The sequence below is a fragment of the Lactuca sativa genome, chromosome 9 (assembly GCF_002870075.4).
Source record: "Lactuca sativa cultivar Salinas chromosome 9, Lsat_Salinas_v11, whole genome shotgun sequence".
NCBI classification, from domain to species: domain Eukaryota; kingdom Viridiplantae; phylum Streptophyta; class Magnoliopsida; order Asterales; family Asteraceae; genus Lactuca; species Lactuca sativa.
The window spans coordinates 72,854,085-72,926,173 of NC_056631.2; the positions used below are offsets into that span (position 1 = coordinate 72,854,085).

Sequence of the window (72,089 nt, forward strand, 5' to 3'; positions counted from 1 at the left end):
TCTTTTGAAGAGATACTCCATGGAGAACGCATCAACTGCAAAGACACCAATTTCTACATCCTACAAGCTTGATTCAAACCTTGATGGGAAATTTGTAGATCAGAAGCACTATAGAGGAATGATTGGCTCACTACTCTACCTGAAAGCTAGTCGACCAGACATCATGTTTTCAACACGACTGCGTATACGCTTTCAAGCCAATCCAAATGAACTACACCTTATGGCAGTCAAAAGAATTTTCAAATGTCTGAAAAGAACTACTTCTATGGGTCTATTATATCCTGCTAAAGGCAACTTCCATCTCCTAGCCTTTATTGACTCGGATTATAGTGGATGCAAGCACGACAGAAAGAGCACTTCTGTGACCTTTGAGTCTAGTTATATATTCAACAAGTTATAGCTCAGAAGTGGAGTCAATCTATGACCTTTTGGACTCGATGAGTATTCCCCCTGGGGATATATTTATATCTATCCACCTAATTATAAAAGCTTAGATGGATGGGAAGAAATATTGTTTAAAAGGGTTTCATAGAAAGTCATGGGCTCCATTAGTGACCTAAGTGATTCCGAGCACTCTAATGAACTTCTTAGAAAGTCACGAACTAAAGTACAAATAGAAATAAAGCTAGAAATTATCAGCTTGTTTACTTTGTTAAAGTTAGATTTATAAGAAAAGATTCAAAAAAATCAAAAAAATTCAAAAAAAAAAGTGTAGTTATATTCTTAGGTCAATTATTACATATAGTATTTTTTTTCTTTTAAAGTTGTGTCACTTGGAATTTGGCGATACCTTTTGAAACAAAAGGGGTAAATAAAAGTGGTATAGGTGGTAGAAATGCCAAAAATGAATGTTGTTCAAAATAAGTGGGGAACGTTTATGAGGATTGTCAGTATTTAGGGTTTGGGAAGTAACTAGGCCTTAGACACAAATATACGCATTATGGTGAGACATAATTGGTGAGTGCAAATGGTGTTATTCTGTGTGATGTTAAGGAGTTCAAAAGTAATAACCAACAAAGGAAATTATTTACAATGTGAAGTGAAGGATCATACATAGAGTTTAGTTGCTTGATAAATTTGTAAATTATAGCAAGATAATCCACAATGCTTCTAAATCAATCATCCTTCTAAGTTTAATGTTTCCTGAAGATTATCTTAATTACATGCACATACTTCACCAAATGTTACTATGTCCTTCTCAGGTTCTCTGTCCATATGCACACACATCATCATAAAAGTTAGATTATTAAGTGTTTGCATTTTCATACTTTCTTTTTAAATCATGCCTTAGAATCTAGGTAAAGCAGCTAAGTTAGATAGAGAATATCACTTACTTGATCATGGGACATCCTGAGGTAAGTAGAGCATCTTATGACAAGTGGACCACCCTCTTCAAGTAAACCATATATGCTAGTCTTGGTTTATGGAGCACTCTCGTATATAGTGAAAAAGGAAAACATCAACTGATAACTTTAAAGGACATTTGTGAACCCTCTTGGACCAACTGGAACCAACTTGGAGCATCTTATATTCTCTTGGAGCAACTCCATGCACTTGGACCAACATGGAATAACTTCAGGTACATGGATCAAATTTGGAGCAAATGCATTTAACTTGGAGCGTCTTAGATTCTCTTGGACCATCTTCATCCAACTTGGAGCAACTAGATGCTATTGAATCAACTTGGACCATCTCATCCAACTTGGAGCAACTGTATGCTCTTGGACCATCTTGGACCATATCCACTTCTTTGGATCAACTAGACGAATGAATGAAGCGTCTTCATTCATCTTGATCATCATGAGGCATCTTGGACCATCTTCATCAACTTGATCACTTGGACCATCATGGACCATCTCTACTACCTTGGATCAACTGGAAGTCACTTGGACCATCTTCACCAACTTGATCACTTGGACCATCTATACTACCTTCGATCAACAAGACGTCACTCGGACTATCTTGGAGCATCTTCACAAACTTGGAGCATGTTCAAGAACATTGGAGAATGTTCAAGAACTTGGAGCATCTTCAGTCACTTGGTGCATCACGTCCATATAAATCAGCATGTCCACATAGAACATCACAAATGTGTCATGCACATTTTCAATGCATTCTATATGTTTTAAGTAGGACATGCATGTTTTAAGTAGAACATGCACGACTCGAGTAGGTCATGAACATTCCTTAGGTGTCATGCATGTCTCTAAGATAACATTCATGCATGTTCCACCTTTTCTTTCTTAGTTCTCAAGTCATCATTCTCTCGCTCGTGACTCAATTTGACATTCTCCTATTTATACTTAAGGTCATCCAAGCCTTATGGGCCCACAAGTTGGCCCATGCAAGCCCTATCTCAGCCCATTGAGAAACCGTAGAAACCTTCACCTATAAATACTTCACTTCTACTTCTTATTCTTGCTTTTTCACTTTCTCACAAATTCTTACTCTCATACTCACTTGGAGCAACATCGAATTTTGTTTTGGAGCAAAATCGGAGTTTTCTTTAGTTTGGAGCAAAATCACTTCGAGGGTAAAAGACCTTGGAGCAACTTCGGTCTGGCACAACAAGAACCTTCGGTATGGCACAACAAGCCTCACACTTCGGTCCAAATTTGGCGCAACATCTCGCATATTCGGTCTGATCGCATCTACTCCTCGGCGTAACAAGCCTCTTGGCGCAACAAGCTCATTGGCGTAATAAGCCTCTTGGCGCAACAAACCTCTTGGCATAACAAGCCTCTTGGCGAAACAACTTTACCTTCACAGCTTCTTAGCTCAATAGTCTTACTCTCTGGTCAACAATCCTTGGCACAACATCAGCTACTGGTCTCGTATTCCCTCTTGCGCCATTTCCTCTTGCTCCAACACTCTCTTCCCTCTTGACCCTCACCTACTCCTTCTTGCACCACTCAACTGTTTCTTCTTGTCTCATCAACACTTGGCGCAACTTTGCACATAACTACTTGGCGCACCTTTACATATCACCACAAGCCTTCCTTACCACTAACATCCATCTCGAGAAATAGCAACATCGATCATCACTTGTGCATCAACAGCCCTCGTGACCATCAACATCATTGTGTTGAATTTTTTTTGGAGCAACATCACTTCGTTGGAGCAAGATTTAGCACAACTCCAATCCCTTTGCAAACATCCTGGTCCAACCCTTGATTTGGAGCATCTCCTTGGCACATCATCATCCTGTGCCAATCTCTCAATCTTGTGTCATCCTACCTTGTGCCATACTTTACTTGTTTTTGGAAGCAACCTTCTTGAATCAACATCACTTTTCTGTTCATTCCTTTGGCACATTATCCCAAATAATAATAAAAAGAATTGAGCAACTTCGGCCTCCCAGAAGTGTTTGGTGCAACAAGCATCAAACTTCAGCCTTGTAAAACCTCTTGGCGCATATTCGTGTCTCCTTGCGCAACTCCTCCCATTTGCAGCGACCTATGGCGCGACACAGCTACTTTGGTCAAGTCTTGGTGCAAGATCCTCACACTCGCAACATCTTTGTGGCGCACCTTGGTCTACTTGGTGCAACTAGCATCTCGGCCTCGCATAATCAACCTCCTCATGTGCCACTCCTTCTCTTCTTGCGCCGTCTCTTCTTCTTGCACCACCCTTCCTCTTAGTCATATCCTTCTTATCCTCTTGTGCCATCTCCTCCTGCTCGCAACCTCCCTCCTCGTGAGCAGCCCCTCTTCAGCCTTCTCATTGGTGTTTCCCCCCTCCCCCTCCTTCTTGCACCATCTTTTTTTCTCTTCTTTTTTAGTTTTTTTTTCTTTTTTTAAAATAAATGTTTTTTTTATTAAAATCCATTTTTTTTAAAATGATAATAATAATAATAATTTCTTTTATTATTTTATTTTTTTTCAAATTTTAGTATTTATCTGATTTAAAGTATCGTTTTTTTAATAAAAAAGATTTCTTTCAAATTATTTTTGATATGTTATAGTCTTTTAAGTTCAAGAATTAGCAACTTTGGTTTATCATCACACTTGTTGATATGATTTAGCAAAATATCAAAGTTTGTATTTATTTTTCATTTGTAGAAAAAGATCAAGTCTTTCACTCTTATTCAACACTTGGTATTTTCTTCAAACTTCGGGCCTAAATAAAACACAACACGAGTTTGAAAGTTATTCATATATGTTAATTCATTCTCCTCTCTTGACAAAACAACATTATTTTTTTTTCTATATTGCGCAATTTCGAACATTTTTTAATCAGTTCCATTTTTTTATCATGTTGACAGTTAAAATTTTCTTTAACAAAATCTTTCAAGTTCGAGGAACATATTCTCTTAAATACTTTTTAAAGTTTTTTTTTTGTGTTTCTGCTTCAACGGAAAATTCCATTAAAGCAGAGGGGGAAAATGTTAAATCAATATTTTTCCTTTTGCACACTTTTTAGAACTCCTTATTTCAATAACCATCACATAGGGGGAAACTGTTGGAAATATTTTTATGTGATTGTCACTTGAAATAAGTTGAGTGTTGATTTACATTTTCTAACAAACATTATCAAAATGATTCAGGTTGCAAAGATCTTAAAGATTCAGCAAGTGTTTGAAGAATCTGATGTTGGAGCACTTGAAGTTGACATGGAGAACATGTTGTTGAGATGGATCAATTGTTGCTGACATGGAGCACTTTTTGTTGACATGGAGCACTTGTAGTTGACATGGAGCACTTGCAGCTTAGATGGAGCACCTGCTGAAAGCAAGTTGGACCATCATGATTTCAGATGGCACATCTAGATCATATGGGGAGCATCAAGATATTGGTGGATCATCTGGAATATTGATGGCTCATCAGAGACATTTTTGGCTCATTCATAACTCTATGGCTCAATAAGAGGTTGATAGATCAATAGGAATACTTGGTGGCTCATCTCAAGTCAATGGATCAACAAGATCACATTGATGGCTCAATAAGATTCCACATGGATCATCATGTACAAAGATGGCACGTCCAACTTCTCAATGACACATACAGTTCGTTCATGGTCAATCATGAGCACATGGTTGTACAACTTCAAGTTCAAGACACATTCCAACATTTAAGAAACAACTCAACTTGATCAATGGAACTTCAGGAAGTTGATGGCATCTTAGAAGACAATGGAGCAACATGATGCTCATGTTACTCATCGCACTTTCAATGTTGATCAAGAAGGCTCGAGAATTATGAAGACTCAAAACTTGGATGGAACCCTAAAGGAATACTAACGGAATTAGAATATTCCATCCATTCTCAATTAAGTAGGGCTAAGGTGCCAACTGATGACTAAGTCATGATGATGTGTCAACACCTGATTGGTCAAGCCATGTCATGGGCTTTTCCAAAGCCTATAAATAGTCCCCTTGGGATCCATTATAAAGTTTCTCTTTCTACTATTCCTACTTCATTCCCTGCTCATTCATTGTTTAGACTAGATTTCAGAGAGCCATTTGAGTGTTTTAGTTTGTTTACCATTCAAACACTTGTAACTTAATCTTTATGAATATGAGACACTTTTGAATCACTATCTTGAACATACAAAAAACATTTTTATCATTAACTTGGTTATTCACAACTCTTTATCTTCCGCATTACTTGCCACTTGAAGATTCTAGAACTCTGTTTCGGTATTTTCAACACTTGGACTCTTCTAGTCTAGATTTACTGAATTTTATCATTTATTCAGTTGGTATCAGAGCAACTAAATTTTCTCTTTTCTTCAGTTATGAACTTCAAACTTAAGAGTTAAGAGTTTTAGACTAGCATCTACATCAAGTTTGCTTCTTGTTGGTGTCTCTAAAGTTCATCATTCTTCATCAACTTCCAAGCCTCCCAAGAGGATCCAAATAACTACAAAGGTTGTTATTCCTTCATCTTCTTCTTTGGCGCTTTTTTTTCTTTCCAAACTTTTAAAGATGATCCTTGGTGGGTTTTGTTTATGTATTCAAAAATGATCAAGTTTTTCGTTGCCAAATATTATGTTTTTTAATAAAACTCAACACAGTGTACTTGCCACAATCCCCTTCATGTATATTGTTTAAGACTTCCATAGCTTCATGATTTTCTAAGCACCTTAGATATAGCCTTGCCATAGACTTCTTGTATAATACTCCTTGGACCATCACAAAGCGTGAGACCCTAATTTTGAATGCTTTGTCACTATTTTCTTCTTTTGGGATCGTAGCATTCTAGATATATTCTATGATGGGTTGGATCTAGGATCTTGCATGTTGTTGTGGATCCTGAATGTTTGGACCAGGATCTTGAACACTAGGATCATGGTGAGGGGATCAAAGAATTAGATCATTGATTGATACGATGTTAGCTGCTTGATCAGGATCATGGGTGGTGAGATCTTTTGCTATCTTCGTTGGATCTCCTAATGTTGGGATCATTATGTGAACTATTGGGATCTTTGTCTTCGGTGGGATCCTGATGGAATATCCTAGATTGGCTAGTGCGTCTACTTCAACATTATCTTCTCTAGGAAATTGGTTTAAACTATAATTTCTATGAGAGGCTATGGTGTTGCACACTTTATCAAAGATATATAAAACTCCTGATATTTTGCGTCTGCGTTTGGACATGTTTTAGGATCTTGACCCCTAACACATGCACACACACACACACACACACACACATATATATATATATATATATATATATATATATATATATATATATATATATATAGTTAGGACCAAGATCCTTAACCCTATTTAGGATAAAATTTTAGGATCTCAAACATATCTCACGATCCTGACCATTATTATTACTATCATTTCCTAACGTTAGTAACAAATATATTTCTAGTATTTTCTCACATGTGCAGAAGTAGTCAACAAAGACTCCTTCTCAACGAAGAAATGATTCAATCAAGCAAAGGACTCGGGAATACCAAGTCAAACCAACGTTTTCATTTTAATTCGAGAGGATCTAGGAAATATCAGACTTATTTTTACTTAGACTAGACTATAAATACACATTTATTTCACATATTACACACATCGAGACTCACTACAATACGTGTACTCGTTTACTTACTTCCATTTCTGTAATTAATCATTCAATTAATACAATTAAACAAGGCAGGTGATCATTATCACCTCCTCGGGTTTTGTGCCAGAGATCCTAGCAAGGATCAAAGGATTTCCTTGTAGATAACTTGTTCAATCTTGTTCTAGTTTCGATAATCACTTTACCAACAACACCACAACATTGGTTAATATCAACACAATCGATTTTTGACAAAAACAATTTGGTGCCCACCGTGGGGCCGTGGTGTTCATAATCCTCAAAAATCATCTCTACAAACTTTTTTGGTCAAAAAATAATCGAACAAAGATGGAACAAAGTGTATGAGAGGATGTGATGTTCAATATCAAGAAAAAATGTAATGTAGATCAAAGAAACACAATTCGTTTATAAGGAAAGCTCTTGATCCTTGCTAGGATCTCCGGCATAAAACCTTGGGAGGTTATAATGATCACTTGCCTTGATGTTTTTATTGATTGAAATGAATGATTACAATGTGAATGTAATAAGTACAAGAACAAGTGACAGTAATCTGCCAGTAAATCGTGTGTAGTGTAATGAATACAAGTGTTTTATATAGTCAAAACCTAGCAACTAGAACTCTGAGAATTTCGTGATCCTCTGAGATTATTTATAGTCGTTTCTTGACTTGGTCCTTCAGGTCTTTTGCATGGTTGTGACGACTATACGTTGAAAATGTGGCTTTGACTGGTTATTTCTGCACATGTGAGAAAGACAAAAGAACATATAGCTGTTATAATAAAAAAACAATATTAGTCAGGATCCTGGAGTATATTCGGGATCCTGAGGTTTGAGGATCCTAAGCTTTTGAGGATCCTTAGGCTTGAGGATCCTATAGTAGTTTCAGGATCCTAGCCCTAACAATTTGCCCCAAGTTATTCCTGAAAAATAGATGAGTTAGTTTCATGAATTTTGAAGGGATAACTTGAAGAAAATAAGTGAAAAGGAGATGATGGTAATTTCTGAATTTAATCCTTAACGGCTAGGATAATTCAAATTCCAATGGATGGATTACTAGCTGTTATCAAGCGGTCAAATCAGCTATTGTTTTAGTATAAATAGAGATGATTTGTCTCACGATTTTCTTTACTCTTCCTTGCAATTTTTTTTATTACCGATGATTTATTACAAGGTAATTCTCTCTTTTTCTTCTACGTTTTTACTTCTTCTATCATGGGTAGAAAAATGGTCGTTTCTCGCAAAGAACATCTTAGCTTTTCCCGAAGATGACTTCATCAACCAAGGAATTTGTACCTACGAGGATACATGTTCCTTTGGTGATGAAGATATTGAGTCTTTGAGACTCAATTGAGCCTTTCCTTCTAAATTTGTTTTTAGACCATCGATCCCCTCAACCAACCTGACTTTGTTTCTCCTACCTGGGTATGCTTCACTGAGTATCCCTTCTCCCTGGGGTTGAAATACCCTTTTCCTGGAATTGTCTCTGAATTCTTTAAGGTGACTGGGATCTCGTATATTCAGGCCATGGCAATCGTTTGGAGGATCCTTTACTGAACTGACCAAGTGAATCAATCAAAAGACCTTGACATAGGTCTTTCTGAACTGGCCTGTATGTATGATCTTACGACCTTCAGGAATTCCCTCTTTCTCCTCAAAGTCAAAACCCATAAATCTTCTCTTCTCCTGAAAACTAAACACAATGATGGAGCTTGGAAATAAAAATACCTTTTTGTGAGACCTAACTCTGTTCTTGGTGGGGATCTCCTATCGGATGCTTGGGTTAAGAAGGGTAGGATTCGATCATACTAATATAAGGAACCTGGAATTCACTTCTTCTTATTTTTTTGCTTTTTTGCAGCTTTTAAATTCGAAGAGCTTGCCCCCATCGCTCAGGATTCGGAAGAGAATATTGAGAAGTTTTTGGCCTTGTATGAAGCCGAGAGATTCTATCAATTTAAACAGATCACTTTGCAAGAAATCTCTTCTTCTACTGACCTCATGTCGACAGGTAAGGATTCCTGATTGTTTTTACTTGCGATGAAGGATCTTAATATTTTTCTGTTACATATGTCGGATCCAAGATCACCCGCTCCAGTGCTTGTTTCACACTTGCTGATCTCGACACAACCATGTCTAAGGATCAGCTAACAGTGAAAAACGAGAAGAGCTTGTCTTCTCTTCCTCCCAAAAGATCAACCATTGACTTAACAATGAAAATTATGGGATCCCAGAAAAGGAAAATTGTTAAGTCTACATGTCTATCCTGGAGAACCTTGGAGTTGAGGACGCGCCCCAGAAGTTGGTCTCTTTCACCCAAGTTGTAAGTTTTGGTTTTATTTTCGACCCACATTCTACTTTTTACTGACCCGATATGTCTTCTTTTAGGTCTCTAATCACATTTATGCTTATCTAAGGATCCGATCGGAGTGGGCTGAACAAGCCCTTCAGGGACAGGAGAGGATGTGGAAGGCGACCAATGAGGATCTATTGAGGAGATTGGAGCTGCTCAGCAAGGAGAAGGATGAAAATGAGGAGGATCACTTGCTCGAGATGGAGGAGTTGATCTCCGATGCGAAGGTCAGCGTTGCGGTGGCTGTTTGGGAGGCCAAGATCTGTCTTACGGAGGATCTGGAGAATACAGGTTCCTGGGACGTGGACGGTTGGCATGAGGCACTGGCCAAGTTAACTAGAAAGCCTGCTATCACCAATCATGATCTTGTATTGCAGTTGGCCAAAGGAGGGGAGAAGAAAGACGCAGCCGATGATGACCAGGCTAAGATCACAGCCTGCGTAGATTAGTTCAATTAGCTTTTTGTGTATTTGGGATGTATGATAATTAATCTTTTGGTTGGTTGGATCACAACCCTTTTTTGAATACAATGGTTTCATTTCTTTTAATATCCTTCTCTTGATCATCCCGCATAATGGTTTGTGACACTGGGATCCTTAGATCACTAGGATCCTAAAGAACTTAGTTCCTGCAAATAATACTAAAAAATCTCTTAGTAAATTATAAGTAACCCTTTTAAACTCAAAGACTTAAGTTCTGGTAACCAAATTATCTTCGTTTAGGATCCTAAAAGTTTTGGATCCTCAAACTTTACTTATATTTTTTTAAAAATAAGGATAGATGAAACCTGGTGATCTTAGGAAGAGCTTGAAGTTATGAATTCTTTGTCCTTGTATGACCTTGATGCTTGAAGGGATCTTTATTTTAGAAGCTCGTTGGGAAGAATCTTCAATTATTTTATCAAATTTCGAGAAGGATCCTTAACTTTAGCTTGAGGAAAGTCTTTGCTATGAATCTTGTTTGAATTACTGGGAAAAATTCCAAACCGTATGATAACATGAAAATGTTATAAATTTTATATATTTTTTGGGGAAAATCCTAACATGTGAATGTTATAAACCATAGGAGTTTTATGGGGATGATCCCAACTGGAGATAAAATGTAAATGTTATTAACCTTAGGTATATTCTAGGGAAGATCCCAACCTGAGATAACATGTAAATGTTATTAACCTTAGGTATATTCTGGGGAAGATCCCAACTTGAGATAACATGTAAATGTTATTAACCTTAGGTTTAAAACTTCAGGATCTTAACTTATGTTCAGAAGCAATAGGGTTACCAAGTCACTGAAGCGTGAAATGAACCCCTTATTCACATCCCACAGTTAGATATCGTAAATCCAAGCAAGGTGTATAAACCTTAACTCGTGTGAAAGAGGTAATTAACACTTTAAACCTTAGAGGAGATTAAGTACCCTTATTCGTAGGAGTGATGATCAGTCTTTATTCTTAGGAGATTCTTATAGTGAATTATATGATGTTTTTAGCAAAGGGGATCTCAGTGGTCCCTTGGATATCAGGATCCTTGAAAATTCTCATATTCAAGGTTCTTGGAAGTCAAGACCCTTAAGTGTTAGGATCCTTGGAAGTTAGGATCCTTAAATGTTAGGATCCTTAGAGGTCAGGATCCTGGAACGTTGGGATGTTTTAGTCTCTGCATGTAGCAAACATTAGCTAAGGGTGGGCGTTATCCTAACTAACTCCCCTACGATGCTTAAGTTAGTAACGATATTTGAAGAAAATAAATAATGAAAATGGAGGATAAAAGATAAAAAGCATGCATACCTTGGGTGTATCAAGAAATAATTGAACTTACCTATATGAAATAAGCTTTCAGATGTATCACATTCCAGGATCTTGGAAATATATCTCCATCTAAGGTGGCTAGCCAATATGCCCCCTTACCTGCTTCAACATCTATGAGGTATGGTTCTTCCCATTTAGGAGCTAGTTTACCTACACTAGGATCCTTGGTATTTTGGAGAGTTTTTCTTAGTGCCAAGTCTCTTACTTGAAATCTCCTGATCCTTATGTTTTTATTATATGCTCTGGTAATCCTTTGTTGATAAGCAGCAATACGGATCTTAGCAAGATCCTTAAGTTCATCTATGGTGTCGAGATCCTAGGCCAGGGTCCTATTGTTGTCCTCTTGGTTTTGGAGTAGGTATCTTGTTGTGGGGATCACCACTTCAGTGGGGATCATTCCTTTCGTGCCAAATACTAATGAGTATGGGGTTTGGCCCATAGCTATCTTGGAAGTGGTTCTATATGCCCATAATACGAAGGAAGCTATTATGCCCACCTTCCTCTCTTCTCATTCAACCTCTTTTTTAAGTTGTTTACGATAATTTTGTTATTGGATTCTGCTTGGCCGTTCGCTTGAGAGTGGAAAGGAGTGGACATCACCATCTTGATTCCCCAACTTGTGCAAAAATCCCTCGTTCTTTTTCTTATGAATTGGGATCCATTGTCTCATATAACTTCAGCAGGTATCACAAACCTAGTTAAGATGTTTCATTTTAGGAATGAGACTACCTCTTTGTCTCTTACTTGTATGTAGGCTTTAGCTTCTATCCACTTTGAGAAATGGTCAATCGTCACTAGTATGAATACTTTTCCTCCAAAGGCTACTGGCATTTTTCCTACTATATCCATTCCCCATTTCATGAATGGCCAAGGGGAAATGATAGGACGTAGAGGTTCTGTAGGTTGGTGCAGGATGTTGCTCTATCTTTGACAAGCATCGCATTTTTGTGCATGGAAAAAAGAGTCTTTCTTTATTGTTGGCCAGTAGTATCATGTCCTTAGTGCTTTGGAACACAAGGATGTACCCCAGTGTGGTTGCCACAATCCCCTTCGTGGATTTCCTCCAGGACCTCTGCAGCTTCGTGATCTTCTAAACGCCTAAAGTATGGTCCTGCCACAGATTTTTTATACAACTTACCTTGGATTATGACGAATCTTGAGATCCTTGTTCTGAATGCTCTTTTGCTTTTCTCTTCCTTGGGGATCGTTCCATTTTGGAGGTATTCCATGATGGGTTGGATCCAGGATCCTGAAGTTAGGGAAGGATCCTGGATGTTGGGATCCTTACATTGGACCATTGATTCGGGATCTTCGATTGCTGTAACGTCAGTAGTCCTTCCATTTCCAAGACTAATATGTGGATTAGTGGGATCCTCAATTTCCAGGACTAATATGTGGATTAACGGGATCCTGGTTTCTGGCAGGATCCTTAAGGAAGATCCTAGATTGGCTAGAGCATCTGCTTCAACATTGTTTCTCTAGGAACCCGGTTTAGGCTTAATGTTTCGAATTATGAGGCCAGGTTTTTGAGGATTTGGAGATATAGAGCTAGCTTTTCTCCTTTCACTGCATAGGACCATTAAAATGGTTAGTTAGTAGTAAAGAATTGACGAATACATAAAAATCCTTGATTCGAAGATCCTTGGCTAATTGTAGTCCCATGATTAGCGCCTCGTATTCTGCTTTGTTGTTGCTTGCATTAAATTCACAACTAATTGCCTGGGTTAGGATGTTCCCCCTGTGGTAGTTTTAGTATGATCCCTAAGCCAATTCCTATTTGGTTTGATGCTCCATCTATGAACAGTGTCCATCTTCCCATGTTTTCCACTTCTAGAAGTTGTTTGGCTTCTATTTCGACTTCAACTCTTAGATCATTACTAAGGTCAGCCACAAAATCTGCCAATGCTTGGGACTTTATGGCGGATCCTGGTTTGTACTTTATGTCATACGTGCTTAGCTTCACAGACCATTTCGCCATTCTTCATAGTATATGGGATGTTGGTTCCCAACGAGATCCTTGGCTAGTACATCGCTCACCGTTTTTGAGGATACTGAAAGGTAAAGAAGGAGTGGCTCCCTATGTAACATAGTAAATTTTCAAACAAAATTTTCACTTAAAAATCACATAATTCTCATATCACGTTTCACAAAAATCCCATTTGACTCATTTACAAAACACAACTCTATAATTAATTAATAATAATCCACGGTCCTCAATTCATAACCCCTTCTCTGGTGTGTACAATCAAGTCGGTGTCTGCCCGTGATTCTAAGAAAAACCTGAAACACATAAGACATAACATAGTAAGCATGAAGCTTAGTGAGTTCCCCAAAATACCACATACAACTCATTAGCCACTCGAGGCTACAACTCAATAAGACCCTTCGGTCAATGTGTCTCAGTGGGACCCTCTGGTCCCACAACTCATATGGCCCCTCCAGTCCCTCAACTCAGCATCTCAATATAATACACAGAAAGCATAACACAAAGCAAATAGCAGGATATGTCATTGCAAAGCTCATGCACATAAGACCCTCTGGTCACACATAAAAATTACCACTCAAGGTAAGTATGGTGAGAAGACTCACCTTGGATGATGAACAGCCCCTATAAACGCTGCTGCTATGTACCGGCCTCTAACTCTGTGCCAAACCCAAAATTATCCCAATTAGGAACTAAGTCCCAACTCTCACTCATTAGGTCTAAAGGTAGTCCACTAACCAGCCCATCAATGACCTAAAACCCATTAGGCCCACCAAGCCCCAATAATAAGTGGGCTCTCCCGAGGCCTAACTCTCTTACATCTAATGGCAAGCCCAACTCAAGGGCCCAAAGCACGTATATATAATCCTCTAGTCCAAGACTCTATTGCAACAAGTCCAAACTCCAGACCCAAAATGAGACTTAGCCCAAAAGTCCACAGTGAGGTTACGCGGGGCGTACCTCTCTTGGTACGCTCAGCGTACTCACGAATCCATATTGGCCATCAGGGACACTAGGGCAGTACGTGGGGCATACAGGAATTATGCTCAACGTACTCCCCAGATTCACTCTTTCTACTAATTTGGTCTTAAACAGTTAAGACATTACCTCAAACCCCAGAACTGGACTCCCTAATGGCACTTACTCCATAAATCCAATGACTTTAAGCCTATGCATGGCTGGAAAGGTCACAAACACCCGAAACACTCACTTCCTTACTCAAAAGCCTCCTATCTCATGCATGGCTTGATTCCAACGTCCAAGATTGGATTTTCTATGACATAACACCACTAAATATACTCAAAGGGACATATATTAGGCTCTGGAGTTCAACAACACATAAACCTTCAAGCTTTGGGACCAAAAACCCTAAAATGGACCCAAAACAAAAACTAGCACAACAATAAGCAAGTTCAAAACTTGATACCTATGGAAGATGCACCAACAAGAGAAGAACATAGATCCAAAAGCTAGGTGCTCAAGCTATTCTCTTTCAAAACTCATTATTCTTCAAAAGCCAAACATAACAAGTGATCACCCCACTAGATCCACATGAAAAAGCCACCAAGATTCAAAATTTATGCTTTTTGGAGCTAGATCAACATGATTAGGGCTTGGATCCACAAGCTCTAAGCCAAGCAATGCTTCCTCAAGGAACTCCTTCTTCCACAATATACACCAAAAACTCCACTAAATCACCAAAAAGATCAAGAATCACTGAAATGGAGGCTTAGGGGCAATTTATACGGTTTAGAGGGATGGATGTTGAAGATATTAGGGTTAGGTGATGAGATAAGGAACTTAAATAGGGTCTAAGACCCTAAAATAGGGTTCAGGTCTGATCAGCGTATGCCCAGTGTACATATGGTATGCCCAACGTACTCCGAAGAACATTCACGGCCACCCCTGGTCAGTACGCCCAGCGTACTTCCTTTTCACTAGTATGCCCGGTGTACGCTTTGTATACGCCCAGCGTACTCGGCTAAGCCTGACACCTCAAAACTTCTGAAGGCTATAACTTCTTCGTTATAAATCCGTTTCTGACGATCCTTATATCCACGAAAAGGTAAAGAGAAGCCCTACACTTCTATCAACTTTATTCCTCCTTAAGCCCACTCAAACTCAGATCCAAAATTCATGAAAAGGCCGAACCAACGCCTTTAGCAATACATTTAGGCTCTAAAGCACAAACCGAACTCTTTTATCACACCACCTACCTTACCCACATCACAAAAGGGCCTAAACCTTTCTATTTCAAAGCCTCAAAACCTTCTCATACTCAGATTAAGGCCCACAGGCCTTAAATCACAAACTATCCAGAACAGGATGTTACACCCCATCTAGTGGTTTTACCCATTGAGGTGGTGAGCTTAAATATTTTTTAAGCTCTTGGAAAGCATCTTCATGTTCCTTGGTCCATTCGAATCTTTTGTTCTTCTTCAAGACGTCATAGAAAGGCTTGCATCTTTCTGAGGATCTTGAGATGAATATGTTTATGGTTGCCACTCTTCCTATTAATCTATGAGTATCCTTTGTCAAGGCTAGTGGTTTTAGATCAAGGATGGCCTTGATTTGTTCTGGGCTTGCTTCGATTCCTCTTTTTGTAACCATATATCGCAGGGACTTACCCGATCTCATCCTAAAGTGGTAATTAGAGGGATTCAGCTTCTTGTTGTATTGGTCTAAGATGTCGATGCCTTACTCAAGATGCTTGAGGTGATCCTCATATTTTTTTGATTTAACTACCATGTTGTCGATATAGACTTCCATTATGTCCCCTATTTTCTCTTTGAACATCTTATTCACCAATATTTGGTATGTTTCTCTTGCATTTTTAAAACCAAATGGCATAACAATGTGACAATAAATACATGTTGGGGTTATGAACGTTGTTTCCTCATGATCAGAGGGTTCCATTTGGATTTGTTGGAATCCTGTTGATGTGTCCATGACCGTTAGTAATTTGTGACCCGCTGTTGCGTCTGACATGTAGTCGATGTGTGGTAAATGAGAAAGATCCTTGTTATAGGCCTTGTTAAGATCCGTATAGTCCACACACACTCTCCATTTACCGTTATTCTTTTGTAACACGACCACATTAGCTAGCCATATTGGGAACTTCACCTCTTTGATCGTGCCAGTTTTAAGAAGTTTTTCTACTTCTTTTGTATGACTTGGTTTCTTTCGGGTGCAAATTTCCTTCTCTTTTGGTGTATTGGCCTGAAAGATGGTTCAATGTTAAATTTATGGGTTATTATGTTTTTGTCAATATATGTCATGTCCTCATGTCTCCATGCAAAGGTTTTGCTTCTGTCCTTGAGGAACTTTATGAGATCCTGTTCGTTTTGTTCAGGCATTGAGGATCCTATGAGAACTTTGGCTTCAAGATCTTCAAGGTTCATGGTCAATTCTTTTATGTCATGCTCTCTTGCTTCCAGCACGCCTCGTGCCCCCTGCCTTAATTGTTATTCTTGTCGTGGTATTGTTGAGGATTTCATCGAAGTCTTGTAGCATTCCTTGGATTCTTGTTGATCTCCTATGATCTTCACTGTCCCCATCGGGTGGGCATCTTTACACATTGATGATACGTTGATGGAACAACCTTCATTTCATGGATCCATGGTCTACCTAGTATGACACTATAAAAAGATAATATGGCGATCACACAAAAATGTTGTACATAATTTACCCCCTCTATGTAGATTAGTAACTTTATCTCGCCGATGGTGTGTTTAGTTTCTCTGCTGAAGCCAATTAGTACCGAGGATCTTGCAACTATCTCAGTCTTCGGGATGTTCATCCTTTTTAATGCATCCAGGAGTATGATGTTAACTAAGGATCCTCCATCGACAAGGATCCTTCTAACAAAGTGGTTGGCAATTTAGTGAGTAATCACTAGTCCGTCGTGGTGACGATCTTGGACGTCTAGTCTATCTGCTTCGTCGAAAGTGATCTCCTTTTGGTTGGTGATCGTCGGGTTCTTCTGAGGTCCATTTCCTTCTCCGTTTTGAATAATTTGGCGTGTCTTTTTTGCCGCAGAGTATGAGGTACCACAAAATTCAGATCCTCCAGAGATCATATTGATCACCTTGGCATCAATCGGGGGGACCCTGCTCTTTCAAGGGTCTTCTGAAGATCCTTGTCTCTTTCCTTTTCTTCTCCCGGGGATTTCTTTGAGGTCTCCTTTGCTCAAAGGTAGTTGATTTCCTTTCTGATGGCTATGCAATCCTCCACGGCGTGACCAAAGTCCTCATGGTATGCACACCATTTGGACTTGTCCTTCCAAGCAGTGGATATTTCTCCATTCCTTGGCCACCTGGCTTTGTCTCCAAGATCATGCATGGCAAAGATTACACCTGAAATATCCATAGAAAAACAATAGTCAGTAATTTTAGGGAAATCTTCTTCCTCCCCCTCATATTCAAGGGTATTAACCCTATGATGGCCGGGTTTGGAGTAAGGCTTTGACTTATAGGATCTTTGGGCCGAGGAATCGGCCTTCCTATTAGGATGATCATAGGAGCTTGGTAGGTTTCTCCTTTTCTGGATATCCTTTTCTTCTTCAAGTATGATGAATCGCAATGCCCTGCTCCTGACTTCGTCCATTCTCTTATAGAAGGGAGAATCCTTCTTCAAGCCCATTTTGAAGGCTCCGGTTGCAATTGTCATATTGAGGTTGGGGATACTCAGATCTTCCCTGCTAAACCTGTTCACAAAATTCCTAAAGGATTTCTTAGGATCCTGAACCACTCAACAGAGATCGCTAGTGATCTTCTCGAATGTTCTAGTACAAGAAAATTGATTGTTAAATAAATTAATCAAATGAGCAAATGATGTGATCGAATAAGGATGAACATTAAGGAGCCATTTTAGAGCAGATCCCGTGAGGGTGGAACCAAAACCCTTGCATAGGCAGGCTTCTTTCAAGTGAGTGGGGATAGGAATAATCTCCATCCTTTCCCTAGACTATGCCACATGTTTATCAGGATCTGTAGTTCTGTCATAGGGTTTCATGTTGGCGTCTGGAAGCGTTTTGGAACTTCAGTGTCAGCTATCGGCAAAATGAATCTAAGATCATGTGACTTTTGGGGGATACTTCTGGTACTGGTTGAACTACTCTCGGTATGGTTGAGATCATCTGTCTTAGTTGTTGTAGCTCCTTAGGCATGACTGGGCTTAAACCTGTGTCAAGATCCATTGAGTTAGTTGTAAAATTATTTTTATTGATAGAGTTACTAGGATCCCTGTTATTAGGAGTAACAAATGTTTTGTTAAGATCCTGGATCTTGCAACGGATCGTTGAGGATCCTGGGTTGTCAAAGTTCTGGATACTAGGTTGCAAGACCGAGGACGCTGCCACCTGAGGCTTGTGGAATTTCGTCCTCATTCTCTCCACTTCCTTGAGGATCGTCATGTTATCTTCCTGTTGTTGGACGACCTGTCGCTCCAGTCTCTTCATCATATCAAATATTTCATTGTTGGAAATCAGCACACAAGGATCCTGGGGCCCCGGAGTGATCGGAGAGGTGCTCTTCTTCAGAGCCTCATAGATTTTGTAGAAGCTCCAGTTGGTGGTGGTGGTGGTGGAAGGTTTTTATAGGAAATGGGATGGATTGAGGAGGAGGAGAGATTCTATTGAGTAGACATGGTTTTTTGAGAGAACTTGAACACCACAGCCCTACAGTGGGCGCCAAATTGTTTTGGTCAAAAAATAATCGAACAAAGATGGACCAAAGTTTATGATAGGCTGTGATGTTCAATATCAAGCAAATATGTAATGTACATAAAAGCAACACAATTCGTTTACAAGGAAAGCCCTTGATCATTGCTAGAATCTTCAGCATAAAACCTTGTGAGGTGATAATGATCACCTTCCTTGATGTTTTTATTGATTGAAATGAACGATTACAAGGTGAATGTAATGAGTACAAGAACAAGTGACAGTATTTTGCCAGTAAATCGTGTGTGGTGTGATGAATACAAGTGTTTTATATAGTCAAAACCTAGCAACTAGAACTCTGAGAATTATGGGATCCTTCGAGATTACTTATAGTTGTTGCTTGACTTGGTCCTTCGGTTCTTTTGCATGGTTGTGATGACCATACGTTGAAAATGTGTCTTTGACTGGTTATTTTGCACATGTGAGAAAGACAAAAGAACATATAGTTGTTATAATAATAAAAAAAAATATTAATCAGAATCTTGGAGTATATTCGGAATGCTTAGGTTTAAGGATCCTGAGCTTTTAAGGATCCTTAGGCTTGAGGATCCTATAGTAGTTTCAGGATCCTAGCCCTAACAATAACTAGCCTTCTCTTCTTCTTCAATTCCTTCTATTCCTTCGAAAAATATTCCATCTCCTCTAAGAGGAACCCCTAGTCAAAAGAAGACTTATGATTTACCGAAGAAGAACACTCCTCCGGTTGCTCCAGGATCCTTAGGATCCCAGGATCCTCCTGCCTCAGTATCTAATAACAAACTCTTATCCATTATGAAGACATTGACACAGCATGTGTCTTAGCAACAAGAAGAAAATAGAACGCTACTTAAAGAAGTGGAAAGGATAAGGGAAGAGATCCATAAACCTCAGGAGGTGAAACCCTTAATCTTGCAACCAAGGATCTTGAATTTTGACAATACAGGATCCCTAGTGAAATGCCCGAAATCAATAGGTCCAACATCCATTTTTACCCCAACGGGGAGAACAATCTCAAACATCCAAACTCATGTGACCCATGATCTTGATGAGACTTTTAATACTCCTAATAATAGAAATACTGGTAACTTCTTTAATAGTAACACTATCAATACTAACTCTATGGATCTTAATGCAGGAATAAGTTCAATTACGGCCAAAGAACTCCAACAACTAAGACAAATGATTTCAAGAGTACCATGGGTGGTACAACCTATACCGAAAGCATGCCCCACTAGCCATTGGATCTCAAGATTCATCCCCTCAATAGTTGATATCGAAGTTCCTAAGATCTTCCAAACTCCTAGCATGAAGCCTTAGGATGGAACCACGCATCCTGAAGAACATATCGCATAATATAGGGAGAGAATGGAGATCATTCCCATTATGTCACACTTAAAAGAAGCATGTTTATGAAAAGGCTTCGAATCAACCCTTACAGGATCAACTTTAAAATGGCTTCTTAATATTCATCCTTATTCTATAACCTATTTTGCTCATTTATTTAATCTTTTCAATAATCAGCTTTCTTGCAGTAGAGTATTTGAAAGGATCACTAGTGATATCTACCGATTGGTCCATGATCCTAAAGAATCTTTAAGGGAATTTGCAAGCAGGTTTGGTAGAAAAGCCCTAAACATACCAAACATCGGCATGGCTACTATTGTGGAGGCCTTTAAGATGGGTTTGAAGAAGGATTCTCCATTCTATGAAGACCTTGTAATGACTCCATGCAAACATATGGACGAAGTCAGAAGCCGAGCACTAAGGTTTATTAAATTGGAAGAAGAAAAAGAAATATAAAAGAGGGCCAACACGCCATGTTTCTACGACAATCCCAACAAGAAGGCTGAATCCTCAGCCTAAAGACCGTATAAGTCAAAACTGTATTCCAAAATTGATCATCACATGGTTAATGACCTCGATGATGAAGGAAAGGAAGGAGAATTTCCTAAATTTACTTATTATTGCTTCGCTATGGATGTTTTAGGTCTAATATTTTCCATGGAGGATTGGTAGAGAGAATGGCCCTTCCTCTTTTCTTAGGAACACATACAGGATTCGTCACTACAAAAAGGATAATGGTAGCCCCACCATTCACTACTTCATTTTTGAAATTCATAGTAATAGAGATCCATGTCCTACCAAGAAAGAGTTTGTAACTTTCTATCCTCTTACCTAACAGGCAAAGGTCGATAAATCCGCGAGTCTAGAAATTCTTTTCGGACAATTGAACCCCCTCAAACTGTTTCTTTTTAAGAACCAAAAATATGTGAAAGGGCCTTAGCGTTGGAGTGATGGGCAACCTTAGTCTATATATTACTCGTTACCAAACATATTTTAAGGGACTTTGCAAGCAGGTTTGGTAGAAAATCCCTAAACATACCAAACATCGACATGGCCACTATCGTGGAGGCCTTTAAGATGGGTTTGAAGAAGGATTCTCCATTATATGAAGACCTTGTAATGACTCCATGCAAACATATGGACGAAGTCAGAATTCGAGCACTAAGGTTTATTAGATTGGAAGAAGACAAAGAAATATAAAAGAGGGCCAACACACCAAGTTTCTATGACAATCCCAACAAGAAGGCTGAATCCTCGGCCTAAAGACCGTATAAGTCAAAACCGTATTCCAAGATTGATCATCACATGGTTAATGCCCTCGATGATGAAGGAAAGGAAGACAAATTTCCCAAAATTACTTATTATTGCTTCACTATGGATGTTTTAGGTCTAATATTTTCCATGGAGGATCCTGGTGACAAAGCAAGATGACCAAGAAAGGGAGAAAAGTCGAACAAATGGAAAGACAAATCCAAGCGGTGTGCATATCATGAGGATTTCAGTCACAACACTGAGTACTGCATAGCTCTCAGGAAGGAGATTAGTTACCTCTTGAGCAAGGGTTATATCAAAGAGATCCTAGGAAGGAAAAAAGAAAGATCCTGGGAAAAAGAGGAAGACTCTATGAAGATCCTGGAAAAGACAAGATCTCAACCCTCGGATGCCAAGGTAATCAATGTTATTTCCTGATGATCTCACATTTTTGGAACTTCTTATTCTGCAGCTAAAAGACATGCCAAAGTGTCCAAGATAGAAAATGAGGAAAGATTCTGAAACAAGCATTGATAATAAGCAACAAGGAGATCATATTTAACGAATGGGATAGAGAAAACATTCATGATCCTCACCCATGATGGGTTAGTGATTACTCTATATATCGCTAACCACTTCGTCAGAAGGATCCTAGTAGATGGAGGATCCTCAATTAACATCATACTTTTAGATTCTCTAACCAGATGAACATCCCAAAATCCGAAATAATCAAGAGATCTCGGTCCTAATAGGATTCAGTGGTAAAACAAAGCACACCATCAGAGAAATCGAGTTACCCATATACATCGGGGAGGGGGGGGGGGGGGGGAACTCGATGCAAAATTTTTGTGTTATTGATGTTTTTTCTTCCTATAATGTTATATTAGGTAGACCATGGATCCATGACATGAAATTAGTCCCATCGACGTACCACCAGTACATCAAGATGCCTACCCTATAGGGAACAATGAAGATCATTAGGGATCAGCAAGAATCTAAAGAATGCTACAAGACTTCGATGAAGTCTTCAATAGTATCACGATAACCATAAGAATTAAATTAGGGGGAACACGATGTGCTAGAAAAAAGAGAGCAAAATGTGAAGGAAGTACCCCTAAACCTCGAGGATCCTGAAGCCAAAGTACTCATAGGATCCTCAATACTAGAACAAATTGAGCAAGAACTAATAAAGTTCTTAAAAGACATAAACAAGACCTTCGCTTGGAAGCATGAGGACATGAAAGGTATAGATAAGAAAATTATAACTCTTAAACTCAATATAGATCCTTCTTTCAGGCCTATACACCAAAAAAAAATTAACACCCGATAGGAACCAAATCATTCAAGAAGAAGTTGAAAAACTTCTCAGAACAAGGATGATTAAAACGGAGAAATTCCCAATGTGGCTAGCCAACGTTGTGGTGGTCCAAAAGAAGAATGGAAAATAGAGGGAGTATGTAGATTACACGAATCTCAATAAGGTCTTCCCTAAGGATCCTTTCCATTTACCATACATAGACTCGATGATAGATGTCACAGCAGGACATGAGCTACTAACATTCATGGACACGAGCTACTAAGATTCATGGAAAATTCGGCAAGATTCCAACAAATACAGATGGAACCATCCGATCACGAGGATACTGCCTTTATAATCCCTATGGGTATATATTCCTATATTATCATGCCTTTTGGTCTTAAAATGCAGGGGAAACATACCAAAGGCTAGTGAATCAAAAGTTTAAGGACAAACTGGGGGGGCACCATGGATGTATACATTGACGACATGGTGGTAAATTCTAAGATAGTTGAATATCACCTCAAGGATCTTCAAGGAGCCTTCGTCAATTTAGACGAATGCAATATGAAGTTGAACCCCTCCAAATGCCACTTTAGAATGAAGGTGGGAAAGTTTATTGGATATATGATCACCAAGAGAGGGATAGAAGCCAGCCTTGAACAGATCAAAGCCATAATGGATCTAAGATCCCCAACTATGACCAAAGATATCCAAAGGTTGACTAGAAGAATAACAGCTCTAAAGAGGTTTACTTCAAGAACCTTAGAGAGATGTTAACCCTTCTATGACATCATAAAGAAAAACAAGATCGAATGGAAAAAAAAGCACGAAAACGCCTTCCTAGAACTTAAAATTTATTTAAGTTCAGCACCCCTGCTAGTAAAACCATTAGATGGAGAGCCACCCCTCTTATACCTTTCAATATGCTCAAACACGGTGAGTGCAGTCCTGGCCGAGGATCTTAACGAGAACCAACATCCAATCTACTATGTAAGTAAAAGTCTACTAGATGTTGAAACCATGTATTCTCATCTCGAAAAACTAATACTAGCACTAGTAACAACTTCTACTAAGTTAATAAACTAGTTTGAAACTCATATTGTCCACGTAAAAACTAATTATCCAATAAAGAATGTTATGAGAAAGCCAGAGATGTCAAGATGGATGGCCAAGTTGTTGGTAAAGCTCACCACATTCAATAAAAAGTATGAGCCAAGATCCGTAGTAAAGTCACAAGCACTAGCGGACTTTGTGGCTGACTTTAGTTATGATCTACAAGCCGAAGTAGAAATATAGACTAGACAACTTCTGGAAGAAGAAAACATGGGAATATGAACGTTCTTCACGGATGGAGCGTCCAACCAAAAAGGAACCAACCTTAGGATCATACTAAAATCGCCACAGGGGGACATATTACCCTAGGCAATTAGCTGTAAGTTTGACGCAACCAACAACCAAGTGGAATACGAAACACTAATTATAGGACTGCAACTAGCCAAAGATCTTCAAGTATTTTTCGATTCCTTACTAATTACTAACCACTTTAATGGATCATATGCAGTTAAAGGCAAAAGACTAGCATCATACCTTCAAATTCTTAAAATAATTAGCCTCTAAATTTGAAGCCTTTAGCGTAAACCAAGTTCCCAGGGAAAATAATGTCGAAGCAGATGCATTGGACAACCTGGGATCTTCCCTTAGGATCCCACTTGTGATGAAGATTCCAATAATCCATGTAATGATCCTGGTGACTGAGAATCCCACCAAAAGATCAGAAGATCCCAACAACCATGATCATACAACCAACATCGCAACAATTCAGGATCTTGATCCTCAACCTGTTCGACAGGATCCTAGTGAACAAAATAATCAGGATCCTCCAAGATCTTGGATCAAACCCATTATAGAATACCTTCGAGATGGCACAATACCAAAAGAAGAAAGAAGTGACAAAGCATTCAATATGAGGGTCTCACGCTTTGTGATGATCCAAGGGAAATTATACAAAAAATCCATGGTAGGTCCACACCTAAGATGTTTGGAAGATCACGAAGCTGAAAAAGTTTAGAAAGACATACATGGAGGAGATTGTTGCAACCATACTGGGGGAAAATCCTTATGCTCTAAGATACAAAGTACGGGGTACTACTAGCCAACAATGAAAAAGGATGTCTTCTCACATGCACAAAGTATAATGCTTGTCAAAGACATAGCAACATCCTTCATCAACTAGCAGAACCTCTACACCCTATCGTCTCCTTGTAGTCATTCATGAAGTAAGGAATATATATAGTTGGCAAAATACCAAAGGCTCCTGGTGGAAAGGTCTTCATGCTAGTAATGACAAACTATTTCTCAAAGTGGATAGAGGCTGAAACCTTTGTTTAGGTGAGAGACAAAGAGGTAGTCTCATTTATTAAACATAATATCTTGACCACGTTCTGGATCCCAGCCGAAATTATATGTGATAATGGGTCCCAATTCATAAGCAAAAGGACTAGAGACATTTGCACCAGTTGAGGAATTAAAATGATAACATCCACTCATGTTTATCCTCAAGCTAATGGTCAATCATAATCTAGCAACAAAATTATAGTAAAAAATATGAAGAAAAGAAGGAAGATGGGCTCAGGAACTCCCTTTTGTTATGTAGGCGGACAATACTTCATCAAAAATAGCCACGGGTCAAACTCCCTATTCTTTGGTGTTTGGAATAGAAGTCGTGATACCAACTGAAGTGGTGATCCCTACGGTAAGATGCCAACTCCAAAATCAGGAGAATAACAATTGGTTCCTAGCCCAGGATCTCAACACTATTAATGAACTCATGGATCTTTCCAGGATCCGTATTGCAACTCATCAACAAAGGATCGCCAAAAGATACAATAATTCAGAAGATTCCATGTAGGTGACTTGGTTCTTAGTAAAGCTTTCCAAAATACCAAGGATCCTAGTGCAGGCAAGTTGGCACCCAAATGGGAAGGGCCATATCTTGTTGATTCAAAAGCAGGAAAGAGAGCATATTGGTTGGTAACCCTAGAAGGAGACATCTTTCCAAGATCCTGGAATGCCATACAATTGAAAGCATATTTCATGCAAGTTGAAATCTTTCATTTTTTAACAAGATCAGAGGTACACATTCTTTACCATTTACTCGTGTTTGAATTATTTTGTTTATTTTTCCTCGAAAACCTTTACTGAATTAAGCATCAGAGGGGCGTTGTCCAAGCTAACTCCCACCCCAAGCTAACGTTTGTAATTTGCAGAAATTCAAGGATCCTAGATGCTACGAATAGAGACTAATCATCTCTCCTCCGACTAAGGGTACTTAATCCCCTTTAAGGTTTAAAGAGTTAATAACCTTTTTCTTATGATTTTAGGTTTCTACACCTCGCTTAGACGCACGGTATCTTACAATGCAATGTGAGTAAGGGGATCATTTCACACTTAGTGACTTGGCAACCCTCTTATTTATGAACATATGTTAAGATCCTAACACTTAATCAAACATTTATAACATTGGCATGTTATCTTAAGTTGGGATTTTCCCCAGTGAATTTCTAAGTTAGGATCTTCCCCGGTTAATACCTTAAGTTGAGATCTTCCCCAGTGACTTTCTAAGTTGGGATCTTCCCCAGTGAATATCTAAGTTGGGATCTTCCTCGGTTATTTTCTAAGTGGGGATCTTCCCCGGTTATTTTCTAAATTGGGATATTCTCCAGTTATTTTCTAAGTTAGGATCCACCCCATATAGTTTTCTAAGTTGGGATTTTCCAGTAGAAGCTAAATAATGATTACCCCTATCAAATTCCTAAGTCGGATTATATTGAGAGGGACCGTTCCCTACACAAGCTTCAAAATCAAAACCAAACAAAAGGATCACCAGGTTCTATCTATCCTTGTTTCTTAAAAACTATCTTTTTATATTGTAACTAAAGGTTTATCTTTCTAAGGACTCTAATTGTTTCAAATTCCTAAGTAGATGACTGACCATTTCAGGTTATTAAGATCCCCAAGAGTCATTGTAAAACTTGAACTCTTTAGGATCCTAATCATACAATGATCCTTAGAAAACATACTGCTACAACCACAACAATCATGCAAGAAGAAGTAAAACAACCATAACTTGAAAAAAAAAAGTTTACCCACCAACCCTATCAAAAAAGAAAAAAGTTAATTATATTACATCTAAAATACTAAAAGTATTTTTAACTAATCAAATGTAAACCACAGTTTGATAATCACCATCAGGAACCTTCTCTGCTTCTTCCTCCTTTCCTCCCACCTTCACCTGCTTTGCATGATCCTGACTGGTGTTAACAGACTCGCCAGTTAATTTAGCTAGGGCTTCACGCCAACCAGCTACATTCCAGGATCACGCATTGGCTACATCCTTTGTAAATTTGATCTTAGCTTACCAGACAGCCACAAAAGCACTACCCCTTACCTTAGCTATCACCTCTGCAATCTCAGCAACATGCTCCTCCTCCTTCTCGTCTTCTCTTTACTCAGCAACTCTACTCTCATTAGGAGATCTTTATTGGTGGATTTACACACTTTCTCCTGCTCTTTTAAGTCTAGCTCAGCCTTCTCAGCTCTGGCCTTCAAGTCAGCGGTGGATTGAGAGATGTGCTCAGAAACCTGAAACAAGAATGACATTAGTAGATATAAAACCAGAAAAACAAGAATCAGAATTCATGAAATACTTACTACTTAAGAAAAAGAGTCCAACTTCCTGAGTGCTTCCTCGGCTCCGAGGTTTTCCATGCTCAAATCTATGGCCTCAACGATCCTCTTCCAAGAGCCTGGGGTCTTAACAGTAAGATCGACGTGATCCCTCTTTAGAAGAAGAGAGGAGGCAGCTTTTTCCTTCTTGACCATGATCAAACCGCTGGTCATGTCATCTTCCAGGGCGTAGAGGCCAAATCGAGCTCTGGAGCGAGTAGATTTGGATCTTATATCAAGGATCCCTATCAGTTTGGGATCCCGAAAATAAGTAGATAATAAGAAAAAGGCAAAATCCTTACCGGTAGCCATTGAAGCAGTGGTGGAAGAGCCCTCTTGGATACTGGAGTGCTCGAGCTTGAAAAACCTATCAACTGCAGACAAAGTGAAGAAGTTTGCGACCTTCTCTTCAGTATCCTTGACGAGAGGATCAATCTCTTCAAATTTAAATCATGCATGACAATAAACAAAATAAGAAAGTGAACTTTAGGATCCTAGCAACTAATGAGTAAATCCAACCCTTTTTGACCCAGATCTTTGGCAGGAGATCCCCGCTAGGAATAGTATCACGCCTCATAAAAAAATACTTCTCTTTCCAAGCTCCGTCATTGATTTTGATTTCAGAATGAGTGGAGATTTGTTGGGTTTGAGCTTGAGCAATAAACAGGAATTCCTGAAGGTGGAGAGTTCGTAAACGTGAGCCAATTCAGCAATGTCTATGCCTAGGTCATAGGATTGGTTCAATTTATTAATCTGGAATATGATCCTCTATATGACAGACATAACTTAGATATATGAAATGTTTGTGGTTTCGAAAAACTCAAAGACGATTCCTGGAAAGGGGTATTTCAAACCCAAAGAAAATGGGTATTCAGGAAAGCATACCCAAGAAAGACAAAAAAATATGGTTGAATCAAAGCATCATAAGGCCTAAAAATCGTATCTATGGGAAAAGAGCCATTGAATTTTAGGAACCCAATATCCTCATCATCAAACGAACAAGTCTCGTTATAGATGAGAAGCTTTTGATCGGCGAAATCATTATCAGAAGGAGCACTAATGCTAGCGCGAAAGCAAACAATCTTTTTACCCATGGTTAAGAGATTGTAAAAAATAGAGAGAAGGAGAAAGAAGGATGCCTTTGGGATATTTGGAGATCATCGGGGAACAGGTGAAGGAATTTCTCACTATTTACCCCTATTTATATGGGAAACAGAAGAGAGCTGATTGATTTGACCGTACCATCATGATGATTAAACTGATAAATACTATCCGTTAAGGTTTGAAATTTCAAAACATTATATTCGTTTAAATTAAATTATACCTTTAAATATTAAGAAAGTAACTTAGATATTTCGCAGGTATAATTTGTGGGCAATTGTTAAGGCCAAGATTTTTAACCCTCTCATTCAAATTTGTTAATATCCACTCAGTCGATTTTTGACCAAAACATATATATATATATATATATATATATATATATATATATATATATATATATATATATATATATATATATATATATATATATATATATATATATATATATATATATAAAAGTAGGTTCATGCGAAAACATAAATATTTTGCAAAAGTGAAAAAACAAATTTATCTTATAAAAATCAAACAAATGTACTTTAGAAATTAAATTTACTAGCAATAAATTAAAGATAATAAGTTTACATTGGAGGTGTTATGGGAATATAGATTTAAAGGTGGTTTTGACAACCATTTCTCATTTTTTTCACGTCCTCAATCACTTTTAAATTCAAGTTTTCAAAATAAAAATGTCAAAAAAAAAAAAAAAACATGTTTTGCTAGTATGAAACAATTTCTCATGTATCCTCAATTATCATCATGTAGTTCAAAGTTTGGATAGATTTTTATTCAAAATATAATATTGAGGTGACACAATCTCATAGGTTTTTCCTTATTTTCGTGTTTTCGCAAATTGGTTGCATTTTCGTATGAGCCCTTATATATATGTATATATATATATATATATATATATATATATATATATATATATATATATATATATATATAGAGAGAGAGAGAGAGAGAGAGAGAGAAAGAAAATTAGGTTCAAATGTTTCTACAATAACCTAACTATATATATATATATATATATATATATATATATATATATATATATATATATATATATATATATATATATATATATATAGAAGTAGGTCTAAATGTTTCTCACATCTATTGTGTGTTATAATGCACCAATATGAATTTAGTATTAGTTATATGTATATTAAATGCTATCCAAAGTTATAACTAATTTTTATGGAAACTAATTAAATTCGTCATTAATGTCAACAATTATATTCTTTCAGAATGAATTCATATCTACAAGAATGAAAGTGTATTCCAGCAGAATGAGAGTGTATTTTAGTAGAATACACTCTCGTTCTTAATATTCCATTCAACTTTATTATATTTTAAGTGAGTGGGTTCTGAAACAAAATACGAACTCATATATAAAAACCTAGATACAAATTCATTCTAAAAGAATATTATTGCTGACATTAAACATGAATTTAATTAGTTTCTATAATATGAGAATCATAATTATGGATATCATTTAATATACATATAATTATGGAAATCATTTAATATCTATATTTATTTAATTTAATAATTATTTAATTTTTACTAAATTTCTATTGGTGTATTTTAACACACAATAAATATAAGAAACAAAATAACCTAGCCCTATATATATATATATATATATATATATATATATATATATATATATATATATATATATATATATATATATATATATATATATATATATATATATATATATATATATATATATAAACAATTAGGCATTAATTACTGGTCAAATTTATTTTAATTAAAGTGTAAACCTATATCAATGAGAAAGGTTTAAATGAAAACATAAAAGATAGAATCGTGAAAAAACGACTATTCACAAATTAAACTACGAATATTGTGCTTACTATATTAAACAGTAAGTACTTCAAAAAGTATGTTATAATGATCACAACGGAATACTGTAAATAATCAGCTCTTACATTTTATAACATTTTGATGGCTCATATTTAATCTTTTGACATCCTATATGCCACAAATAAAGTGCGCGATCATTTAATATTGTTATCAATATTTTATAATAAAAAATAACCACAAAATCATTTACTTCACTTTAACAGTTTAATGAATACTATTACAATTAAAATCAAGCAAATCCGTCATCGGTCAAAAAGTGTAATTGTTAAGTCATATTTGAAAGTCGCGACTTTGACCAATGTGGTCAATGCTCATCAATTTTATTCGTATTACTTTTAAAAGTTAAATATAATTGAACGTATATAATGACAACATATACATTTATCACATTTCAAACACCATAGTTTTTGGCGTATATGATCAATATAAAAAAATATATATTTTATGTTGCTTTACCTTCGTTAATATTTTATTATAAACCTCTATTGCTAAAGTTAACGACGAGAGTTTTGTTGTACGAGACTTTGATTGGGTTTCTCAGTCACGGCTAGAACTTCTTTTGCAAATATTTGCGTTCCAAAGGTGGTTAAAAAGGTAAATATTATGAATTACTTACAATATTAAATTTCATGTTGAAATATATATATATACTAGGTGAATCATATATTATTAAAAATATTTATATCTTATTGAAAATATTTATGTTGTATGTATTACCTATAAAATAATACTTATAATATTTTTTGATGTAAACTTATAATTAAAATGAATAATAGATAAATAACATTTATGAAAATCGAATTATTTAATGGTTTTTATTCACGTTTTACGGATATATAAAATTAGTTATATTTCTCAACTATTTTAATTAACTACTATAACGATTTTTTAATTTTTAAAATTATTGATGATGTTTTAATTTTATCATGATGATTATTTGAATTATCAACCAGTTTTTGTAATGTAACATAATTTAATTTATAACTTTATTTTATTTTTAAATATTATTATTGTAAATTAATTTGAAAACAACTTAACTGAATTTTAGTTATTATAAAAAATAGTTTTGGATATCTTTTAGTTAATTCGACTTTAAAATTTATGTTCTTTTACGTTTATCGTATTTAATATTTTTCTTTTAACTATTTTAAAAAATATATGTTGAAATTTTTACAAGTTTATTTGATATTTTACTTTAGAATTTAAATTTTACACTATATTTTTAAGTTTATTTAATATATTAATTTACTATATTCATTTAACACTATATTGAACTCTAACAAATTAAATATATTATATTGATAATTTCGTAAGTCTTCCATTTATGATAATGTTTATAACTAAGAACATATTTAAGTTATATTTAGTATATTATATGGATATATGAATAGTTATAGAGTTTTAGCGAAAGGAAAAATGCTTCTTCTAAAATATAATATGATATGAAGATAAGATAAGATAAGATAAGATATGATATATATATATATATATATATATATATATATATATATATATATATATATATATATATATATATATATATATATATATATATATATATATATATATATATGTGTGTGTGTGTGTGTTTGTGTACGGGCATAAGATAATATGAATGGTATTCTCCTGAGTAAAGTATAACACTTTTATTAATAAAGCAATAACATGTCATAGTTAGCCGGGCGTTACAATTTTGGGCCCTAAAACTAATAACTTATTAAAATCAAAATATCTTATGTTTTGTTTTTTTCATCTGATAATATTATCCTATTATGACAAAAATTCACTTAGACTATAACACAAAATAAACTTGCTTCTATATGAAATTGGTATCCTTCTAACATTCATTGATACATATTTTTCAACTTTATAAACAACTTTTTCCAAAAGTTCGGTATCAATATCCATCAAATCCAATTAATTAAATTGTTTTTGTGTTGATTTATATGGTAGGTAAGACTTCAAAAACTTCATTTTAGAAAATTATATTTTTACGTACGCAACAATAATATAAATAGTCAACAATAAATATATGCTTTATTTAGTTTCTTAAATCTACTTCAAAATTACAGAAAGTACTTTAAATTTCCAAACTAAAAAAGCTAATCAAGAAACAATTAAGACTACTCAATCTGTGAACTTGCATTTCACAATTAACAAATCAAAAACATGATATTTAAAACTTCCAAAATAAAATATAAGAAACGGTGAAAGTGTGAAGCTTGTTAATTTGAAAAAAAAAATTAAAAAAATTAAAAAGTTCATTAATATAATTAACCAATAATTTACAGTTCTTTATTCTTTAAATGACTACTACATGTAATGATTTATACTTACAATTTACAAACCAAATTCAAACAAAACTAATGAACTTCATAAAATAAATTAAAATAAAAATAACGATTAATAAGATCAACTTAATTTCAACAAAGCACTAGAAAATCGATGAGTATATGGTATCACTTTAGCTGGCCTAGCAGTGAACTCCCCAAGGGCTGGGCCTGTTGTCACTTGGTGGTTGGTTTGTTTATAGTTTTTTTTCCAGTGAAACTTATTTGGTAATGCCCTAAGAGTTTATTTTTATAGGAAAAAAAAGCTAAATGCAACAAAATTCATGTTTTTTTTTATAAACAAAGAAATATCTTGACACAATTTTATTTTTTCGAAATTTAAATATTGAATTAAAACGTTGGTTATAATTCAATAACTTATGTTATGAGATTTAGCATTGAATCAAAATTAATAATGAATCATAACATTATGTAAAACAACTTATGTTATTATTCAGTATTAGGTTACAATCGGTGGAAATCACGGATAAAAATATAAAATAATTAAATAAAAACAATTAAAACTGTTAGAGAAAAAATATTAATAAAATACAAAGTGATATTTACAGATAAGATATTATTTAAAGATTAAATGTATACAATGAATAAATTTATTACCCAATAAATTTATTACTCATAAAATATATGTCCTATTTTGTTTTGCATGTAAACTATTTTCACTTATGCTATTATTTTGAGATTTTTATTTGTTTATTTTGTAAATTTTAGTTGTATCTACTTAATGTGCAAACTATTTGTTATAAATTAAAAATATATATATGATTTCAAATTTAAGGTCTGATAATAATAGTTTTCGAATTTATTGACTATGATATAAATAGTTTTCGAAAACTGTAAGTATAATATTATAATTTTGAAATACAAAATTATATATTAGCTAATTTTATGAGATATTATTATATCTAGAAGCTCTAAAAAAATGTTATGTGACAAACAATAAATATAGATACATAATAGAATGACACCTACGAACCTAAAACTAATCTTTTATATATTAATATAAGAAGATTGGATGATAACTTTTTTCTTATAAATTGACCATAACCTTTCTTATAAATTCAATATTGCGAAGTTTCAAAATTATGAAAAATATTTAAATAAATGTTTTGATAATGAGAGTAAATGAGACTAAGGTGTTGTTTATTTTTTCTAAAAAAACCACTTCTAACCACTTATTGTTGCGCCGCGCAGCACACGCGTAGCATTTGGCCCTTTGCAGTTGTTTGTTTTCAGAAGACTTCTGACTTAAAAATTGTTGTGTGTGTGTTGCGTGACGTAACACTTAACCCTCTGCTTCACACTTTACTTTAACTTATTTTGGTAGTCTACAGATGTTAAAAAACAAACAAACGTTTTATTATATGTTGCAGCTGTTTAGTCTCATCTTCTGCTATAGAGGATTGCAGAGATGGTCTGCAGACTTCAAACATTTTCACTTCGAAAAAACAAACGGCACCTAAATCTCCAAATGTGTCTTGAGATGGTTGACGTACGCCATTTGTGGTTTACTATTTTTCTTATTTTTCCTTTTTCCGTTAATGTAATTTGGTATATTAATCATCCTACTTAGTTTTCTTTTAAATGATAATATTCAATAGAATACAAATATTCTTTTATTTCCATCGTATTTTGCCATGAACAGTTATTTTTATATTTAAAATTAACGAGTTAAAAGAATTGAATATTGCTCTTCGCAATATAAGTTTTTGCAAACTTTATTATGTTCCATTGATTTAGTTTTGTTTGCCTGCAAGGATATTTATAACTTACAAAACTTCCAACCGATCTAATTGAGTCAATGAATTAATAATTAAGGATTTAATACTCAGTGTTTGTGTGTTTAATTTCTTTGGCTAATACTTTTTAATAATAAAAAAAATATAATATTCCAGGATATAAAGATAAAACCGATCAAATGACTAATCATTTTCATTCAATTATACGGAATTAAAAGAAGAGCAATGTTACCTTTGAAGTTTGAACATAAGTATGTTATTAAGGCTAAAAGATTCATGAAAGTTCAATCACCATTTAATTTATCAAGGCTATAACAGATTTATACTACTTGTTCATATTGAAGGTAAAACATTTGATCTCGTCATAATTGGTATGTATATGCAAGAAATCTAGCAAGTGAGTATCAAAATTACTCAAGCTTACATAAAGTAATTAACACATGTTCTTATTACTTAATCTCATTAGAGCTCAAAACCAATAATTTATATCATAAAAGAGTTTTCAAGAATGAAGATGGATTTTTCATGGTGAATTCTTTAAGCACAATGTTGTAATTAAGTAATGTGTCGCAGTATATACGCATAACTAAATAACAAGCAATCTGGTGAGGATCAAGAAATGAACAAGCGTTCCATGAGTGTGTCATCAATGGAGAATCGTGATCATGCAATTCATAGTTCAGAAACAAAGAAGAACAAAATAATCTGGACACCAGATTTACATAAGAAGTTCTTAGAAGCTATTGAAAAGATTGGAGTTGAAGGTAACATCTTAATTTTTTTTTCTATATTTTACTTTCTCTCATGGTGTTTATTAATGATACTATATATTGTGTATTTTATTACCTAGAATGACATTATTTCAACAACTTTAATTCATGTGTTATTCACAGAAGCCGTTCCAAAGAAAATACTAGAATTGATGAAGGTGGATGGATTAACTAGAGATCACGTAGCGAGTCATTTACAGAAATACCGAATATTCTTGAAGAAAATAGCGGATGCAAATAATCGTGTTCAAATCGCATCAAAGCCAAGCTTGTTAGAGAGCTCAATGATCAATGAAGACCCTTGGAGGAACTCTTCATTGATACCTAATCAACAAAAGAATTTCACACCTTATAGTGGAATGCATGAAATGATGAATCCACCACTTTTAGACACTTCAAGCTTCTCTTTTCCTATTCTTGAAGCTTCAAGTTCTAACCCTATAACTTCTTCTCAAGTAGCCCATTCACATGCATTGCCAAATCAAGGTATAACATTTAGGTTTAGAAAAATTAAAGATATACGATCATAAGATTATATGTTTTTTCATAGATCATAATGTTTGTAGGTTATTCGATGCAAGCATCAACAATGTTGCAACAAACGGCACTCAAAAGTCTTGATGATGTTGCTAAGTTGGGTATAGTGAGCTCAGGATGTGTTAGTAGCTCTTCGTGTATGCAAAATCTTGATGGCTTCATGTATGATAATGGTGGTTCAACAACATATGTACACCCGTATGTAAGTAGTGAAATGGGTTCATTTGGTGGTCGTTACACAAATAACGAGTTACAAATGAGTTGGATTAATCACGAGGGCTCTAATGGCTTCGAAAATAACTATTCTAGTCATGGTGAAGTTGTTGAAACAGGCCCGTTGTATAGTTCAAACTCGAACATGGAAATGTCAAATTACTTGTATAATGAGATGAAGATGAATAATGATTTGGGGAGTAATATACAAAATGTAATAGGAGAAGATGACTTGGTATTGGATGTATCCTATATAGCTTCTCTTTGGGAGACATTCTTTCCCGAAGAATCATATGTTGATTCTTATGGTGAGTACGGGAGTACTTCAAACAATCTACCTATTATATACGAGCCTTCATATCAGGTAACTAGCTAAACTTGATCTTGTGTAATGACAACAAAACTTTCGAAATATGATCTTGATGATAGTTGGTTTTTGTTATTTTTGTTGTAGGATGTGTATAGTCTAAATCTTCCAAATATGGTCTCATTTGATTCATTTCACAATGAAGATCATGTCAACAAGAAGGTATGTATATATTTTTTTCGTTCAGTTATAAATATTTTACAATTTATTGCCCTAATGTATATAGTTCGTTTACAGCAACGTTCAAATGAGCATGTCAACGAGCAACTCATGGAGTCCGTTGAAGATGATGTGACCCTTCAACCTTTATTTTTGAATTCATATGTTCAAGATTAATTAGTAAATAAATGAAGAAGTGGTTAATTTGTAACCTAATTTTCATATGGCTATGTTGGTTTGTAGAGTTTTGGTTTTTAGTTATAGTCCGGTGGAAACCCTATTGGTGTTTGAACTCGAGACTTCATGTAGACTTGGTTTAATTTAATCTTGGTTAATTTGAGGAATGACTTCTTATTTCTCTTTTTTGTTACAAGTCTTTTAAACGATTTTTTCAATAACTTTAATCCCGAAAAGACATAGTTTTATTTTTCAAACATGTTTGAAGTTTTCTATGTATATTTCTTACCTTCAATATTTTAAATGACTAACACTATATGTACCCATATGCTTACCTTTTATATAGTAGAACCCTTATAAATAGTTTTTTTTATTGGATGTACATTGTAGTTTGGAAATTTTTACATCATAATATCATATATCCAACAATCTTGTCATCTTCATTAATGATCACCATGAACATAACAATCCTATTATTTGATATCAAATGGATGTCTACATCAACATACCAAATGCCAACAAATCTAGGTACAGAAAAGAATGGATAGAATAAATGACAAAATCAACCTCGGAAATATCAAACACACACACACACATTTCACGCACTACAACACATACTTGAGTTCTTTTATATTTCTTCTAAATCAAATCCCATTTGAACATCGGATTGATGGTAGTAGTAGTGGTAGTGCTTGATGTTGGGGTAGCCAAAGAATCAAAAATCTCCCATTCGGTTGTTGCCATAGCTGCCTCCGTTGTCGGTGGTTGATGTTGATCCACCACCGGAGTTGATGTAGATTTCCCAACTCTCCGCCTTGATTGAGGCGGCGTGCCACCATACCCATCTGAAAATCTCTGTTCTTGAACATGATTTCCATCGCCATTGTTGCTTTGAGCGGAGTTTTTAAGCTTTAAAGCATCAAGAGTTTCAACATACTCCTGAATCCTTTTCACCTGAAAATTACATGAATCGAAAATCCTTGAAAAACTGAAATCGAAATTTTCTGTAAAGAATTAAGAAGATGAGTAACTAATTACAATTACCTGCAATTTCCTCTGTAATTTCACATCACCATCGACTGAAATTCCATCTAGTTTAATCAATTGATTCATTAATAACTCGATCACATTCAACAGAGTCTTCTCTGCAACTTTTCCTCCTTTAGATATAACCGAACCAATGGCTGACACCTGTCCAGCAAGTCTATCGACCTCGAAGCTAATATCGGAAATGGATTTAGCAGCTTTTTCCATTTTTGCATTCTTTCTCATCTCCAGAATCCTTTTCTCTTGACTAATTGGATCTTCCATAACCACCATTTTTGATCGATCTTTGACACCAACAGCATCAAGATATGATTTTGAATCCCTCGCTCTATCTTTATACATGAGCTTCTGATCTTCATGGTGTAATCCTGTTGGCCCTGATAACATCTTCTTCAACTCCCCTGTACAAAGCCCAAATTAGAAACCCAAAACTTATAAGAATTCGAGTTTCAGAAGAGATTAATCGAGTTATTTACCAAATGTGGCTTGAGAATTGATGTTGATTTCATGGTAAATTGACCCGTATTTGACCCGAACTCGAATGGTTGGTGGAGGAATACGGTTGGTTTCAGCATCCGGGTCTCGCTTCTGAACAAGCATTCCTCCTGGCCGGACCTCCCATTCGTTTTCATCTCCGGCGGCGCCGGGGACTGAGCCCCCGTCCATGGAAGTCATCTCCGGTACCCTGTTCCTCACACGCATCATCTTCAATATGCTCTATCTTACCCAATTTAACGTCTTACTATATGTAAAACTCAGATTCAGATCCTACCACCGGTTAATATTCAACCAATTCGCCGGAGAAATTTCCAAAAACGCTCGGATCAGTTAGCAACTGTTCCCGGGGATGAAAATCAAAGCCGGAAAATCAAGAATCTAGTCAGCAAAGACTGGATTTTTCGCAATATTGAGAGGAAACTCTAGATTTCCAAACAGAGCTCGAAAATGGCAGATAGAATCCAACTGAAATTCGCGAAACCTTCCAAAAATATTTGATCTTGCATAAACTTTTTCTCCGATTTGCCTTATGAAACCCACTGCAAAAACCGATGTAGATTCGAATCAACAAGGGGAAATTAATGATTAAAGTTGGGAGTTTCGAAGGTTTTACTTCTCTCTCTCTCTTTATTATTTGGGAGAAGAGTAGAAGGCAGGTAGAGAGAAAGAGATGGAAAATGAATATAAAAAAAAAATGGACAGCAAACACACACAGAACACAGAGTTGAGAAATATCGTACACAGAACACATATTATATATATATATATATATATATATATATATATATATATATATATATATATATATATATATATATATATATATATATATATATATGTATGTAAACATTTTCTGTATTAATATTTAATTTATGTTTTATAAAATTTGGATAGAATAATACAGCACCCACATGAGATGTCGACGAATATCAAAAGGGCAAAGAGGGAAGAATTTATTTCTTTTTATTTATTTTTAGTTTTAAATATCCATCGGTTTTATGCAATAATTTATGGTTTGATGCATGTGAATCTTAAAACTGTTCCTGGAAAAAGGCTGACGAATAATGGAATATAAAATTTCAGTAAACCGTTTGATTTGACTGATTTAATATTTTTCAAGAATAAATTTTTTTAATGGCGGAAATTGGATTAAAAACTCCTGACGCACTAGAAAACGTTACACACTACAAGAATAGGCATAATTATCATAACAACACCAATCGGTTCAATTCAAATAATTAAGATATTGTGTGGTTTGCACAATGTTTATAAAAAATTAAAATTTTGTTAAGAACTTGGAACGAGAAATCAAGAATTGGAATCTAATTTTATATTTTGTTAAATTTGATTATAGGAATATGAAATGATAGAATTGTCTTTGTTTTTTACTTTCTTTTATAACTTATATATAAAGATATATTATATAAATTATAAAATAATAAATAGTGGTGGATAGTAGTATCGGTGGCGGTGGTGGGTGGTGGCACAGATGGTGATGGTGTTAATTATTGGTGGTGGTGGTGACGGTTAGTGGTTGTGGAAGTGCTTATGTGCACCACATGCTCAATATTTTCTTTTGGCTATCCCTATTGATGGGCTTGGCCAACACATGTCTCCCGTGGAGTATCGTACTATTCTTAAATATCGGCTCATGATTCCTATTTTCCCAGCTGACGAGATATGTCATGTGTGTCACAAGCCATGTTTGGACTCTTTTGGAGAGCATGCAGTTCACTGTAAAGAACTCCCGGGGTTCAAATACTGGCACGATATGGTTACGGATGTTTTGTTTGACATATTTAAGCGCGTCGGGGTTTCCGCTAAGAAAGAGGCACCTGTTAATTTCTTGACTGACCCGACAGAAGGAAGGTCAACCCTCAGACCAGCTGACATTTTGATTTTTGGATGGGTCGGAGGGAAACACGCATGTGTCGATCTTACAGGGGTATCCCCTCTCGTGGGCCTGAGGGCTGGGGGTTTCACAGCGAGACATGCTGCTTTAAAAGCAGCCACAAGCAAAGTCACCAAACATGAGAAATCGTGCATGGAAAATCAACACGTGTTCATACCATTTGCATTTGATACGTTTGGTTTCCTCGCACCGGATGCGGTAGAACTTCTTAAAAGAGTACAACGAATCATGCATAGTAATGTTATATCTCCTAGATCTTCGGATGCAGTCTTTAAAAGAATTAGTTTTACCATTCAAAAAGGCTTAGCGGCACAGCTTGTTGCCCGTTTGCCATCTCACTCATTGTACGATGACAATTGAACTTTTAGTTTAATTTAAAAAAAAACGTTTGAATTTAATAAAATAAAACATATAAATCAAAAAAAAAAAAAAAAAAAAAGACGAATAAGGACTTATTATGTCAAAACTTAAGTTAAAATCACAAATATTGAGTTTTGGTGGGTTTTAGCCAAAAGATGTAAACTTGAGGGACTAAATGTGAAAAAATAGGGAATAAGATACACATTCTCTCCCTTTCTCTTCAAGATTGTGTCCTTCATCCTATAAACCCTCTGATGACCAATTCTCCATCTTTTATGCATCTAGGATTTGAATCAAGAAAGTTTTGAAGCACCAAAGCAACAAGGGAAGCAATCAAATGCTAATGAGGTATAATTTCTCTTCATTTCAACATAGAAATCATATTTATGAAATAGATAGAACCCCAATGTTGATTTTAGATTCAACTGAAGATTAGGGTTTGGTTTTCTAACCCCCCCCCCCCCCCCCCCCCCCTTTAAGTGGTTTCCATGGTTCTAATTACATTAATTAGAAACAATTAAAAAATGATGTTTAGAAGAGTTTATAACTTTTATGACCCAAAAGGGGATTTTGGTCATTTTTGACCTTCACCTACATTGTATATGTTGTTTCTAAGGGGTGGTTGTTTGTGAAGTTGAGCTAGAAGGGGGTAACAATCTACATTGGAGAACTAGGTGAGTACGTGTTGGCATTTTCCCAGTTTTGGGTACATGGCAAAATGATTTAACGATAATGAAATATCAATGCTTTGATATATGAAACATTTTGAAATGAAAGTGTTAGATACTTATTAAAGGAATTTTTGTAAGAATGCCTTGGAAGTAAAAAAGGTTTTAGAAGTACAAATGTTTTGATAATGTGTTAAAATGTTTTGAAATGTAGATGTTTTACTTTTGAAATGATTATTTTTGATACTAATGTATGGAATGTGAAAAGCAGGTAAAATATTGAAAAACATGAAAAGTAATGAAAAGAATATATTGCTTGAGTCATGGTATCCACGTGACAGGATATAAAGGAATCTATCGGTGTGGTGCTACCCCTTCGCGAGATAGATGTTCTAACTGAAATGATGCTAGGGTGAACTGGTTTTGTTCTATTCACCTTGGTATAGACTAGGGATGAGCATTTGGACCGGAGAACCAACCAGAACCGGTACCAGAACCGGTCGGGTTAGGACCGGGACGATATTCTTATGGATTTTTGGAACCGGGAACCGTTAGGAATCGGAACCGGTAGAACCGGAAAAAACCAAAACCATATGTTGCTATTTCTCGAGGACCGTTTCCAACATTGAAGACACAGCAAGAAACGGTAGGTGTAACGCCTGGTTCCGGTATGCATTTAATTTATAATTTATTCATATTTACATAGCAACTCAACGAGTTGGAAGCCCCAAACTCGTCGAGTAGAGATTGTCAGAACCGCATGATTTAAGTAACCTACTCGACGAGTTGAGAGGCCCCAACTCGACGAGTAGACCGACTGGGATGAAACCCTAATTACAGGGTTTTGCACCCTATTTCAAGGAGTTAATCTATTCCCACCAACCCTCATCAGCCTCCCTGAAACCCTAAATCGTACTGTGAGCTCCTTGGTGAGAAACTTGAGGTTTTGAGTGGATTTTTGTGTGTTTTTGTGCTTGGTGAAAGACTTGGAAGGACTAGAAGGTCATTGAGCTTGAAGGGAAGCACTAGATCTGGGATCTCGTCCATCTTTGGCAACTTTCTCAGGGAGTGAGTAGAGCTGATTCCAAGTAGAGACGTTTTAGCTATCATCCGACAGTGAGGTGAGTATCCTCCTGGTTTGAACGGGTCAAAGGCACCAAGGTCGGCCCGTATATGTTATGTGTTTTGATTAGTAGTTGAGTGTAGGTGAGGCCCGTATCTCATAGATAGCGGAGTGTGGGCGAGGCTCATACCTCATAACATTATTTGAGTATGGATATAGAATTGATTGATAGATTTGGTTATACTTGTTGTCTGTGTGATACTTGTATGTATGATTAGTAGTTGAGTGTGGGTGAGGCCCATATCTCATAGATAGTTGAGTGTATGCGAGGCTCGTATCTCATAGTTAGCGTAGTGTGGGCGAGGCCCGTATCTCCTGGTTAGCGGAGTGTGGGCGAGGCCCGTATCTCCTAGTTAGCCGAGTGTGGGCGGGGCCCAGATATCCTTGAGTGTGGGTGGGGTCTGTTTCTCCTAGTAGCATGATTATGTGTATGGTATGTGGTAGTTTGGAGGAAATTCACTAAGCTTCGTGCTTACAGATTTCAGTTTTGGTTTCAGGTACTTCCGGTAGCAAAGGGAAGAGCTCAGGATGATTGCATTGCACACGCCATGATGTTTTGCCTGGGATGTTTACTCTGTTGTTTTGATATGATACTTTGATTCAACACTATGACTTATGTTTTTGAGATGGAATGATTTTGATAATTATGGTTTATTTAATAAATAAAAACGAAATTTTTGGTATTGATTTTTGGGATGTTATAGTAGGAACCGGAACCGGTAGAACCGGCGGTCCGGTTCGGTTCCTATTTTCCACCAAGTTTGATCCCCGGGCCGGTTCCGGTTCGGTCCGGTTCCATCCGGGTCGGTTTCTTTGTTCATCCCTAATATAGACTTAGGGTATTGCTAGATCCTAAGTATAAAATGGCAACGGATCAACATCAGAATTAGCTCTTAATGAAAGAAGGAATTAAATGTGGAAAGAAAAGTCTTTTGAATTATTTTTCTAATGAAATGATTGTTGGAATAGTGTCTAAGGCTGCAACTATATTAGGCAAGTATTTGACCCGGTTGTGCATGGTCCTTTTGGGTTGCCTTCACCATAGCAACTTGATAGGATGATTTATTAATAGAGATTAAATATTATTAATATATTATGGGAATAATATAAAGAATAATACATTGTTATTTGATTAATATAAATTGGAATTAATTTGGTGACTTAAAGAGATTAATTAAATAAAGGGGTATAAACTGTCAATTGTTTGATAGTTAAGCTTTAGACTGTAAATCATTATAGATATACAAGGGACGGATTCTAGAAGCTAGGATAGCTTCAAAATCGTCCATGACTTATCTAAGGAAAGGATTTGGATAGCCTTAAGAGAAGATTATCCAATTAGGGTTTAGGTTGTAACTCTTAAGGAGTCTACAAGTATAAATAGATCCCATGGGCAAGGCAAATCGGCACCTCTCCTAAAGTAAGAGAACCCTGGCCGATTTCCTCCCCTCTCCTCTCTCCTAAATCATCTTTCTTGCTATTGGTGTTTGTAAGCCATTAGAGGAGTGACATTTGTGACTCTAGAAGCTCCAAGACCACAAGATCAACAAGGAACTCAAAGGTATGGTTCTAGATCTGTTTCAATGTTGTTATTTAACCTAATTAGTCATTAGAAGTCTTGGATTCAAAGCATGTTTAATTAGAAAGCCTAGATCCAAGCATTAGGGTTTTGCATGCGCACATAGGAAAGTTCTTATGGCTAAAACCCATAAGTGGTATTAGAGCCTAACTTGGTTTTCTTTAAATTGTTGCTTAATTAACTGAAACAAACCTACAAAATTCGATTTTTTGGTTTCTGAGTCATGGACTCGGCGAGTCTCAAAGTGGACTCGGCGAGTAGGCCTGACTCGGCGAGTCCCTTTGTGAACTCGGCGAGTCCAGGCGCCAGGAATGGCCAGATTCGGGATTTTTTCATAATTATCTTATGGAAACTTACCTTAATCATAATAGATCAACCTAAATCCGATTTTTTGATATATATGACTATTATCTTGATCTAGTTAAAGGTATTTATCAACTAATAAAATATTTAATTTCCTTATATGATAATTAATTAATTATTTTAATTATTTTGGTAATTATCTTTCAAAGAAATCTTGAATAAAATCAAATATAGATAATTAGGATATTAATTGTTAATTGGAATTATTTGTTATTTGATCCTCTATGTTTTAAATGTTTAGAACTTGCCCTTAAGTTTTGAAATTTATAATTTGTGATTAAAAGTTTAATTTAGACAACTTAAATTTCAAAACCCTAGATTTTAAAAGGTTTAAAATACAACCCTATACTAATATGATATTACTAGAATAATATATATATGTATAACTAAATGCTAGTCTTACCGTTAGTAGGCCTCATTCACGAAGCCAATCTATAAGGTGGGTATAAGGTTGCGGCCTATAAAATGGTGCTTAATGAGTGTACACTCACACCCACCGCTTGCTTGATTGGTGGAGGGTCGTTAGCCGAACGGGTAGGATAGGGCAACCTCATCCTCTCATTAAAAGTATAATAAGTAATACAAAGTAACTACACATTTTTTTTAAAAAATTTCCGAATCTTAGTTACTTTAGGAAAAGTGAATTGATGCAATCCCATGAAATTACACTTTGCACCCTTGCTAAGAAGTTAGTGGAGCGTGTGTGGTTTACCGGCACACTAATTGGTTCTAAGCAAAGGTGGCAAAGGGTGATTCATTGTTTATCATAGTTCGATGGAGCGTGTGTGGTTTACCGGCACATCGAATAGGTGATCGTTACAATGAAGGCACCATGTGAATTTGCATGGTAATTCACACCCGCTTTGTGATCCTCGGTATCCCAGTCACAAACAAGAGGGGCATATCGAGATTTAAACATGCCATTGAATAGTTTCAATGAATCTCATTCGAACCTAGGAATTCTCAATACATTTAGGACTAATAGTTAAGTTTTGTGATGGAGAATTAGTGAATCGTCATTCACTTACCTTCAATTTATTTGCATGTTAGATTACGGCATCCCTTTTCTAGTATGTAAATGTTATTGTTGGATCCTAGCCCTAATTTTTCTTATTGGGTGATAATTAGGGATTCTTATTCTAATCTATCCTTTTCTTTTCTATTTGTAGATGTCGAACGCTAACAACGCTGCTGCTAGTTCTTTCACGTTGATGAGCCTTTGCCAAAAGGTCACCTTCTATGGAACGAACTTTAGCGAATGGATAAGATACATTCTCACCATTGCTCGCTATGAGGATAAGGAGTATGTCCTCGATGAGAAGCTCGAGAAGATCAACCCCGAAATCGCTACTCCGGCCGAAATCACCGCTTTTGAGACTCATGAGCGAGATGCAACGAAGGTACAATGCATCATGATTGCCACCATGAACTCCGAATCCCAAAAGTCCTACGAGGACATGTACCCGTACGAGATGCACCAAGACTTATTGGAGAGATACCACCAAAACGCGAGACAAGAGCGTTATGAGATTTTCACTAACATGATTTCCGCTAAGATGGGTCATGGAGAATCTCTTACCGTGCACTTGCAAAAGATGCAAAGGTATGTCGACCACCTTCGCAAGTTAAATGTTGACTTTGGAGAAGACTTGGCTATCGACATGGTGCTTCACTCTTTGCCTCCGATGTACAACCAATTCAGGATGACCTACCACATGAACAAAGAAGAGGTCACCCTAAGCAAACTCCAAGGTCTCTTGAGGGTTGCTGAGAGCAACTTCAAAGACAAGTCTGTTGCACCAACTCCTAATCCGCCTGCTGCTCCTGTCTTGGCTATTGGTCAAGGAAAGGGAAAGAAGAGGAAGGCTTCATCGAATAACTATCGCAAGGTTAAAGCCCGAGATGGTGCCTCTTCTAGTGGGACCAAAGTTGATCCCGTTAAGCCCTGCCCTAACCCGAAGGAGGCAGAGTGCCACCACTGCCACAAGATAGGACATTGGAAGAGAAGCTGCCCAGAGTACCTGGAAGCAATCAAAGAAGGAAAGATCAAGCCATCTTTCGCAGGTATATACACAATTAAATCTAACGATTCTAATCATGCTATTTCTTGGGTTCTTGATACCGATTGTGGTTACCACATTTGTTCTAATGTGCAGGGACTAAAAAGAAGTAGGGATGTGGAGCAAGGAAGAATCAATCTAATCATGGGGAACAGAAGATCGTCGCATGTGACCAAGATTAGAGTGTATTCTTTAGTGCTTAGGAATAATTTGTGTTTAGATTTGAACAATTGTTGCTATTCGCCAGAAATGGCTAGAAACATCATTTCATTTCATGGTTTGTTTAGACAAGGTTTTAGATTTTCTTTTAATAATGAGAATGGTTCTATTTTGGCTTATCTAAATGGTGTCTTTTACTTTGAAGCTATACCATGTAATGGAATATATGAGACTGTTATGATTTTTGATAACTTAGGAAATGAAGTTTTGAATATAGATTCTTCCACTAGTATGGATAAAGCATCCTTGTGGCATTGTCGTCTTGGACATGTCAACAAGAAACGCATAGCCTAACTCCAAAAGGATGGAGTGTTGGAGTCATTCGACCTTAGGGAAGATGACACATGCGAGTCTTGTTTACTTGGAAAGATGACTAATTCACCCTTCACGAGTACATGTGAAAGGGGTGAAGGTCTATTGGACCTAATACATACCGATGTATGTGGACCGTTTAGATCAACCACGAAGGATGGGAACCGCTTCTATGTGACTTTTACCGATGACTATAATAGATATGGGTATATCTACTTAATCAAGCAAAAGTCATAAACTTTTGAAAAATTCAAAGAGTTTAAGAATGAAGTGGAGAATCAATTGGGCAGGAAAATCAAGATGCTTCGATCCGATCGAGGAGGAGAGTACCTAAGTCTTGAATTCCACGATTATCTCAAGGAGTGTGGAATAGTTTCGCAATTGACGCCTCCTAGGACACCGCAGTTGAATGGTGTGGCAGAAAGGCGTAATCGAACCTTATTGGATATGGTTCGCTCTATGATGAGTCGTGCTTCACTACCTATCTTTTTCTGGGGGTATGCCTTAGAGACGGCCGCCCATATCCTTAACCGAGTCCCTACCAAGAAGGTTGCCAAAACACCTCACGAGATGTGGACAGGGAAAGCTCCCTCGTTGGCACATATCAAGGTTTGGGGTTGCGAGGCTTTCGTAAGACGAGATACTCACGACAAGCTTGAACCTCGAAGTGAGCGATGTATTTTCATCGGCTACCCGCAGACATCCTTTGGATATCTCTTCTATAGACCGAAGGACAATGTTGTCTTCGTTGCGAGGAGAGGAGTTTTCCGAGAGCGAGAACTCATAAGCCAAGGAGACAGTGGGAGGAAAATCGAACTTGAAGAGATTCAAGAGTCGATAGATGAAGGAACCTCTACCGCTGGCACTCAACCCGAGGAGGAAACTCCGGTTGAACCAATTGACGAATCCTTACCTCTTAGACGTTCCGATAGAGTTAGAGTTCTACCCCAGTTTTATGGTTTTCATATTACTACCAAAGGGGACACGTATATTAGTGATGGTACACTAATAAGTCTTGATGAACCTAATAGCTATAAGGAAGCCATGGCAGGCCCGGAGTCTGCAAAGTGGAAAGAGGCAATGGATAGCGAGATCAAATCCATGTATGACAACCAAGTTTGGAATTTGGTTGATTATGTGCCCGGACGTAAGACCGTTGGGTGCAAATGGATCTTCAAGAAGAAGACCGACGTGGATGGAAACGTACACACATATAAAGCGCGATTGGTTGCGAAGGGCTTTACTCAAACTCCCGAAGTTGACTATGATGAGACCTTCTCACCAGTTGCGAAGATTAAATCTATTAGAGTGATGCTAGCGATTGCCGCATTTCATGATTATGAGATTTGGCAAATGGATGTCAAGACCGCTTTCCTTAACGGGAAGTTGGCTGAGGATGTTTTCATGGCTCAGCCAGAGGGGTTTGTGGATCCGAAGCATCCGAATAGAGTGTGTAAGCGTGAGAAGTCCATTTACGGACTTAAGCAAGCGTCTCGCAGATGGAATCTTTGCTTCGATGAGAAAGTCAAAGATTTTGGATTTGTACGAAGCGAAGATGAGTCATGTGTATATGTCAAAGCCAGTGGGAGTGTAGTAAGCTTCCTCGTTCTATATGTCGATGACATATTACTCATAGGAAACGACATCCCGACTCTGCAGGAGGTTAAGTCCTGGCTCGGGAAGTGCTTCGCTATGAAGGACCTCGGAGAGGCTTCTTACATTTTGGGAATAAGGATAGTAAGAGAAAGAAGTAAGAGACTAATTGGACTTAGTCAGAACACTTACTTAGAGAAGGTACTAAAACGTTTTAGTATGGAAAACTCGAAAAAGGGAGAATTACCGATACAAAGTAATGCCAAGTTGAGTAAGACTCAAAGTCCCAGTACCGAAGCTGAAATAGCATAAATGAGCCGAGTACCGTACGCTTCCACAGTTGGCTCAATCATGTATGCTATGACTTGTACTCGCCCTGATGTAGCCTTCGCTTTGAGCATGGTTAGTAGATATCAAGGGAACCCTGGCAAAGCCCATTGGATTGCGGTGAAGAATATCCTTAAGTACCTTCGGAGGACGAAGGAATGGTTCTTAGTCCTCGGAGGGAGTGATGACTTGAAGGTGCGAGGGTATAGTGACGCCGGTTTTCAGACCGACAGGGACAACTACCGTTCGCAGTCGGGCTGGGTCTTTACCTTAAATGGAGGAGCAGTGACATGGAAGAGTTCCAAGCAGGAAACCGTAGCTGATTCAACGTGCGAATCAGAGTACATTGCAGCGAGCGAAGCGTCGAAGGAGGCAATATGGCTGAAGAACTTCATCGGTGATCTTGGAGTTGTACCTGCCATAAAGGAGCCCATGGAGATTTTCTGTGATAACGAAGGAGCGGTTGCCTTGACCAAGGAACCGAGGGATCATGGTAGATCAAGACATATCGACAGAAAATATCACTTCATTAGACATCGTGTAGAAGAAGGACAACTCGTAGTGAAGAGGATATCATCAGAAGATAACCCAGCAGATCCGCTTACGAAGGGACTGAGTAGGGTTAAGCACTTGCAGCATGCTAGGAGTATTGGGCTGAAGGATGATATTAGCATAGATTAGATAGTATTAGAAACGTGTAATAGATAAATGTAATTAACATTTGATGATTAAATAAAGGAGTTTTATTTATGAGTAATGTTACTATCTTATGTTAATTGTTTAGCTATTGTTTCACTTTGCATGTTTTGACTTCCAGAATAATTGAAATTATTAGGAATAATAGAATTGTTCAAATTCTCCACAATCGTTCATATGTTGGAAGTAGATATGAATGAAGATTTTCATGAATTGGTGTGTAGATTGTCTAAATGGTTTTAGACATAGCAAAAGGTTGCTACAACGTTCATGAGTGCTTATGAACTAGTTTTGAGCATTGGAACAAACCCGTGCTTGCTGGAATCACCTTATGGAATATGATATAAAAGGGTGATCGCAAGACGATAATATCATATAGTCTTAAAACCTAGATATATGGTTTGTTATTTGTTAATTGGTTGTACATTGATAATGCGAAAACGCATCAGTAACTCGGTGTTATAAAACGCATTGTTGTGTATAATTGGTTAATGAATAAGTAAATGCATATAAGTCGAAGTTTATCTGTAACTTTTATCTAAGGATGTAAAAGTGATATCTCGGCCGCTCGATGATTTGATTTGACTTATGTGCCGGGCCCGGTCAGAACTGAATTGATGTGTTCGATTAAGTTCTATGTCAAATAAATCAGAGATCGAGAAACCTAAATGCTTGACTAACCATTCCATAAGATTGTCAGCATAATATCTAACAGATGACTGTACGATCCCTTATCTAAAGGACAAGATTGATTAGATCAGAGTTTGACAGCGTCTTTGATAGCTACAATTGCAAACCGAATTGTACTTGTGCATATAGTTACTAGACTTATCCAAGTGGGAGACTGTTGGAATAGTGTCTAAGGCTGCAACTATATTAGGCAAGTATTTGACCCGGTTGTGCATGGTCCTTTTGGGTTGCCTTCACCATAGCAACTTGATAGGATGATTTATTAATAGAGAGTAAATATTATTAATATATTATGGGAATAATATAAAGAATAATACATTGTTATTTGATTAATATAAATTGGAATTAATTTGGTGACTTAAAGAGATTAATTAAATAAAGGGGTATAAACTGTCAATTGTTTGATAGTTAAGCTTTAGACTGTAAATCCTTATAGATATACAAGGGACGGATTCTAGAAGCTAGGATAGCTTCAAAATCGTCCATGACTTATCTAAGGAAAGGATTTGGATAGCCTTAAGAGAAGATTATCCAATTAGGGTTTAGGTTGTAACCCTTAAGGAGTCTACAAGTATAAATAGATCCCATGGGCAAGGCAAATCGGCACCTCTCCTAAAGTAAGAGAACCCTGGCCGATTTCCTCCCCTCTCCTATCTCCTAAATCATCTTTCTTGCTATTGTTGTTTGTAAGCCATTAGAGGAGTGACATTTGTGACTCTAGAAGCTCCAAGACCACAAGATCAACAAGGAACTCAAAGGTATGGTTCTAGATCTGTTTCAATGTTGTTATTTAACCTAATTAGTCATTAGAAGTCTTGGATTCAAAGCATGTTTAATTAGAAAGCCTAGATCCAAGCACTAGGGTTTTGCATGCGCACATAGGAAAGTTCTTATGGCTAAAACCCATCAATGATTTGATATGGAATGGAATATGTGGAAAATGTTATTTGAAATACATTTTGCATAATGAAATGTTTTGATGAATATGTGATAAATGTTTTCGGTCACAAACCCACATAGCTCATGAGACATTATTGTCTTATGTATCACTTTTTAATGTCATGTATCCCATGTTATATGCAAGGATAAAGTGATGCTCAATAGAACCTTGATGATGTGTCATGACAGATGGAGTGGAACTTGACGGGTTCCTTAATAATGGTATTTATGTAATTCATATTTGTTTTCTATGGTTGTATGATGCTTAATGGTAACACTCAAGGTTTTAATTGTAAATGTTTTCGTGGAACCTGTTTTTGCTAAATGTGGTGTGACATCCCCAATTTCACGGCCAGAAAAGACCGATTTGTTTATGCTTATTTAAAAATTAGAGTATCATTTTTGAAAAATAAGATTGCGGAATTTGTTCCCAGAAAACATGATAATGATATTATTAAAGCATTACTGAATAAATGTATTTTATTTATATTAAAACATTGGGATGTCATCGTCAATACAAAAACATAAGCATAAATAGACCTTACATTAATTTACACTAATGATCTACATCTCCTTTATTCTCTCAGTGTAATGTATCTTCGCATCGATACTTGTGATACAAATAAACTGAGTGGATCAAGTTGGAAAACCTGGTGAGTACATAGGGATTTTAATCCCACAATGTGATAATAATGTATATCTCAAACCTGAAAATCCAACTATTATCATTAACATAGATATATCATATCTCTAAAACAATTTATCCCATCCCGTCGATTCCCACGTATAGATCCTATACTACGATCTAGCCTAAAGGATCAATATGAACAACAAACTGACGATGTTGCTTCGGAAATTCCCGGGCAGCAAACAAGGATCAATAAATACATCAAATGATGGGAATGGAATAAGTTTCATCACGAACCTCCATTCGTAAAAACAACAAGACAACTAAGTCAGGGGTAGTTATCTAGATAATTGTGCCTAGCAGTGGTCTGGCATCGTGAGGTATTTTACCCCCAAACTCACCCTATCCGACAATACAACATCAGATATACCTAGTAGTGGTCTATTCCTGACACACTATATTAGGCAGTCTACGAAGTTTCCTCAATTACTTCGTGAATGGAAACGCTGACACACGAATCTCGTCCAATCACTTCGTAAAAGAAACGATGACTCAAAATCTCTTCAAAATAAAAAGTATGGGGAATTACTAATAAAGTACTCATGTACGCTCCCGTACCTCGATACACAATAGTGTAAAAAAAGGGCTTTGTACATGATAGTTATTGATTCCTGCAACCCTACTGTAGATCTAGTAGCGCACCAGAAAGATTGAGAGAAAACGTTGCATTATTTTTATTCATCATTGATCTAATTATAAAAGAACAGGAAAGAAATATTTATACTAAAAAAGCTAGGGCCGACTCAACCCTATAACAGAACTAATAAAGCGATAATATCCCTTTAGCCTAAATAAGGAAACAAATAAGAAAATTAAATTCAGAAATCTTCACTCCCCCTCAAGTTGGATATGGATATCAATCATATCCAGCTTGCTCTTCATTTTTTCGAATTTGTTCTTTGGAAGGGCTTTGGTGAGAATGTCAGCAACTTGAAAGTCTGACGGGACATGCAACAGCTCCAAAATTCCAGATTCTAACTTTTCTTTAATGAAATGGCGATCAATCTCCACATGTTTGGTACGATCATGATGGACATGGTTTCTAGCAATTTCAATTGATGCTTTATTATCACAGAATAGAGTCATCCTTTGGTTATTCTGCATTTTTAGTTCCTTCAACATCCTTCCTAACCATATCCCCTCACATATACCTTGACACATTGCTCGGAATTCAGCCCCAGCACTACTTCTAGCCACCACATATTGCTTCTTGCTACGCCAAGTGACCAAATTACCCCACACAAAAGTGCAATAACCCGTGGTTGATCGTCCATCAACACAAGATCCTCCCCAATCTGCATCAGTGTAGACATTTACTCCTCTCTCAACGGATTTTGAAAGTATAGACCATATCCTGGATTTTTTTTAAGTAGTGCAGAATTTGAAAAACAGCTTCCATATGCCTAGTTGTGGGAGCATTCATGAATCTACTCACCATACCCACAGCAAACCCAATGTCAGGTCTTGTGTGTGCAAGATAAATCAACTTACCCACCAATCTTTGATATCTTACTTTATCAACAGGCTCATCTTCGAATTTTGTTCGAAGTTTTATTCCTGGTTCCATTGGCACACTTTTTGGTTTGCAACCCAACAATCCGGTTTCTTTCAAGAGATCAAGAGTGTACTTTCTTTGTGATATAGAAATGTCTTTCCTTGATCTGGAAATTTCCATACCAAGAAAGTATTTAAGCTGGCCCAAATCTTTTATTTCAAATTCTTGTCCTAAAACAAGTTTCAGTTCTTTAACTTGCTCTGAGTAGTCTCCGGTTATAATGATATCGTCCACACAAACAATCATGATTGCAACTCTCCCATCATGAGAGTGTTTAGTGAATATTGTGTGGTCGGTTTGCCCCTGAATGAATCCGTATCGCTTAACCACTTGAGTCAGTTTTTCAAACCATGCTCGTGGCGATTGCTTTAGGCCATAAAGAGATTTTTTAAGTTTGCACACCATTCCTTTGTTTTCCGGAGATTCGAGGCCAGGTGGAACATCCATGTAAACTTCTTCCTCTAGTTCCCCATTTAAGAATGCGTTCCTTACATCGAGTTGATGCAATGGCTAGTCAAGATTTACAGCAAGAGAGAGCAATACACGAATGGAATTTAGTTTTGCCATGGGAGCAAAAGTTTATGCGTAATCGATCCCGTAAGACTGTGTAAAACCTTTAGTGACCAGCCTTGCTTTAAATCTTTTTACACTACCATCAGAGTTGTATTTGACAGCAAATACCCATTTGCACCCCACCGTTTTCTTTCCCGGTGGAAGATTAGTGTATTCCCATGTTTTGCTTTTCTGAAGAGCATTCACTTCTTCACGGACTGCATTTGCCCATTCCTTTTTTGAGATTGCTTCTTGAAAGTTCCTAGGAACTTGAATTTCAGAAACTGAAAGAGCAAAAGCTTTTGTACTTTGGTGAGAGTTTGTCATATGACACAAAGTTACTTATTGAATGCATAGTACAACTTCTCTTCCCTTTCCGTAAAGCAACTAGAATATTTAAATCATCTGACTCATTTGGGGAAATGTAAGAAGTGGAATCATTAGATTGAGTATTACCTGGTGAATTTGGAGGTGATTCATGGTTGTGTGTTTCAGTAGTAACTTGCTCTACGACCTTAGTATGTTGTCTCGGCCTTCTGGTGTAGACTATGTAGTCTTTTTGAGCATCTTGAATTGAAGTTCCATCAGTTGGTGGAGTTTGATTACCTGGATTTTCACTGTTAGAATCTACTTGAATTGGTATCACTATTGGGTTGGAATGGTATAAGGTAGGATAGTCCAAAAATTGATATTCCTCAAAGTTCTCCCCCTGAATATCAGTTTTGGAGTAGTAGGGGTTGTCTTCAAAGAATGTGACATCCATGGAGTGATAGAATTTTCTGGTGGACGGGAAGTAGCACTTATAAGCTTGCTGGTTCGGGGGAATATCCTAGAAAGACACATTTGAATGACCTAGGATCTAACTTGCTACGGTTTGGCTGATGATTATGAACAAATGAGGTACAACCAAATATTTTAGGTTGTAGATAAAATCCGAATGTGAGGGAAACTGGATTGAATAGATTGGTGTGGCGTTCTGAAGTCAATAACTCGAGAAGGCATCCTATTAATAAGGTATGCTGCAGTTAAAATGGGTTCACCCCAAAAATGATTCGGAACGGAACTGGATAATAGTAATGACCGAGTTACCTCAAGTAGGTGTCTATTTTTTCTTTCTGCTACTCCATTCTGTTGGGGGGTGTCAACGCATGATGTGAGGTGAACAATCCCCTGTTGAGTAAGGTAGTTTCCCAAATTAGAATGAAAGTATTATTTTGCATTATCCGATTTAAGCACTTGAATTTTTGTTGCGAATTGGTTTTGTATCATTTGGTGAAAACGTTGGAAGATCGGCCCAACCTCAGATTTGTCTTTCATCAAAAATACCCATGTAACACGGGTGTGGTCATCGATAAAGGTAACAAACCATCTCGCACCAGAGATATTTTTCACTCTGGAGGGTCCCCAAACATCACTATGGATTAAGTAGAAAGGATGAGAAGGTTTGTACGGAAGTGGAGAATAAGAATGTCTAACATGTTTGGAAATTTGACACACTTCACAATTGTAATCATTCGGATTTTAATCATTAAATGGGGAAAAAATTCTTTAAGTAATGAAAATTTGGATGACCTAATCTATGATGCCATAACATCACATTATTTTGACTAGAAACATGAAACACTAACGAGACAAAATGTTTTTTAAACTTCTCGGCTTCAAGGTGGTAGAGCTCATCACATACTTTAGCATTGCTAATCATCTTCCCCAAAATCATGGCCTGAAACATACATACAGATGGGGTTAAGATAGTAATGCAACTAAGATCCCTCATTAATTTAGTGGGGGATAATAAATTGAAGTCTAGATTGGGGACATATAACACATATTTCAATGTTATATTCTTGGATATGACAACTGTACCAATGCCCTCTACTTTTGAGTCTTCTCCTGTAGCTACTCGTATTGTTCTTCCATTAGGTACTGGTTAGAAGTCAGTGAATACATTTCGATCCCCAGTCATGTGATCAGTAGCTCCACAATCAACAACCCATGGTTTTTCTGCAAATGCATTTGTTACAAATGCAGATGAGACTCCACCTTGTTGAGCCACAGCAGCAATCCCTTTGTCTTCACGAGATGTGATTTGCAACATCTTCCGGAGGGCTTCAATTTGTTATTTGCTAAACACTTCTTGGTTATCTCTAGCTGCTACATTTACACGAGCACTAGGTTTCCAGTCAGATGGTTTTCCATGAATTTTCCAGCAGGTTTCTTTGCTGTGACCAGGTTTTTTGCAATGATCACACCAAGGCCAATTATTCTTCTTCTGAGATGTTCCAAGGATCACTTGAAATTTCATACTAGATGGGGCACGAGTTGCAAGAGCAGATCCCTCATTTGCGATGTTGCCAATATTTCCAAGCATTACTCTTCTTTGACTTTCTCAAATGAAATCTTAGCCTCTTTGACGTGTTTGAAGCTCATCCTCTCTTTTAAGTCCACTTTGATGCTAATTTGTTCTCTTATGGTGTTCTTGAGTGAGGGAAGCATGAAAGCTTGGAAAAGGAAGCTATATTCTCTAAGTAATCAGCCTTCTCTATGTTGGATCAATGTCTAAGTCCATAACTATAATTGGTAAGACTTGACCCGACCCAACATAGTCCATTTGGGTTGCATGGCATCATGCACTTGGATAGACTATAATGAGAGAAATAAGACACTTATGGTTATTAATATATTATAAGTTCTAGTATATTAATAATAAGAATAATAAGATTATTTAATTATTATTGATCAAGAATTAATCTAGGATTAATTAAGTGATCAAAAGAAGACTAATCAAATATATGGGTTGATTGTGTAAATCATCCATACTTGTATAGTGGGCTAATGCTCCATGGATAATCAAGTTGGGCTAAAACCCATAGGATGGTCCATGGATGCTCCATGGTGTATGTGAACCCATGGATCCAAGGAAATGGAAAGTCATGACAATTAGAGTTTACCCTAATTGTAACACTATATAAAGATCTTATTCTTGACAAAATCGGCGACTAGTATCATTCTAGAGAGGGCTAGCCGATTTTCATGAAGTGTAGAATTCTCTCAAGTTATTCCAAGTGTATTTGGTGTTGTGTGAACCATTTGAGGTGTCACACTTGGGGCACTAGGCACTCAAGCTTCATAAAGACATTCTACATCAAAGAGGTATGTATTCTATCTTGTTATATTCATTGTTTTATAGCTTAGATTAGGACAATACCTTGGATGTTCATATTTGCATGTATAATAGAGAAAACATAGATCCAAGGTATTTAGGGTTGCATGTACACTTAGGAGTGTTAGAATGCTCAAAACCCAATAGTGGTATCAGAGCCTAGGCTTGTTTTCTTGTTATACTTGCAAAAGTAGCTGAAAAATCGAGTTTTGATGTTGTTTGCCCTGCAGACTCGCCGAGTCCAAGGCAAAATGCATCCAACTCGCCGAGTTTGTTCGTGCACTCGACGAGTTGGACCCCCAGAAAGCATAAATTCGACTTTTTTGGCTGGAATTGGACTAGGAACATTACCCTAAGTTGTTTTTGAACTTATAAACTTGTTTTAATGTGGTAATGTTCATGCTAATCCAATTTCAAAGATAATTGTGAATAGATTCATGTTTTGTATTAGTTTAAGGTTTAGACTAATTACATGAAAATTTTTGATTTGAATTATCTTGTTCTTATGAGTTGCTTAGATTAATAGGAAGTTATGTGAAATTGTTGTTTTCAATTCAGATTAATCTAAGAGTTGATTCTAAAATGTGTTTTTGTAACTTGTCCTCAAGTTGTATGAAAAGTCACATTTAAGTTTCATAAAACTCATAAAAGTTGGCAAAGGTTACAAAAAATGAAGAGTCTAGTTCTAATTAAAATGGTATTATGACTCCATAACTTGTCCTCAAGTTATGGAGGACCAAGAGTCTCTTCATTGAATAATAATAAAAAAAGAGTGTAACCTTAATTAATTCCATAAGTTATAAAATAAAGAAAAGTTAATTCTTTATTAGTTTAAAGTCTTCCATAAGTTTTTCTCAAGTTATGGAACTTGAAGAGTTTTTGGATTAAAACTACTTTAAACACATAAGTTATGGAATTAATTAGTTTTGAATAGTTTCAAAACTTGCCCTCAAGTTTTGGAATTTGAAAAGTTTTCACTTATGAATACTTTAATTCCAAGTTAGCCCTTAGAATTTTAAAGAGTGAAAATTCAACCCTTATACTTTATAATATTATAAGTTAATAATATATATATGTATAAGAGTAAAGTCAGTCTTACCGCTAGTACGCCTCATTCACGAAGCCGGTCTATATGGTGGGTATAAGGTTGTTGCCTATAAAATGGAAACTTAATGGGTGTCCACTCTCACCTACCGCTTGCTTGACTGGTGGAGGGTCGTTAGCCGAACGGGTTTGACAGGACTATAATTCTCCCTTCATTAAAAGTATTAATGAGATATACTAAGTAACTAAACTCTTAATAATACCCAATCTTAGTTACTTAGGAAAATGTGAATAAGGTGCTAATCCATGAAATTACACTTTGCACTTTGTTTAAGTCAGTTAGTGGAGCGTGTGTGGTTAACCGGCACACTAACTCGTATTTAACAAGGTAGGCAAAGGGTAACTTAATGTTTATCATAGTATCGATGGAGCGTGTGTGGTTAACCGGCACATCGATTGAGGGGTAAACACTTAAGGGTACCAAGTAATTTGCATGGTTACTTCACACCTTGTTTTGTGATCCTCGGCATCCCAGTCACAAAACCTGAAGGGCACACTCGATATTGAAACATGTCATTGAACACTTCAATGAATCTCAAAAGATCTAGGAGTTTTAGAACCAATTAAAACCTAATAATACATTTCGTTTATCTTGGTGGAAATTGGTGAATCGTCATTCACCCGCCTTCAAATATTTTATAGCTTGGATTATGGCATACCTCTTCTAAGTTATAAAATAGTTTGTTTGGTCCTAGCCTTAATATCTCATATTGGGTGTCATATTAAGGACTTTAGATCAACTGTCTTGAATATCTCCCAAAACATGTCAGGATTAGACATTTATGATCTTCCCAAATCTTTTGAAACAAGCTTTCCAAAATGAAGATGATGTCCCATGGAAATCATACTTCTTTCACCTCCTCCAATTATTCTCCCTAACCCACAAGTTCAAGGTCACTCAAGCCCTATTGGCAAGGCAAGGTCTAGGTGTGATCACATCTTGGAGATGTAGTCAATATTGACAAGCCGGGAGAGTTGGGTGTCAAAGTCTTGAGAAAGTTGGTGGTTCAACTACTTTCTAAGTCACATAGTGAGTTCTTTTGGAACACCTATGAAACAGACTATGACAAGACCCTTAATGATCTTATCTATTTGCTAAGATCAACTTCCTAAAACTTTATGGACATTGACAATGATGACATTGGATATCCAGTAAAGCTCTCTCTTCCCAATGGAAAGGGATTGGTGATAGTCAACTCGGTTGACCAAATGGTAAAGAGAAAAGCTAAGTCTGTGATAGTCTCGTGTACCACTATCAAAGGGTCCATATGTTTATATTGCCAAAGAAAGGGGCATTGGTTGCGAAGCTGCCAAATTTACCTAAGGATGTTAAAGTCAATAAGTTTGACTCTACTTCAGGTAAAGTCCACTATCTAACTCTGTTAAGTTCTATTCTGAGATTCTTGATACATGATGTGACTGGGTCACATGGTGATGTTTTAAGAATCAAAGAAAAGTAAAGGAACTTAAAGAAAGAATATGTTGAATCTGATTGCGTAGATGGATTTTTATCGCATAGTTTGAAGATCAGATTCTTGAGCTACTTCTTAGGAGTTATGAGATATTGCTTAGGAATAGATAACAACAAGTTTTCATATGGATTGTAAGGACAAGTTCTTCCGCAAAGTTTTTTAAAATAAAAGGAAAATTTTGATTTTATTTATTTTAAAATATCCTTACAATGGCATCTGTGGAAATTTTTGTTGCTTATAAGATTCCATTAATAGCAAGAGTGGAAGTATGAAATTGATTCTTTCATTTGTGGTAATGTCTAAATATACCAAATAAGGAAAGATTCTCATCACCCAAGTTTCAATTGGACCGGAACTTGGAATCATGCAAGTTGTATAGCGTGATGAATGAGAACTTTCAAGTATTGGAAAATTAAGACGAATTACTTGTTCATATGGATGTGTGAGTCAAGTGAAGGACTAAGGGATCAAGTACACATTATTGTAAATTGGTCAAGTCCACCACAAAAGATCGATAAGACTATTCGTCATAATTTACTATAGCTCAGTAAATATGGTTATACTTACAAGCTTAAGTGTAACTCTGAGACATTGGAAAAGGTTCCAATGTATGGCGGAGTGAATAAGAAGAATCAAATTAGGCAGAAGGATAAAAGTTTCTCAAATCTGAAAAGATGGGAGAGTACTTTAGTATCAGTTTTGTGATCATCTTAATGATTAAGAAACCATATCAAAATTAGTTCTCTAAGGAAAATCTTAGTTCATTCTTATGACTAAGAAGAGGAACTTGAATTGTTGAAGTGGTTAAATCAAGAAGATGAGTCATACTGCGTTCCAATACAAGTCTTAGAGTCATACTCCAAGATTGTAACTTGACTGACATGTCTCAAAGAAGGTTTAAAACACTTGTCAAATGTAAGAGTAAAAGATTTCTACTCTTGTACATTTGAAATTGGTAAGTTGTGATGTTTTGGATAAAATAAAGACCAACTTAGGCCAATTGTGTGAAGTGTTTGTCTTGGTTAGAATCCACACTATCTCTTGGATGTTTGACAAGGGAGTCTTATAGGTCAAGAGGACAGTGGGAGTCTTAAAGGTCTTGAAAGTCTCAAGAACTAATCAAGAAGAGAACTTGAAGTTCTTCACTAGCACACGACTTGAGGTTTATAACCTATCGTGTTGACATATTTTGTGCCCATTCCAGTTAAAGTTGGCTTTGCATATGAGTTCTTAGAGTTCTCAATGTGTTGCACAACAACTTGGAAGCAATGGCAGGCCCTTGAGCTGCCAGGTGGCAAGAAGTTAAGATTGAGTTCAATCCATATGAGTTTGGATTTGTCATTATCCTTGTCTTGTGACTATGGTTTTGACAATTCACATGGATAAGAACAAATACACCATAAAAATCTAAGTGTCATAAGGTTTCTCTCTGATTCATGAAAATGATGGTGAGGAAACACTTTCACTAAGTAGATTTTAGCTAGATAGCAATTGTGATATTTGCATTCTCAAAGTCGTTAGTGGAGCGTGTGTGGTTTACCGGCACACTAACCTGGACTTGTGAGAAGTGGCAAAAAGGTCTAACCATTATGATTACGACATCCCTCTTCATAATTTTTTAGACACACAAGTGTGATATCTAAGGGAAGGTGTATGATTTTGATAAAGTCTTATCAAAACAATCTAGTATCAAAAATCTAAACTTTGGTAAGAAAGTCAATGAAGTATTGATTTCTAGAAGTTCAGCTGATTTCTGAGTACATGTCAAAACTAGTGGGAGCATAAGTGTTATGCTAATAATCATCATGTTAGTTGGAGCATGATAATTATGATAAGTATTGCAAGTTAGCAATATTAATTATAGAAAACAAAAGGTTTCAATTGGGAAAAGTTGTTTTGCTATAATTAAGGGAGAGGAAATTATACTTCATCTCAAATCTATAAGCTTAGATCGTGAGGTTTTAATCATTTAGTCAAGGATATATATATATATATATATATATATATATATATATATATATATATGAATTTCATGTTGGAATGGCTCAACATAAGGAAATTTTGTATATGGGTCCGTTATTTGCGTTCTAAAATTCTATTATGATTACGGCATCCCTTTTCATAATCTGAATTATGAGAACTTGGAAAATTGAAATGGAAATGTTATAGCAAAAGACTGGTTTAGTCTTTATGTGAGACATCATGAATCGTGTCCCATATGCTTCGGATATAGGATCAATTACATGTGATATATTCATCCGTTCTAAGTTTTTCCAAATTCCTGGGGCATTAAGAAGGGAAAAGCTCTAGAATTGGATGTGACTAAAAAGGATTAAACAGTTGTCGAGGACAATCTAAGGTTTACCAAAGATTGGGTGCTCAAGGACAGTTGGAAGTATAGTGATAATTCTGGAAGGACCATATTGACATAGTCTGTAAGGAGGCAACTCTTGTTCAGAAGTGATAGTCAAAATGGAATCTAGAAATGTTTCAAAGTTAGAATTTTCAATCCGTTTAAGATTAGGAAACTTAATGCAAGAAGGATGTTTCCAAGGAGTTTATCTCCTTTGGAATGCTCTGTAATGATTGTTGTCAAGTCTTTCTGACTTTGTGCATAATCATTACAAGAAGATCAATGCATATAAGTTTAGAATCTAACAGATTTCAGTAAATGGCATGAATTTGGAATTCTTGCATTTGCAGTAAGGATTTGGGAGTGTGAAAAGAGAATCATTGAAGTTATGTTCAATTGATCTAGTTCACAAAGTAAAGATCATAGACAAACATAGTATGCATACTTAGTGTGTGGTATGACTAGTGTTTAGAAAACATAGTGTACATGCTTGGAGCATGGGACAACTATTGTTTTAAATTCAAGAATAAAGTTGATAGCTGAAACAGTATACAATGAATAATGTGTAATCATATGGTGATAAATAAAAGGTGTTTTATTTATGTTCATAGGTTTTGATACCATATTGGATTCAATTATTATTGTGTTTCACTTTGCATGTTTTGACTTCCCGAATAAACTAGGTTATTCTTCCGGAATGACTAAGCTATTCAAACCATCCACAGTCGGTCATATGTTGGAAGTAGATATGAATTAAGACTGTCATGGGTTGGCTTGTAGAGGCCTAAGGTGTTGCACAAAGGGCTACAACACTCATGAGTGCTCATAAGTTCTGAGTATTGGATTCAACCCGCGCTCATTGGAATCACTTCATGGATTTTATCACGAGTGATCATGAGACGATAATATCTTATATTCTTCAAACCTAGAGATATGAGTTGTTACTATGAGTTGATAGTACATTGATTGCACGAAAACGCATTGGTAACTCGATGTTATAAAACGTGCCTTTGTGTATGATTCAACAAGTAGTAGAACAAGCCATATGAGTCGAAGTTTATCCATTCCTTTTACCTTCGGGATAAAAGCGATATCTGTGGGCCCCTCGATGATTTGATGATGACAAATGGAAGTACTCGACCGGGCCAGGACTGATTTGATTTGTTCAATTAGTCAGTCGTCATAAATCGGAAATCGGGAAACAACAAATGGACAGAGAGAATGATTATAATCCATGTCTCAGTCCATACGATATCTAGAATGGAGGAATATATGATCCCTTATCTAATGGACAAGTAACTGACAAAGGTCAGAGTTCATCTACAAGGTCAGAGTTCGACAGAAGCTTTTGAGAGCTACGATTGCCAGTTGGTTCCTGAAGTCATACGCAATATTAGTTTTAGACTTATCCAAGTGGGAGACTGTTGGATTAATGTCTAAGTCCATAACTATAATTGGTAAGACTTGACCTGACCCGGCATGGTCCATTTGGGTTGCATGGCATCATGCACTTGGATAGACTATAATGAGAGAAATAAGACACTTATGGTTATTAATATATTATAAGTTCTAGTATATTAATAATAAGAATAATAAGATTATTTAATTAGTATTGATCAAGAATTAATCTAGGATTAATTAAGTGATCAAAAGAAGACTAATTAAATATATGGGTTGATTGTGTAAATCATCCATACTTGTATAGTGGGCTAATGCTCCATGGATAATCAAGTTGGGCTAAAACCCATAGGATGGTCCATGGATGCTCCATGGTGTATGTGAACCCATGGATCCAAGGAAATGGAAAGTCATGACAATTAGGGTTTACCTTAATTGTAACACTATATAAAGATCTTATTCTTGACAAAATCGGCGACTAGTATCATTCTAGAGAGGGCTAGCCGATTTTCATGAAGTGTAGAATTCTCTCAAGTTATTCCAAGTGTATTTGGTGTTGTGTGAACCATTTGAGGTGTCACACTTGGGGCACTAGGCACTCAAGCTTCGTGAAGACATTCTACATCAAAGAGGTATGTATTCTATCTTGTTATATTCATTGTTTTATAGCTTAGATTAGGACAATACCTTGGATGTTCATATTTGCATGTATAATAGAGAAAACATAAATCCAAAGTATTTAGGGTTGCATGTACACTTAGGAGTGTTAGAATGCTCAAAACCCAACACTCTACACCTCTGGACCTTGGTAAGTGTTAGGTTTTTTCAATGTAATTGTGTCGTGTTTGAGTTTTGATGTGAAAGAGTGTTTGTAGCAATATGTTATAGTTCTTGTCTTGTATATACGAACTGATTGTTAGTGTTCATATTTTTTGTTTACTTAGACTTCATAGTTTTATCTTCCATTATTTTGACAGATGTGTTTATCTAGGTGCCTTAACCTTATTGGTTAGAGCCTAATTGACTCATTTGTATTCAGTATATAAGGGTTGTTAGTTGGTAGTAGATAGTATCATTTGAAGGTGCCTTACCTCATTGTAATTGCATACCTTTACTCTCTAAATGAAAAAACTATATCTTATTTACATCTTTGTGTTCATTCAGTTACGTCGTGTCTTCGATGATTTCATAGGTTTAGAATCTAATCATTCTTAATAGTAAGCTCTAAAGATTTTGTACATTGGATTAGATGTCTAAACTCATAACTATTATTGGTATGTATTCGACCCAAGAGTAGCATGGTTCATTTGGATTGCACTTCACCGGAACTATATGAAGAGGTCTTTGGCACATGAAATGGCACTAGTGTGTGAGGATACAACAGTGGGCCGATTTCTAGTGTGCATTATATTCTCTCAAGTTTTCCAAGGTGTTTTTGGTTATTTGTGATTCCACTTGAGGCTTCCACACTATTGGGGCTAAGCTCTTAAGATCAAGAGTTCAAGCTCCATCAAAAGGTATGTTATCTAACTAGATTTTTGTAGTATAGTTGCTTCATATTATGCTAGTTAGGATGAAACCTTAGAATATTGAATATTTGCATTTATAATAGAGAAAACATAGATCCAAGGTTTATAGGGTTGCATGTACACCATAAGAGTGTTAGAATGCTCAAAACGCAATAGATTCAAGCTTTATTATGTTTCTATCATAGATCTAGAAGTCATTGGGTTTTTTGAATCATTTTAAGTGATTTTTGGTCACTTTGAGGCTTGTTTTCATGGAGTTTGAGGAACTCTAGACCTTATGGATGATATTTGGGATTAGATTTGATCTTTAGATGGATTAAAGAGTACATACAAGAGCTCTCTTTCCTCCACTCATGATGGTAAGTGCATTATGGTCACTATTATGACTAAGGGTTTTAGATCTTGCTTATTTGGGCCATCCAAATGGATATAATTGGAAACTTTATCCATTATGACATCAAGGAGTTTCATATGTGAGAATTAAGGCTTCTAACTTAATGGATTAAGTCATTTGGTTAAGACATTTTGCGCTTAGGCATGAGGTGCCTCTGGTTTTTCAGAATTCCTTGTTATTTTGTCTTCTAGTAGGCATTAGGAACCTATATTGTGGTGCAAGGTGTCCTTGACCTAACCAAGTGATGTTTTTGACTTTTTGACCAAGTTTAACTTTTGGTCAAACTTTTTGGGTTGAATTATAGGTTGAGTATAGACCTCTATTTGGTATTTAGGCGGTACGTGAGACTAATATATGCGAGTATTCGCACGTGCACTGGTGATTCTTTAGTTTCTTATTTCGGTGAGTTATCTCACTATATTATATGTTATGATGTATGTCCTTTGTATGTTAGGATGTAGATCTATTGTATTATGCTAATTAGACAGATAAACTAGTACAATCTTCACCTATTGATTGCTTGATTAATTGTTTATGTGATATGTCGACATGGTATGTTTGGGGAGTTTATGTGGATCGATACTAGAGCCAAAATACTAGATTACTTGCGTCCAGTGTTAGATGTGCACTTGAGTCGTTAATGTTGGATTAGTGTCTAAGTCCATAACTATTTTGGTATATACTTGACCCGATTATGAGCATGGTCCTTTTGGGTTGCCTTCACCATAGCAATATGTAAGATGAATTAAGGAGAGAAAGGTTTAATTATGATTTATTAATATATTATGAGAATAATATATATTAAAGGAGAAATCATAATGTTTAATTAATATTGGTCAAGAATTAGTTAAGAATTAATTTTGTGGCTAAAAGAGATTAATTAAACTTAGGGGCTGGAATTGTAATTATAAGATAATTACAATTGGGCTATGGATCACCTTGGAATAATAGGTTGGACGAATTCGATGGGAAAGCCCATTAGAAATCTTGCAAAGCATGTTCCAGAAGGGCTCCATGGGCTGCTTAGGGCTTAAGCAGTCAAATTAGGGTTTCCTTGTTAGATAACCCTAATTGCCTACCTATTTAAGGAGCCCCTAAGCCTAAAAACATGGTGGTTAAACGTTGAAAGATGGATTCAACACTGGAAATGTTGGATGACCAAGGCAAATGGTGGTGATATATATCTAGGATTTGTGAACAGAAATTGTGAGATATAAGGAAAAGTTAAGATAAAGAATGAGTCATGTCAAAACAGCTTGATAATAGGGATAAATCGTCACTCTTATCTTGACTTTTTCTGATGTTGACCAAACTAAGATTCATGATTTGGTAATGTATAAAATGTTTGTAAACAGTGCAATAAGGCTTGTACGACTTAAAATTCAGCATTTGACTAAAAATGCTTTATAAGGTATATATATATATATATATATATATATATATATATATATATATATATATATATATATATATATATGAAAAAAAAAGCATTTGGGCAAATACAATACTTTTGAAGTTATGAAGGATAAATATGATATTTTTAGGGGAATATACTATTTTGTTATTTATTAAGAACACATATATAATTGACCATATATTATAAGTGTTTTTTTTTTCTTAAGAACATTTAATAATCGAGACGAGGGTTTCAAAATAGTTATGGAGGCTTGAAAATAAAATTTAAACCTTTTTCTCAATATCTTTTAATATAAAAATGAATGAGGCATAAACTATTAAGTACTATAGAAACGATAACATTAAATTTTCTGAACGGTCACACAAATATTTATTAATCTCCCTATCTAATAAAAAAATAGTTTTATTCTCCTTTTGACATGTGTCATCTTATTAGCCCCCCTAATTAATGCATATTTTATTCTTCTTTTTTCATGTGTCACCATATTATATTTATTAATTAATGCATGTCATTTGTGAACCTATTGATTCTCCATTTCAAATTTCAAATTTTAAATTTCTCATTCTAATTACATTAAATTAATAACATTAGAATAAAAATTAAAATAAATTTAATACAAATAATAAAGTGATATAATATCACATATTTATTTAAATCAATGATTAAAATTATATAGCTAAAAAAATCTTTTAATTAATAATTTATTTAAAATAATTTATTAATAATTTCGTTTTTATTTTAAAAGTTTAATTAATTCTATAACCGTGGTTCCCACGGGTTATAAACTAGTAGTTTTATAAACAAAAAATTGGATCTTGAATATATTATAAGATTTCTTGAAGTTATGATGTTCTAGAAGAAAGATGGACCAAAATAACCCCATAATATATATCAGGATGGTGTGGAAGAGAGATTGGTTGAGTGGGGTTTATCGGTCACCAAACTGCCACAGAAACACCACGACCACTAACCCACTCTTCCATTGATAGGCACACATCCCCTCACGACATCTCAAATAGTCCCCTCAAATTTACCACCTATGATTGGATCCCACACTTCTCGGGTAGATCTAATTCCCATTAATACCGTTCAGTTATAGCATAGGTTATTAAGATTAAGATTGGTGTTAGCTTATCAATCCACCTCAACCCACCAACAATGGAGAAAAAGTTTGTCATTGCAATGAGTGAAAAAGAAGAGATTGATAAGAGAAAGAGAGTGGCACGGTGGAAGAAGAGATTGTTGAGTGAGAGTCTGCAAGGAATTTCCAATATCGTATGTGTTTATCTAAAATGATCATTATTATTTTATATGATTAATATTGTATTTTCTTTTTTTATCAAACGATTCCCGAATGACTGCCATCAAGACGAAATTTAAAATTTTTGTCATCTTAATGAATAATGATGATAATTTCATTTTTCTTTGTGCTAAACCTTGGTGACATTCAAAAATTATGAGAGGTTATATATGCATCGGGTTTTAGGTTACACGTCAAAGTAGTCATAGTGTCGGTGCACAAAAATGTATTTATGATTGTTTATCGGATTCCGTATTTTGAAATAAATTGTTTTTTTCTTTTTGCGCAATAAAACATTACGTATGTGAGTACTTTTTTTTGTCTTCGTACTTGTTATCGCAAAGTTAACGTGTAAGGAGTCTAAAAATTGTGTCGCTTATCAAGAGAAATCCAAAAATACGTCATGTTAACGGTGACAATTTCATGTTTCCTTGTCCTAGACCTCGGTGATCATTCAAGAACTATGAAAGATTATATAGGAATTTGAGTATAGGTTACATGTCAAATTAGTCATGGTGTCGGTGCATACAATTTATAACATTTGTCTTGTAACATTCCGATGATGAGGTATTTTCAATTTTAACCCTAAATATGAAGAGTTATTGTATTTTAGCCCTTGTGCATGAGAAACCTTGCAAAATGGCCCATAGTGGCATTTAGGGATGAGAATTTGGATCGAAAACCTGAACCGAACTGAAACCCAAACCGAACTGAATCAAATTAGGCCCGAATAAGCAATTCGATTCGAGATTCAGGTATCTATATTATGCTTATTCGGTTCTCGGGTTACTCGGTTCGGGTTACCCAAATAAGAGTTTATTGGGTTCTAAATACCTGATCCGAATAAGCATTCCTCCTCCCCTTTCTCAGATCGACAAAAATCAAAATCACAATTCACACTTTTGTCCTCGACATTCATAACAGAACAAAAACCCCTACGTTCATTCTTTTCGTTTCAAAATCGATCAATCTTCTCATCTATTTCCAAACTCGAAAGCACTTATGTCGATCCTTCCTCTTGTTGTATGGTTTTGAGCATTCTAACACTCCTCAGTGTACATGCAACCCTAAATAACTTGGATCTATGTTTTCTCTATTATACATACAAATATGAACATCCAAGGTATTATCCTAATCTAATATACAAAACAATGAATATAACAAGATAGAATACATACCTCTTTGATGTAGAATGTCTTCATGAAGCTTGAGTGCCTAGTGCCTCAAGTGTGACACCTCAAATGGTTCACACAACACCAAATACACTTGGAATGACTTGAGAGAAATCCGTAACTCATGAAATTGGCTAGCCCTTCTTTTACACACACTAGTGGCCGATTTTGGTGAATAATATGATGCTTATATAGTGTGTTACAATTAGGGTTACACCATGTAAACCCTAATTGTCATGACCTTTCATTTCCATGACCCATGGGTTATGTAACCTCCATGGAGCATCCATGGAGCATCCTATGGGTTTAACCCAACTTGATTATCCATGGAGCTTTGGCCCACTATATAAGTTATGGATGATTTGCACAATCAACCCATATATTTAATTAGTCTTCTTTTGATCACATAATTAATTCTAAATTAATTCTTGATCAATACTAATTAAATATTATTATTCTTATTATTAATATACTAGAACTTATAATATATTAATAACCATAAGTGTCTTATTTCTCTCATTTAGTCTATCCAAGTGCATGATGGCATGCAACCCAAATGGACCATGCCGGGTCGGGTCAAGTCTTACCAATTATAGTTATGGACTTAGACATTAATCCAACAGTCTCCCACTTGGATAAGTCTAAAACTATTATTGTGTATGACTTCAAGAACCGACTGGCAATCGTAGCTCTCAAAAGCTTCTGTCGAACTCTGACCTTGTAGATGAACTCTGACCTTTGTCAATGACTTGTCCATTAGATTAGGGATCATATATTCCTCCATTCTAGATATCATATGGACTGAGACATGGATTATAATCATTCTCTCTGTCTATTTTTTGTTTCCCGATTTTCGATTTATGACGACTGACTAATTGAACAAATCAAATCAATCCTGGCCCGGCCGAGCACTTCCATTTGTCATCATCAAATCATCGAGGGGCCCACATATATCGCTTTTATCCCGAAGGTAAAAGGAATGGATAAACTTTGACTCATATAGCTTATTCTACTACTTGTTGAATCATACACAAAGGCACGTTTTATAACATCGAGTTAGCAATGCGTTTTCGTGCAATCAATGTATAACCAACTCATAGTAACAACTCATATCTCTAGGTTTGAAGAATATAAGATATTACCGTCTCATGATCACCCGTGATAAAATCCATGAAGTGATTCCAATGAGCGCGGGTTGAATCCAATACTCAGAACTTATGAGCACTCATGAGTGTTGTAGCACCACCTTGTCCAACATCTTAGACCTCTACAAGCCCAACCCATGACAGTCTTGATTCATATCTACTTCCAACATATGACCGAATGTGGATGGTTTGAATAACTTAGTCAATCAGAACAATGACCTAGTTATTCTGGAAGTCAAAACATGCAAAGTGAAACACAATAATAATTGAATCCAATATGGTCTCAGAGCTTATGAATATAAATAAAACACCTTTTATTTATCACCATATGATTACACATTATTCATTGTATACAGTTTCAACTTTCAACTTTATTCTTGAATTAAAACAATAGTTGTCCCATGCTCCAAGCATGTACACTATGTTTTTCTAAACACTAGTCATGCCACACACCAAGTATGCATACTATGTTTGTCTATGATCTTTACTTTGTGAAATAGATCAATTGAACATAACTCCAATGATTCTCATTTCACAGTCCCGAATCTGTACTGCAAATGCAAGAATTCCAAATTCATGCCATTTACTGAAATCTGTTAGATTCTAAACTTATATGCATTGATCCTATTGTAATGATTATGCACAAAGTCAGAAAGACTTGAGATGAAGTATAATTTTCTCAATCTAAGCTTTTAGATTTGAGATGAAGTATAATTTTCTCTCCCTTAATTATAGCAAGACAACTTTTCCCCAATTGAAACCTTTTGTTTTCTATAATTAACACTGCTAACTTGCAACCTTTATCATAATTATCATGCTCCCACTAAGATGATGATTATTAGCATGACACTTATGCTCCCACGAGCTTTGACATGTACTCAGAAATCAGCTGGACTTCTAGAAATCAATACTTTATTGACTTTCTTACCAAATTTCAGATTTCTGATACTAGATTGCTTTGATAAAACTTTATCAATATCATACACCTTATCTTAGATAGCTCAGAGGTGTGTCTAAACAAGTTTAAGAACTATGAAAAGGGATGTCGTAATCATAGTCTTGATTGTTTAGACCTTTGCCACTTCTCACCAGTCCATGTTAGTGTGCCGGTAAACCACACACGCTCCACTAACGACTTTGAGAATGCAAATATCACAATTGCTATATAGCTAAAATCTACTTAGTGAAAGTGTTTCCTCACCATCATTTTCATGAATCGGAGAGAAACCTTATGACACTTAGATTTAATGGTGTATGTGTTCTTATCCATGTGAATTGTCAAAACCATAGTCACAAGACAAGGATAATGACAAATCCAAACTCATATGGACTGAACTCAAACTTAATTTCTTGCCACCTAGAAGCTCAAGGGCCTACCATTGCTTTCAAGTTGTTGTGCAACCAATTGAGAACTCTAAGAACTCATATGCAAAGCCAACTTTAATTGGAATGGGCACAGAATATGTCAACACGATAGGTTATAAACCTCAAGTCGTGTGCTAGTGAAGAACTTCAGGTTTTATTCTTGATTAGTTCTTGAGACTTTCAAGTACCTTTAAGACTCCCACTGTCCTCTTGACCAATAAGACTCCCTTGTCAAACATCCAAGAGATATTGCGGATTCTAATTAAGACAAACACTTCACACAATTGGCCTTAGTTGGTCTTTGTTTT

The 72,089-nt window shown here is 36.0% G+C and overlaps 1 protein-coding gene and 1 long non-coding RNA gene across 2 annotated transcripts; both read right to left on the reverse strand.

Moving 5' to 3' along the window:
• Positions 1 to 26,865: 26,865 nt before the first annotated feature.
• Positions 26,866 to 28,662, reverse strand: LOC111901765 (uncharacterized). The gene is made up of 3 exons (XR_002853601.3): positions 27,790 to 28,662; positions 27,473 to 27,716; positions 26,866 to 27,403 (listed from the first exon to the last, which is right to left on the reverse strand). It is a non-coding gene; the product is annotated as an uncharacterized LOC111901765 (long non-coding RNA).
• Positions 28,663 to 37,247: 8,585 nt separating this feature from the next.
• Positions 37,248 to 39,071, reverse strand: LOC111901705 (BAG family molecular chaperone regulator 2). Its single transcript, XM_023897588.3, has 3 exons — positions 38,315 to 39,071; positions 37,836 to 38,239; positions 37,248 to 37,745 (listed from the first exon to the last, which is right to left on the reverse strand). The coding sequence occupies exons 1-3, from the start codon at positions 38,541 to 38,543 to the stop codon at positions 37,431 to 37,433; spliced, it is 948 nt and encodes a 315-aa protein (XP_023753356.1). The 5' UTR covers positions 38,544 to 39,071; the 3' UTR covers positions 37,248 to 37,430.
• Between the last annotated feature and the right edge of the window lie 33,018 nt (positions 39,072 to 72,089).

Excerpts from the sequence above, each read along its gene's own strand:
- LOC111901705 (XM_023897588.3), bottom strand. The coding sequence starts at position 38,543 with ATGATGCGTGTGAGGAACAGGGTACCGGAGATGACTTCCATGGACGGG. Across the intron at positions 38,240-38,314 it reads CAATTCTCAAGCCACATTTG|GGGAGTTGAAGAAGATGTTA; the intron begins GTAAATAACTCG and ends GGCTTTGTACAG. Across the intron at positions 37,746-37,835 it reads AATTACAGAGGAAATTGCAG|GTGAAAAGGATTCAGGAGTA; the intron begins GTAATTGTAATT and ends TGTAATTTTCAG.